Below are 72,089 nucleotides of genomic sequence, written 5' to 3' on the forward strand. Positions count from 1 at the left end.
AGGGCTACCTTGGGCCAACTCCCTTGGGCTGTTTTGCTGGGCAAAGTTACAACTACTCTATAACACCTCTGGACATGTCCAGAAATCCTCTTCTGTAATCCGCCTTGAACCACAAGGTAATGGCGGAATAAAAATCACTAATGTAATGTAATCTTCTGTCTCTCTTGGTGGTACACATAGCAGGAGTCTACAGACTTCCTCAGTTATCAAGTCCTGGACCAGGGAGCATGGTCCCTCTCATGGTCAGAGCTTCTGTCTGATCGTACAGTGTTGGAGTCGGCCCCAGATGGACTTAATGGTGTCAGCAGAGAACTTGAGGGTCAGGTGCTGAATCAAGGTGTCCAGCCCTAAGTTTCTACACTCTATTCATTGACCGAAGAAGAGAAGACCTAGATACTCCAAAGTCTGAGAGAGTGTCAACTGGCTCTTTTTGAAGTTGACAATCCAACCCAAGTTCTATAGCAGACAGACCACCATTTCCACTGGACGGGTACCCTCGTGTCAAGATGGAGCCTGGGTCAACCAGTCATCCAAGAAAGGATGGACCTAGACACTTTAATTTTCTCAGGAGCCTCTCATGAGGAACTTTATCAAAAGCTTTCTGAAAATCTAGATACACTACATCAACCAGCTCACCTTTATCCACACCTTCACAGAATTCAAGCAAATTGGTGAGGCAAGATCTCCCTTGGCTGAACCAAGGCTGACTCTGTCTCATTAAATCATGTTTTGCTAAGTGTTCCCTAATTTTATTTTTTATAATTGTTTCCACCATTTTGCCCGGCATTGAAGTGAGGCTTACTGATCTATAATTTCCCGGATCACCCCTGGAGCCCTTTTTAAAAATCAGTGTAACATTGGCCACCCTCCAATCTTCAGGTACTACAGATGATTTTAGTGACAGGTTACAGATCATCCACAGCAGGTCAGCAATTTTTTTTTTTTTTTTTTTGCTTTATTTGTATTGGGTTTGTATAATTTTGCTTTTTTTTTTTTCCTGTTTTATTTTTAGGATTTTTCTTTGGGGTTCTTTGATATTAAAGTTTTCCCTTCTGTTGTGCCTATTTTTTATTTATTTGATTTTCAATTGCATATACAATCCAAAAACCATTCAAGAAAATGGAAATCATTATTACATCACTCAAATGGAAATTAAAAATAATACAGAATTATCCATCAAGCCCTCATCAAGGGAGAAGCCTTTCCCTTTTTCTTCAGGAAACCAAATTAAAAAAACAATAGGATAATACATCATAACTTTATCGTTGCTAATTAGCTTTTATTCCTTTTCAGGACTGTAAATTCTCATGATTTTTAAGAAATCTCTTCAACTGTAGTGGATCCCAAAATACAAAATCATTATTTTGGAAATTTAATATACATGGAAATTTTAGAAAGAATGTGGCTTGATTCCAGAACTTGGAGGCACATGTGCCTAAGGCCCCACCCACAGAAGGGGCCTAAGACTCCCGAGCCTATTCTGGTTGGCAGAGGCACCTTAGGCCCCATCTGTGGGCGGGGTTTCAGCCACCTGGGCAAATCCATCCCCATTCCGGAGCCGGCTGGCCTGCTGGACGGGTGGGCTTGGCACCCGTTCGTCCGGCCAGCATTTAACAGATATGGGGGTGGGATTAGGTGTGTGTGGGGGGTCGGGGGGTCTTCAGGAGGGGTCCCGGGTCAGCAGGGGGGGCCGATCGGGGGTTCGGGGGGGAGGGGGGATTAGAGATCACAGATCAGGAGGGCTTGGGCTCCCTCCTGGCCCCATCGGACTCGGTGGGGGGGGTTGGGGATCGCGGGGCAAGAGGGCTTGGGCTCTCTCTTGCCCCAATCTTCATTGGGGGTTCGGGGGTGCTGTGGGGCAAGAGGGCTTAGACTCCCTCTTGCCCCGATGTTGTCGGGGGGTGATGTATCGCGGCAGGAGAGATGCCTCATCTCCCCTACCGCGATGCCATCACTCCTCTATCCGAACTGCCACAACCCGCGGCAGGAGAGATAGGGCATCTCTCCTGCCTCTGGTCGCAGCAGTTCGGGTAGAGGAGTGATGGCATCACGGTAGGGGAGATGAGGCATCTCTCCTGCCGTGATCATTGCTGTAGGGGGTAGGCAGGTTGCTGGGGTCACTGAGCTGATCATAGCAGCCATGATCAGCTCAGCGTCCCCTTTTTCGGCACTTAGACCTGTTTTGACTTCGTCTAAGTCAAAACGTATGAGTGCCAACTAGGCAATCTGCCTAAGGTTTTGGTTATACCTGCTGCACGCCTAGGTCTAGGTTGGCCCACCTCCTGCCCACCGCCTGCCCTTTCCCCTCCTCTAAAAATGCCTCTTTTCTCTCTGTGCGTCTAGAGGCAGGGGAAAGGAATAAGCTGGTTTTAGATACGTCTAAAACCAGCTTTGATTATGGGTACTTGGACGATCAGGCTTTTTGATCATCCAAGTAGCTATTTAGGCCATTTTTTAGACATTTTTTTTTTATTATGAACCCCACAGTGTATGGCAGGTTGAAGTTGGAGCTCCCTCCCTTAGATTCAAATTAATAAGAATTAATTATTTGTCATCCTTCTATTGCATCAAACTTGGAAGAAATTTTATTGAAGATGACTTCTGTGAAACAAAAGACACAAGATAACTTAGGAAAATCTTCAGGGAAACTGAAAAGATTAAAGGAAGATCCACAAGAGACTGGTGGAATGTCATCCTCACTAGATGCTTTGGATGTCATTGAAATATTGGATAAATTGGAGAATATAAGTATTACAATGTTGGAAATGAAAAAAGTAATAAACAATATGAATGGAAAATTAGACATCATTAATCACAGAATGGATAAAATGGAAAATAGAATTGAAAATCTGGAAAAAACACAGACAGAAAATAAAGAAGATCATTAAAAAATTATTACAATGCAGAAGAAATTAATTGATCTTGAAAACTTTTCAAGAAAACAGGACTTAAGAATTTTGGGGCTTAAAGAAGGATATGAGGGGGAAAATTATCATCTCCTTCTTGGAAGAAATAATCTTAAAGATGCTTCCAATTAAAACAAAAATTCCTATTGAGATTGAAAAAGCACATAGAATTGGTTCTAAACCTATGCAAGGTAAGCCAAGAACAATTATATTTAAAGTACTTAGATTCCAGTATGTTTTAGACATTATAAAAGCAACAAAAGAAATTAAAAATATATCTTATAAAGACTCTAAACTAAGAATTGTCCCGGATTTGGCCAAATAAACTGTTATGCAAAGACAAAAATTTTTGCAATTAAGGCAACCACTAAAAGAGATTGGGGCTAAATATGGTCTTTTTATCCATCTCAAATGAAAGTCACTTATAAGGATAAACTTTATATATTTAATGATCCAGAAAACTTCAGGAATTTATATCTGCTCAAGGAATTCCAATGTAATAACTAAAGGAAAGATACAAAACTGGAACAAAACCATTGTATTAAACATAAAGAATTAAAAAAAAGAGAAAATAGTCATCTGTTTGTTTTTATATATATATTTTATTTTTTATAATCTAAAATGGCTGCCATAAAAATCTGTTAACTGATTTAGAATTTGAAGAATTCATAACATTTTGAATAAGAAAAGACTCTAAAGGATTAAAACATACTTGCTGACGTCTTGAAAACTCTGCAATGGAATGTTGGATTGGATCTATGTTGCAATGAAGGATACTTATGAAAAATTTGAAATGGAATGAGTGGAAGGAAGAAATATGGATGCTGAACTAGAAGGGTTATGTATAATTAGATTTGCGGAGGACTGTAAAGGGAATTGTTATATTGAAGAAGTTGCCAGTTTATCGGAAGGAAGCAACTCTAAAATCTGTTCGGCGGAAAATGTATTGCGGAGGTGGTGGCTGTTGAACTGGAAGTGGGAACGGACTAGTTCAGAGGAGAAAAAAAAGGTCAGAGGTAAATGATTGAAATTCCTTTCACCTTTTACTTCCTGTTTCCGGGGAGGTCTTATAGACTTGGCAAAGTTGGCCACGAAGAAAGATTTCTGCAAGAAGAATTAAGAACATAAGAACATAAGCAATGCCTCCGCTGGGTCAGACCCGAGGTCCATCATGCCCAGCAGTTCGCTCACGCGGCGGCCCAACAGGTCCAGGACCTGTGCAGTAATCCTCTATTTATACCCTTCTATCCCCTTTTCCAGGAGGAAACTGTCCAATCTTTCTTAAACCCCAGTACCATACTCTGCCATATTACGTCCTCTGGAAGCGCATTCCAGGTGTCCACCACACATTGGGTAAAGAAGAACTTCCTAGCATTTGTTTTGAATCTGTCCCCTTTCAACTTTTCCGAATGCCCTCTTATTCTTTTATTATTTGAAAGTTTGAAGAATCTTTCCTTTTCTACTCTCTCTATGCCCTTCATGATCTTATAAGTCTCTATCATATCCCCTCTAAGTCTCCTCTTCTCCAGGGAAAAGAGACCCAGTTTCTCCAATCTCTCAGTGTATGAAAGGTTTTCCATCCCTTTTATCAGATGCGTCGCTCTCCTCTGAACCCTCTCGAGTAACGCCATGTCCTTCTCTGGTTTAATGGTTGATGACGGTTTTATCCTGAGATCACTCAATTTGAAACTTTGTTTGAAGGTATGTGGCTCCCGCTAGATCTGGGCATCTCTAATTGTGTAAGTTCTAGACCAGGCCCGTAATGTTCCCAGATTCGCAGCCCGCCTCACATCCGAAAATGTTATTTGAAATAGAACCCTGAAGAACGTTTAAATGTAAAAGAGAGTTATTCAATTCTCTAATTTATATAAGTATTTAGAACAGACATATATAACTCCTGTCTGCCTTTCGTGATTCACTTTATAAAAACTGAAGAGAAGAATGCTGGCCTGGACTCAATCTACAAAGATGGTGAAGGTTCTTCAGTATTAGATATTGAATTAAAGTTGTGAATGAGGTTTAATAGAGATGATGTATCTGTATGGAAATGTAAAGTAAGGATGAATTCTGGTGATATGCTATAATTGAAGAATTATTATTTGGTATTACTCTAAAAGAATTTATTAGTATATATTTAAGGATAAAAGAATTATACTTTGACATGACTTTTTAAGTATATTATGTTTAAGTTTCATATTTTAAAATTAAGCATTTATATCAACTATTCAATAATTTGATTGGAAAAACTCCTATAATTTATTTTTTTTTTTTTAAAAAAGATGTTTATGTGAGGGATGTTAGAAACTCGCCTGTTCTGATGTTTTAAAGTTATCGTATGATTGATTGGGAGGGAATTTGGGTGAGAATAGGGATGGGAGTGGGGGTTTTCTTTATTAAGAAAATAAATACTAAATTAGGGGAAGAAACAGAGGGGGAAAAAGTGAAAGACAAAGAATACTAATGAATTACAAAATACAAAATAATAGATTATTTGTTAAGGTATATATATTTATAATTTTCTTAATAGAGATTAAAATATATTCACTAAATGTAAATGGCCTCAACCATCCTATAAAAAGAAAAAAAAACCACTTTTATTCCTAAAACAACAGAATATTGATATTTGCTTTATCCAAGAGACTCACCTATCTTCCAGTGAATCTAAAAAATTAGAATGTGGCTGGATAAAGCATTGTTTTTTTTGCACCAGCTATAGGAAAAAAAGCAGGGGTAGCAATTCTAGTTCATAAAAAATGTAATGCCGTATTTAAAATGAAAAATGCAGATCCATCAGGAAGATGGGTTCATGTGGACATGATAATGGAAAATACTACCATGGCACTGTTTAATGTATATGCACCTAATTCAAACCAATTTGAATTCTTTAGAAATCTACAACAATTATTAATACCACTGGCTGCTTCTAATTTAGTTGTGGCTGGGGATTTCAATGCTGTTATAGATCCGTTATTGGATAAAAAACCAAGTAGATATATGAAGTCATTAGAGTTAGATAATATGGTACAAAATTGTGTTTTACATGATATATGGCGAATATTTCATTTTAATGATCGGGAATTTTCTTTTTGTTCCCAGGTCCATAAATCTTTTTCTAGAATAGATTATTTATTTGTTTCAGATTCCTTAGTTCAACAAGTAACACAAGCTCCCATTGATCCAATAATTTTATCTGATCATGGAGGGGTATGAATCAAAATGAATATAATTGATCAAATGAATGGTAAATCAATATGGAGATTTGATAATACATTGCTTGCAGATCCAAATTTTGTTGAGAGAATTCAGTTGAAAATTAATGAATACTTTCAATATAATGATATGGAAGATATCTCTATGGAAACAATTTGGGATGCATTCAAGGCTACCATAAGAGGACAAATTATTTCTTTTTCATCATTTACTAAAAAACAAATTAAAAAACAATTTTCTAATCTTGAACAAAAGATAAAGAGGTTAGAATCAAACTTAATTAATTATTGGGACAATTCTACTCTACAAGAATTGTTAAAAGTTAAAGGGAAATATAATGAGATTTCTTCTAAAATGATAAGAAAAGACATTCTCTCAACAAACAATGTATTATTGAAATTCAAATAAGGCGGGAAGATTATTGGCAAATTATTTAAAAGCAAAAAAACGGAAAACAAAAATACTGTTGGTGAAAGATGAAAAAGGGAATACATATTCTCAAACTGATTTAATTTTAAAACAATTTTTGAAATTTTATAAATCCCTGTATTCTTCTGAGCCTTATTCAGACAAGGAAAAAGAAGGTTTAGAATTTTTAAATTTAATTAAAGGACCAAAAATTCCTGACCATATAAAAGAAAGCTTGGAAAAGCCAATATCACTAAAAGAAATACAAATAGCATTGGGGTCCCTTAGAGTTGGATTCGCTCCAGGTGGTGATGGTTTTGCAGTAGAATTTTACAAATCTTTCCAAAATATCATATTACCTTATTTACTAAATTTATATCAAACACAATTAGATAATGGCTATATAAAAGGAACTATGGCAGAATCAATTACTATTGTTTTACCAAAGCCAAATAAAGATCCCACCTTGGTGTCAAACTACAGACGTATTTCTTTAATGAATGTAGATGGAAAAATTCTGGCTAAAACATTAGCTCTACGTTTAGCTAAGGCTCTCCCCCAATTCATTGGAATGCATCAGACAGGATTTGTAGCTCAGAGGCATTCTTCTAACAACACCAGATTGGCCTTACATATGTTAAATTTATCCAAAGACATTAGTGATCCAGCCTTCTGTGTTTCTTTAGATGCAGAAAAAGCTTTTGATCGAGTGGAATGGACCTTTATGTATCAAACAATGGAATGGTTTGGAATTGGATCAGGATTCATACAAATAATTCAAACATTGTATAGCTCCCCTATATATATTAATAATAACTTGTCAGAAAGTTTTAAATTGCAGAGGGGGGTTAGACAAGATTGTCCATTATCTCCTTTGCTTTTTGATATTGTATTAGAACCCTTGTTATTAGCAATTCAGCAAACAAAGGAGATTCGGGGTATTCCTCGTAGAGATTTGGAATATAAGGTCTCTGAATATGCAGATGATATTTTGCTTTATTTGAGGAATCCTAAAACGACGATTCCAAATTTACTCAAATTAATTAATGAATTTGGAAAGTTTTCAGGATACAAAATAAATTGGAGTAAATCAGAAGTACTTCCACTCAATATTTACTGTACAAAAGGATTATTTAATACATTTTATTTTGTCTGGAAAGATGGAGGAATAAAATATTTAGGTATCTGGATTAAAAATACATTGGAATAAACAATAAAAATAAATGAAAAACATATATTACAGAAAGTTACAGAATTATGTGAGCATTGGAAACCTTTACATATTTCACGGTGGGGATGAGTTCAAACAATTAAAATGATGATTTCACCTGTAGTTTGTTAACAAATGGGAATGTTTTTCAGGGGTCTTTTTATAAAAAATTAAATAGAATTCTTACAAAATTTATTTGGCAAGGTAAAATAGCTAGAGTTGCCTTAGTGACTTTACAAAAATCAATTGCAGACGGAGGGGTAAATTTTCCAAATTTCTATAGATATCATCAATCTTATATTATGCGCCAAGGTATGTATTGGATCCTCCCAGAACTCATGGAAAAGTTCCCAGATTGGCTTAGGCTGGAATGGAAACTGTGTCATATAATCAGTATCAAAATGCCTTCGCTATACAAAAATAAAATTTTACTTGACACCTGGAAAACTTTAAAATTGATAGATAATTTAACTTCTAATCTAATTAATAAATCTACAAATCAACGATATGGCTTAACTCCAAGATTCGAATTGGCGGATTTAAGATTGTCTGGAAGCAGTGGATAATAGCAGGAATACGTATTCTTGAAGATGTAATGTCTAATGGTAAACTGCTTGATTTTTTACAGTTGCAACAAAAATTTGGCTTGAATAAATCACAAAGTTATAAATGGCTGCAACTGAAGCAGGCTATTCAGGCGGGGTTCCCTGAATGGAAAAATCTCAATAATCAGTATAGTTTAGAATTCCTATGCTTCCAGGCAGACTTTCTGGGACACCAGGCTGCACAGTGGTACAAATTGATATCTAGATTATTGAATAAAAAACCAAGGACAGATCTTAGAGACATTTGGAGTATTGAGATTAAGCACAAAATTACGGCATCTCAATGGTCACGTATTTGGTCTTGGAGGATGAGATGTACAATGTCTGCATCTATGAGACAAACGTGGTTTTTCTTGCTACATAGAGCTTTCTGGACCCCTGTTCGTTTAAAAAAAATTAGATAGCTCTAAATCTGATAAATGTTGCCATTGTCATCTTAAAGCAGGGACTTTAGATCATTTGTTATTCTATTGTCCATACATATTAGAATTTTGGAAATCAATCTGGAATCAAATTAATTCCCTATTAGAAAATCATGTGGCATTTTCATATGACACAGTTTTATTTGGTATGGAGATGAGGGCAAAGAAACAAATCTCATCTAATAATAACAAATTATTCCTAATTTTAACAGGGGTTGCCATTCAACAAATCACTTATAATTGGAAAAATTGGAATAGACTTAATTACTGTTTTTGGTGGAACTCTGTATGCCATATATATAAAATGGAAAGGGCACTAGCTGTCCAAAAAGGAACTTATAGCAAATTTCAAGAGGTGCGGAGGCCATTGATAGATTACTATAAAGATTAAGAATATTCTTCACTGTATAAAAATTTTAAGACATTAAGGGTGGGTGGGGGGAGGGAACTTTTGATTTTTTAAAAAATAAATCATTTCCATAATTTATTAAGGGAGGGGAGTATTATTTTATAGTATGATGATCAATTGTAAGATTTTAAGTGTATTAATAAGTTCAATTGATAAATGTCATTATTATACTTGATTCAAGTGTTAAAATGAATAAAGATTTGAAAAAAAAAAAGAAAGAAAGAATGTGGCTTTTAAGGCCAACACTCTATGTTTCAATGCCAAAAACTGGCGTGAACTGTGTGGCCCTGGCCACATCTGGAAATATCATCATTTTAGCACCACAGAATATCTCATCTTTCTTCTTAAAATATTTCCTCATTGTTGAAGATTTATCTTATTCAGAAAGACAAGAAACCAAGAGGGTTCATCTGGTTTGTATTATATCCTGAGAATTCTCCAGGAAAGCAGTTAAGTCTATTTCTGTTGTGCCTTTTACACACCTATAGCATTGAATTTATTATATTATCTTTTTCCTCTTCCTTCTCTTTATATAGGTAAATGTAAGCAATAATTTATTTCATAGGTACTATAGTTAGATTGTGAGCCCATTTGGACAGAGAGGGAAATTCAAAGTATCTGATTAGATTTTTGGTCATTACTTAAGTCAATTTAATTGTTTTGTAAACTGCTTCAAATCCTTTGACAGATTTAGTGGTATATAAGATACCACATTAAAATTAAACTGGTGCGTGCCAAGAGGCTGCTTTGGGGCTTCCCCTTCTGCTAAGCTGTTTGAGCTTCCCCAAACTGGCTCTGCAAATGTGAGAGCAGGTTTCTAAGCAAGCGATCAGATGGGATTAAGACTGCCTTCGCTAAACTCATTTGCATGGGCAGCTGTTTGAACATTGATCGCTGTTTAGAAATCGGCCACAAAATCAGCCCACAGCGACCCGCATGGTCTTAACAACCTTTTTTAGTTTTTCTAGCCCCAAGTTGTGTATGTAACTTCTAATTAGTGACAAGTAGTTCAGTTGTGTTAATTAAGATTGTCAAACAATTAAGTTGTACACACAAGTTGGCTGTGTGCACTGATTTGTACACACAACTTATGGAGCTATACAGTGAAGAGCAAAAGTTTGTGAACGCCACTATTCTGTGTAAATTTCAGTACAAGAAACACTCAGAGGTACAAACAAACAATCCAAATAACATTTTTTTAATGAAGTACATGCACAAAAATACTGTAGTTATTGATTAGTCCAAAATTAAAACAAATAAGCAAAGTTTGTGGTTGTTAAAGCCTTTCTTCAGTATTTTGAGTGTCGCCTTTGTTGTCGAGTACAGCTTGGATTCAGGCAGGCATTGAATGGCATAACTGTTGGCAGTATTCCGGTGTGATCTGAGTTGTCCATACCTGTTTTATTTTGTTCTCCAGATCTTCTAGTGATATTGGATGCATGTCAGTCACAGCTCTCCTCATTATCATCCATGATTTCTCGATTGGATTGAGATCAGGAGAGTTTCCAGGCCATGGAGCCAGTAAATGATATCCAGATGACGCTATCCATGCTTTAACTGCTTTAGTTGAATGGCATGGTGCTCCATCATGCTGAAAATGATTGGTACCATGTATGGACATGAATACTGGTAACTTGTCTTTCAGAACCTGCAGGTAAACTGGTCCCATCATGGTCGTGTTTCTAGGCATCATCCAGATTCCAGCTCGTCCACATGCCAAAATTGCACCCCAAATCATCATTTTTTTCACACTGCTTTACTATAGGCACCACATATTTTGCATTGTACCTTTCTTTTGCAGGTTTCCAGACCCTCCCAGTGTAATTATTAAACTGAGTGAAGGTAACTTCATCACTAAACATCACTTCCTCCCAATCTGCAGACTTCCAGCTTCTGCATTTATTGCAAAACTGAAGACAATCAGCAATGTTCTTGGCAGACAAAGAATGTTTTTTTGCTGGATGACTTGACTTCGGAACACCTTCAAACAATCTGTGACAAATTGTCCATCTGCTCAGGCTCTGAAGGTGAGATGGTAAGCGAGAATGGAGTCGGGTGGCATTGATACGAGGAGATAACTTTGCAGTTATTACAATTTTCCAACCATCCCAGCTAGTTGATGCACGAGGATGTATTACTATTTAAAAGGGGTTTTCAAAAAAAAACCTTCAGTCACTTTTCCTCACTGGAAAGAATACCAGGAGTTCGAAATAGTATACAAATTAAGTTTTATTACATAAATATAGTATTTTTAGCCATAATCATTAATTAAGTACAGAGTTTGAATCAATACGTTACCGGTTATTGCATCATCACTCTGTCGGGGGACCACGATCAGAAGGCTTATTCAATATGTCATCACACAGCTCGTCAGCAGTGGAAAAGTCCCTACCTTTTTTCAGGGAAAGCACCATTTATATTGTACTTTTTACCCATCCCCTCCTTTTGGGTTGGATAATCAGACGCGTGCTAATCGCATGCTGAGATGATGTTTACCAATCAGTATGTGTTAAAAACATCTAGCCTGACTCGTGAGCTGATTACCCATTCCCTCATTGTGGATTGGATAATCAGACGCGTGCTAATCGCATGTTGAGATGATGTGTTTCTGTGATCACAAATCAGTATGTGTTAAAAACACCTGGTCTGCCTCGTGAGCACCACGTATCTAAGGCAGTCTCACTCAATATTAATATTCCTTACATACCATTCGTTTCTCATTTGTATCACATTCGGTCCTTATTGAGTGATACTGCCATAGGATACCATCGTGGGCCGGGTTGGTTTACAGCATAGTCCATAAACCACATAACAATTCCACAAGGACAGAACAAGTACTACTATGGTCAGAATAAGTAAAGGGTGAATTAACCAATTCAAAGTGGTAGTGGCTGATGGTGAATATCCCAGAAACACATCCCACCAATGATGTGATGTCGCATCCGCAATTGTGGATCCAATATTAATAATTTGTTCTGCTACAATGGTGGTACTAATCTGGTGCTCTATTATACTTTTGTTCAAATTCCTTATGGACTGATTTATCATACGGGACCCTTGTATTATTGCTTTTAACTTTTCCAACTTCAAATCCCAATTTGGAACGGAAAAGTTGTTTCCCCAGAGTATACTTGTTCTAAGTCCTATATCAGGTGTTAAAACATAAGTTTGATTCTGCCAAAGAAGTGTTGACATAAGCATCCTACAAAGGGTACTATCATTTTTGGTATTATTGGCTCATTAGTCACCACACATATTACGCGTGGTGCTATTTCAATCATATACTGATAAGTTATCGGTAATATAGTCCATTCACACACATTTACAGTATTTTGTAGTAAACATGGTTCATATGCTATTGATTGTAATTTACAAATTCGCCCTTGCAAAGTGGAGTCACAAAATGTTAAGTCATGAGTTTTGTTATTTACATCAATCATTTGTCCATAAAATTTGGGTGCCCAGAAAAATTGCTTCTGAGGTTCCCCTAGTATGAGCACTACATATTTACACATAATCATTTTTGTAACATTATACATTTTAAACATTCCTATGCAGCGAGTATCATTACATTGTACTTCTGGTGCTTGAAATTGTATCCAAAAGGTTTTTGGTATAGTTTTATTAAACACGGTCCTCCATATCTGCTCATTTCCAGTCATTAACTTAGATTGAAAAATTCCTTTTTGTTGTTGTTGCTGCATTGTTTGTAACATACATAAAGTCCAATTAATTATGTTCGAAACCTTCTGATCAATTATATATTCAATATCCGCTGTGGCGTTTGCTAGGTTAAGTAATTGATTATCAATCCCTGTCTGTAATAATGCTGCTTCATAGGTGGTGCGGGGAGGCCAGGGGGGCGAGCGGTCCTTCGGGGTGGGGCGGGCGGGCAGGCAGGCAGGCAGGCAGGCTTTCAAGGGGGAGGGGGGGTGACAGGCAGGCCTTCAAGGGGGGGGGACAGGCCTTCGGGGGGGGTGTGCAGACCTTCAAGGAGGAGGGACAGGCCTTCAAGGGGGGGCAGGCAGGCCTTCAAGGGGGGGACAGGTCTACAAGGGGGTGGGACAGGCCTTCAAGGGGGAGACAGGTTAAGTAATTGATTATCAATCCCTGTCTGTAATAAGGCAGATTGCCATATGGTAGGCATCCATTTTGCAGCTACAGTCAAAGCATCATTAATATTACTTCCCGCCTTATGTAATCTATTGGCCAATGTTTCAATATCAAATGTGTTTAAAGTACCTGTGATGGTACCATATCCCCCCATTAACGTATCATACCATGCTCTCCTTCCTGGGTATGAACACTGAGAAGAGGGAGGAAATAATATTTCAAACATCACATTAATTTTTTGTGCATGTTGACCTACCATTTCACATGTGGATGGTAATCTCTTTATTTGTCCCGGATCTACCTTTGCCGTATCATTTTTTATGAATACCACATATTCTACCCACATTGATCTGTTATAAATTTCCGTGGCATTAGTACATACTACATAAGACCTATTTACAGTAATATTCATTTGTGTTCCATTATATGTAGTACAATTGTTCGTAACAAAAAACCTCTGGGCCGAACTGTTCCATGTCATAAATTCTTCTGTTTGACAACACAGGACTATCACTTCTGCAGTTATATTCAAGGTAGTGTTTAGTCCCTCATATAATAAGTATTGGGCGATTGGTCTAATTTGTTCATTGCTTTTAATTTCTGTAATCCATGTATGGTCTCTTATTGTTACATTTGCAATGATACATCTGGAATTAGCACTGCAAGTGAAGTTATCTTGCTTTCGATTCATTGAAGAATGCTTCCATCTCCATGACGTAACGACCCCTTCTTTAATTGTAATACGTCACCCGGGGGCAGCGCCTCTTACCCCATACCATATTCCAAGGATTCCAAGGCACACGTATATCTGCAAGTTTCAGAAAACATTATTACTCTCTCAAATAACATTTCTCCTGAGGGACATATTCCCATTTTTCCACTCCCGGTTTCATTACAAGGAGAGCCTTATCTTTCCCGATTGCAATCACCTCCGCTGGTTCCGGAGGTCCTCTAGGATTACTAATCCAGATTTTGGCTCCTACGTTTACGGTATTTGTAGCTCCAAACCCCCTTCCCCTCTTACAGTCAGCTGAGAAGGAGGGGTTATTTCCCTAATTGGCACGATATAAATCGGTATCAATAACAATTGAGCTACTCGTTCCCCCTTTGAAATTATTACATTCTTTTCTCCTAAATTTATCAATATGACTTTAACCTCCCCTTGATAATCAGCATCAATTACTCCCCCTAAAGTGATAATTCCTCTTATAGCAAAACTGGAACGGGTAGCTAATTGCCCATAATGCCCTGTGGGAATTTTCACTCCCACTCCGGTAGGAATAACTTTTACCGATTGGGGATTTATAACCAAGGTATTCATACTGTACATATCTAATCCCGCAGCCAATGGCGTGGCTCGGTAAGGAATATTGGCTTCAGGGTGTATTTTCCAATATTGCATGGCAGCTACGGACAGTTTCCCAATTGTCAAATTGGGGGTTAACATTCTCATTAATGGGGTGGGTGATTCCGTTAAAGGCCGATTGTTCAATTTTTGTAATGCTGTAGATACATTATCCCTCCATTGCCATCTGTAGTTAATTTTTTAAGGGCCTCCTTCAAAAGTCCATTCATCCGTTCAATTAATCCCGCTGCTTGGGGATAATAGGGCATGTGATATACCCATTCAATATTATTTTCCTTAGCATATTCTTTTACCTGCCCTCCCGTAAAATGTGATCCATTATCAGTTTGTATTTGTAAGGGCATACCATAATACTGAATAATCATATCTAAAGTCCTTAGATTGCTCCATTGTGACGCAGAGGCACAAGGGAATGCTAGTAATAATCCCGAGTATGTATCTACAGCAGTACACATATATTTACATTTACGACTTTCGGGTAACGGTCCTATGAAATCCATTTGCCAAATCTGGGCTGGCAATCGCCCACTGCCTATGTGCCCCATTACCGTATGTGGTACTTCCCGTTTCTTGATATGTTGACACACCGGCATTTTCTGATCACATGTTTGATCACATCTATCGTCAAAGGAATCCCTTGTTCCTGAGCCCACCTGTAAGTAGCTTTTTCTCCAAGATGTCCACTTTTCTGATGCGCCCAAATGGCTGTACCTTCCAACCATTCTTCCACCTTAGGAATTTCATTAGTAGTGGTTACAGATATGGCGGCTGCAGCATATGCTTGGAAATTAAACAATCGTTCCATTGAATCAACAGGCATATGTGCATCTACATGAAATACTGACACTGTTGTTTCCTGTACAATTTCTTCTATGTCTTGCCACAATTCTTTACCCCACAGTTCCTTACCATGAATTAACCAATTATGGGACTTCCACCCCATTAACAATGTAGCAAGACCATTAGCGACCGACCAGGAGTCAGTAAAAAGATGACATTCCCCTCCTCTTTCTTTCCTTAAAGCAGTGACTACCGCCATCAATTCAGCATATTGACTGCTCATTCCTTTTCCCTCCATCACCAGGGTAGTATCAGTTTTAGGGTTATAGGCCACACTTTTCCATTTCCGCTCTCCCCCACATATTTGGCAGACCCATCTGTGAACCAAGCATGTTTTTGTTGTTCTGACGTGAGATTATCAAATCCCACTCCCCATTTCACTGGGGATTCATGAGCATATACTGGTTTTATGATTTCCAGCTCTCCGTTAGGAATATTAGCTATTTTTTCGTGCAAAGTAGCTACCCCATGCTCACCTATTTTAGCTCTTTGGGAAATGTACCATTTCCATTTAATAATACTTTGTTCCTGAGCATGTCCTACTCTATTTGTCTTGGGATCAGACATTACCCATTGCATAATTGGAATTTGTGGTCGCAATAGTACTGTATGACCTAATGTAATCTGTTCGGTCTCAGCCAACGCCCAATAACATGCTAAAAGTTGTTTTTCAAAGGGAATATATTTTTCACCTGCTTCCGGGAATTTCCTGTTCCAGAATCCTAATGGTACCCGTTTTCCACTTTGTTTTTGCCATAATGACCAATTAGCATGCATTTGATTAATAGATACATGTAATTCCACTTCCCCTTCTCTCATGGGCCACAAATCTACAGCTGTCTGTATGGCTTGTTTAGCATTTTCAAAAGCAACCTGCTGTTCTTCTCCCCACATATACTCATATTTCTTACGAGTTACCTTGTATAACGGGCTCAGTAGTTGACTCAAATGTGGAATATGTTGTCTCCAAAATCCAAATAAACCAATATATGATTGCATCTCCTGCTTATTCTTTGGAGTAGGAAAATCTAATATTTTTCGTTTTGCTTTCTCTGTGATTTCTCTATGTCCTCTATTCCACTGAATTCCTAAAAATTTTACTGATGTTGCCGGTCCTTGTATTTTTGTTGGATTTATTTCCCATCCCTTCTTTTCATATGGTCAATTAATAAATCCAACTGCCCTTGCACCTCTTCCTTCGTTGTTCCCTGTATCAATATGTCGTCAATATAATGAGAAATTTGTATAGATGCGAACTTATGAAATTCATCTAAATGTTCCGCTACTATTCGATGACAAATGGTAGGACTATGTAACCATCCCTGTGGTAGCCTAATAAAAGTAAATTGCATTCCTTGCCATGTGAATGCAAACTGAGATTGGGCACGTTCTTCAATAGGGATAGTGAAGAATGCGTTAGCTAAATCAATTACTGCATACCACTCCCCATCATGTCCCTGTATCCTTTCAATAATCCCTATAGTATCAGGGACTGCAGCCGTAAGTGGCGGGGTAAATTTATTTAGTTGACGATAATCCACGGTCATTCTCCATGTACCGTCACTCTTCTTGACTGGCCACACCGGATTATTCCAGGCGGTGGTAATAGGTACCATCACCCCTGCCTCCACCATTTCCCTTATAGTTTCGGTAATTTCCTTATGCCCTCTCGGGATTCGGTATTGCTTCATTGCAATTAATTTGGTGGCAGAAGGTATATGTACGGGGGTCATTTTTACCTTACCTACCAATATCGGACAAGCTTCTATTGAAGACTTTCTCACTGCAAAGGCATATTTCCCCTCCGGTAAATGTAGTGTCATCCCTTTTAAAATGTCCATTCCTATTATGTACTCAGGTATGGGTACTATGATGACCGTACATTTCCGCAGAGGTAAATTTCCCAATTTCAATGTCACTTGAGTTTGCACACCCTCCGTTACTTTTCCTCCTAACCCCAAAATTTTTATTTTTGGTCCTTTGAATTTTTGTGGATTCCCAAATATTAAGGTAGCCTCCGCCCCAGTATCAATTAGAGCAGGAACCCGTTGTACATTTCCTCCCTTCCAATGTATTCCTAATTGAACATATGGACGTTCATCTGGTTTTATCCACATAGGAGTTAGGCTCGCTACCTATTCTGAATCCTCTGTCATTGGAGGAGGGGCTGTTGGAGTCAACATCATGTAATCCTTAAATTGCGAGGCCATGGCTACCGCCAATTCCTTCCAGGGGTACAGATCCTTATACTGTTCCCAATCTGGAAGTTTTGGTTTTTCTACCTCCTTCCTTTCATCTGTTCCTTTCTCTTTCTTTTCTTTCGACATTTCTTTAGTCACCTTCCTGTTTTTTAACACTTTTTGCTTATAGAGTCCCCATAATAATCCAGTATCTGCCCCATCTATCTTTTCCTTGTTTACTCCTGCCTTTATTAAAGCTTGAAACATTTCCTTCCTCGATACCCTCCCCTCATGACTGTTACTCGTAAATTGAGGATGTCTGGGGGAAGGTCTTATTTCTCTTCTTCTTTCCATATTAGTTCCTTCATTTTTCGACCATTCCCCCATATCTTGCAATTCTATCATTCTATCTAATAAGACAGAGACCTGATCCCCAGTTAATGATAATAACAGGGTCATCATCACAACCTTGTATGCTGGGGGCGTATTTTTAAATACCCTATTCCTAAATCCCGCAGTTACAGGGATTACATAAAGATTCTCTGTGACTTCTAAGATGTGTAGCGAACTACGCATTGCTTCCTCTTTCACCCTTTCAATCCCATCTTTCAAGGCAAACCAAGGTCTATCATTAGCAGGAATATCCCCTTCAGTTGGATATTTATCCCTCATCCCATAAATAATGAGTCCCGCCAAAGTAATATTTTCCCGATTTTTTCCTTCAAAGTGTGTACGCATCACCCGTGTTACTATAGGGTCTCGCGTCACAGTGTAAAATTTATGTACATCCCCTTTATCCAAAGTTACCCCAGTTGCTCCCGTATCCATTAATCGTACCACCCATTTCATATCTCCTTCCCCACTTCTTTGCCTAAATCTTCCCAATATATCGTCCACCTCAGCCTGAGTGAAATCCTCTAAACTTTCTCTTGCTTGCACATGGGGCACCAATTCAGTCTCATACATCACCTGATCCCCCTCCGCTGCGGGTGTCCCATCCACATTCAATATCACACCATCCCTATTCCGTACCAGGATTCTTTGTCCATCCCCTCCTCTTTTATCCTGCCTATCTGGTCCATAAGTGGTCTGATGTTTTCGTCTAGTTACTGGTTTTACCGATGGGTTACTTACACCAACGGGGGGACCTATTTCTGGATCAGGACACCGAGGTCCTCCTGGACAATCGTCCCAATCCCATCCATCATCCGAGTCAGTACTATCCCAAACATCCCCATCCCACTTACTAGGGTCCCAATTTACTGTAGCGGCTGCAATATGTTTCTGCACCTTTATCCTATTTACTTGACCGCGCCTTTTCTTATATTTTGTGGCAGCAATATAAACTGCAGATTCTTCAGCTATCTTTTGATAGTGATCTAACTTATCTCTTAAAAGCTTACCACTACATTCCAGCATAAGACAATGCCTCTCTACTTCCACCTGCACCCGTTCTGCTTTAATTTGTTCCTGAACTGCTGTTTGCAACCGCATGTGCACTATACGGTATGCAGAAGTTAATACCCAGCTCCTTCGAGCCAGAGCAACTACATCACCCGATTTATCGGGGCATTTTTCTAAAGCTTGTACAAGATCAAGTGGTTCTGCCCTTCCCAGAACCTTTTCCCATGACTCTGCTAATCCATGATTATTGGCTAGTTCTTGTGCTATCAAATTATATGGTGCCTCGATCCAGCCGGGCACCTCTATAGGTTCTTTTGAGGATTTCTCTTTTTTCTTGAACATTCCTGTATCACAAGAGCGTTCAAGTTTTCTTTCGAGAAATCCTGCCGACTACGCCAATTAATGTATTACTATTTAAAAGGGGTTTTCAAAAAAAAAACCTTCAGTCACTTTTCCTCACTGGAAAGAATACCAGGAGTTCGAAATAGTATACAAATTAAGTTTTATTACATAAATATAGTATTTTTAGCCATAATCATTAATTAAGTACAGAGTTTGAATCAATACGTTACCGGTTATTGCATCATCACTCCGTCGGGGGACCACGATCAGAAGGCTTATTCAATATGTCATCACACAGCTCGTCAGCAGTGGAAAAGTCCCTACCTTTTTTCAGGGAAAGCACCATTTATATTGTACTTTTTACCCATCCCCTCCTTTTGGGTTGGATAATCAGACGCATGCTAATCGCATGCTGAGATGATGTTTACCAATCAGTATGTGTTAAAAACATCTAGCCTGACTCGTGAGCTGATTACCCATCCCCTCATTGTGGATTGGATAATCAGACGCGTGCTAATCGCATGCTGAGATGATGTGTTTCTGTGATCACCAATCAGTATGTGTTAAAAACACCTGGTCTGCCTCGTGAGTACCACGTATCTAAGGCAGTCTCACTCAATATCAATATTCCTTACATACCATTCGTTTCTCATTTGTATCACAGAGGACAACCACTCCGTTGCCTGGAACCAAAGGATCCAGTATCTTTCAGATGTTCAAGTGTAGCATGCACAACTCCAAGTGAAATTTTCAGTGATGATGCAATTCTGCGATATGAGAGACCTTCATTTCGTAAAGCAGTAACCTGTGCCCGGTTTCAGGACTGAGTTTTGCTCCAATTTTTGGCATATTTCTTCAAATAACACAAACTAAAATATAATAAATTTTAAAACTAAACTAAACTAAACTAAACCTTAGGTTTATATACCGCATCATCTCCACAATCGTAGAGCTCGGCACGGTTTACAGGAGTTGAGAGAGAAAGGAACTCCATGAAGGTTAAAGGGTATAGAGAAAGGGTATAGAGAAAGGGTGATTGGGGGGCTTACGATGCCAAAGATGGGGTAAGTATTACATTTTTGAAAACAGCCAGGTTTTCAGATGTTTGCGGAAGAGTTGGAGAGAGCTCAGAGTACGGAGGGGAGAGGTAAGGTTGTTCCAGAGCTCAGTGAGTCTGAAGGGGAGGGAGGTCCCTAGTTTTCCTGCGCGGGAAATGCCTTTTAATGAAGGAAAGGATAATTTAAGTTTATGAGTGAGTCTGGTGGTATTAAGGTTTAAGGATTTCCAGGAGAGTGGGATGAAAGGAGGGAGGATGCCATGGAGGATTTTGAAAGTTAGACAGGCGCATTTAAAGTGGACCCTGGCGATAATCGGAAGCCAGTGGAGCTTGGACAGGAGCGGTGAGACATGGTCGAATTTACTTTTTGCGAAGATGAGCTTGGCCGCGGCATTCTGGATCCGCTGAAGTCTATGAAGGCTTTTCTTGATAAGGCTTAGGTAGATTGAGTTGCAGTAGTCCAATCTGGACAGGATGATAGATTGGACGAGAACAGTAAAGTGATTTTGATGGAAATAGGATCTTACTTTCCTCAGCATGTGAAGGCTGAAATAGCATTTTTTTGCCAAGGAATTGAGGTGGTTATTGAAAGACAAAGTGGAGTCGATGATGATGCCCAGAACATTGCTTGAGGACTCCAGCTGCAGAGTGGAGCCAGAGGACAGGGGGATAGAGGTGGGGAGTTAGTCAAGTTTAGGGCCGAGCCAAAGTAGTTTAGTTTTGAACTCGTTCAGTTTCATTTTGACAGTATGGGCCCAGGACTGGAGGTTTGTTATACAGGAGGATATGTTCTCTGAGAGGTTGGTAAGGTTTGGGTCGGTCTCGAGGAGAACTAGGATATCATCAGCGTAAGTGTAAATTGTTTCTAGGGGTGATAAGTGGAGGAGTTTAAGGGAGGACATATAGATGTTAAACAGGATAGGAGAGAGGTGAGCCTTGCGGGACTCCACATGTTGGTTGCCAGGGGGCGGATGAGGTGCCATTCATGTTGACGGTGTAAGAGCGAGAGCGTAAGAATTTAGAGAACCAGTCTAAGACTGTGGAGTTGATGCCTATCTCGGAGAGTTGGTAGACTAGGATGTCATGGTGAACAACGTCAAAAGCAGTGGAAAGATCAAATTGAAGGAGGACGGCAAACTTGTTTCAAGAGTGGAGTAACTGGGCCTTAGAGATTAAGGAGGTCAGTAGGGATTCGGTGCTGAAATTGGGACGAAATCCATATTGGTAAGGTAAGAGGATAGAAAATCTCTCTAAATAAGATGCGAGTTGGGTGGCAATGATGGACTCGAGTAACTTGGTTAATAGAGGGATATTTGCTATTGGGCGATAGCTGGATGGTGTGGAGGGGTCTAGGTCAGACTTTTTCAGTAGAGGGGTCAGGGCAATATGGCCCATTTCTGGGGAGAAAAGGCCCGAGTGTAAGGCGGAGTTGATGAGTTCGGTAAGAGAAGAGATGGCCTGCGCGGGAATTTTCTCATATAGGTAGGAGGGGAATGGGTCTAAGAAGCAGTTGCAGGATTTCAGTTTGAGGCAAAGTTTGAGGACCTTGGATTCAGATACGAGCTCAAAGATGGACCAGGATCTGTCCATTGGGATGGGATAGGAGGTCGTTGGGGTAGAAATGGAGTCGGTGGGCACCAGGGAGTTGTAGGAGACTGTGGGTGGGAAGGGGGATCTCAAGGTGGTGATCTTATCGTTGAAGAATTTCACCAGAACACCAGCTGAGGGGGAGGAGGGGACTGAGGTGGAGCCTTTTTTGGAAGTTAAGGAACGCCAGATATTGAATAGAGTACTGCTCTGGTTGCTGGATCTGGTGATTTTATCTCCGTAGAAGTTCTGTCTTGCTTTTTTCAGAACTGTATTGTAGAACTTGATGTTGGCCCTCCAGGACTGTCTGTCGATAGGGGATTTAGATTTTCTCCATTTGCGCTCCAGAGCTCGACATTTCTGCTTTAGTTCTCTGTGATAGGGGAGAAACCAAGGGGCCTTACGGGAGTAGGAGATGGTTTTAGTGGAAAGAGGGGCGAGGGAGTGTTAAGTGGACTGGGAAAGTGTGACCCAATTATGCCAGTAGGATTCTGGGTCTGCAGGATGAGGAATGGAGGATAATAGGTTGAGAAATTTATTCCAGAACAGGTCGTTCATAATATTTTTGCGGAAGGTGATGGAACTGGGAGTGCGGGGTGGGGCCCCAAAAGGCGACATGAAGATGGGGAGACAGAAGGTCCCTAAGAGGTGGTCAGACCAGGGTACATGATCCCAGTTTTGTGGGCGGTGAGGTCGAGGAAGATGATGAGGTCAAGTGTGTGCCCCTTTTCATGGGTTGGGGATGGGGCAGGGGGGGAGAAGCCAAGGGAGGTATGGAAGCTAATAAATTCGGTTGTGTCCTTGCTGGTGAGGTCATCTAGGTGGAGATTGATGTCCCCTATAATCAGTAGTCTTTGATTTGTAGAGTAATGCCAAGCCACCTCCTTTACGGTTGGTTCTGGGAGAGAAGAGGCCATGGTAGCCTTGAGAGCAGAGTTCGTTTTGAGTAAGTTGGTCATCTTTTGTGATCCATGATTCCGAGATGCATAGGAATCCGGGGTCAGAGTCTTCGAGTAGATCCTTCAAAATTTGGATCTTGTTGCATGCGGACCTGACATTGCAATAAAGTGTTGGGACTGTGAGGGAGTTAGAGGCAAGGTTTGGGAGGTTGGCAGGGGGAATAGGCTTTAGAGAGGCAAAGTTGGATCGTCGAGGGTTTTTTTGGGGGGGATGGTTTCTGGTGCGTATCAGCGTGGGGATTCTGAAGCCAGGGCAGATATTACTGGCACTTGCGGAATTAAGGAGGTTGGGAGAGGGAGGTAGTAGGCAGAGGGTGGTGTTGAGCGAGGAGCAGAGTAGGAGGAGAAGGAGCCATGAGGGTAGCTTCATGGTGAGAGATTGGGAAGCCTTAGTGGGTGGGGAGGCAAGAGGAACTGGGGAGCCTTTGGAAAGGGGAGGTTGGACTTTTATTTATTTATTTATTTTTTATTTTTAAGAGAGGTAGGATGGAAAAATACAAATGTGAACAGTAATTACTGTAGTATGAATTTTTCAGAAATGCTAGCATCAACACACATATTATATGTAAGATTTAAATTCACTCACCTGTGTTCTGATGGGTTTAGTCCGAATTTCTTTAAAAAAACACTGAACTATCACAATGTTTATACAGAAACATGCTTTCAAGTAAACAAACATTTACTGAAGAACACCAGGAAGTAAAATAGACCATTATAGCCTTAGTTTCCTTAGTTTCTTTAGTTTCCTTAGTTTCTTTAGTTTCCTTAGTAACACTTGCTAGTTCTAAAACTGACTGGGTGTTCACAAACTTTTGCTCCCCACAGGTATACACAATTATGGGGTAAGTAATTAGCATAGGAATATGAGCCCTACAGCCTTCTAAATGGGTGATGGTAAGTGTTCATATGCTAATTTTATTACTGACCATGTGCAAATGACATTAGCACATGGCCATTAATTGAGAAAATAGAAAATTTTTCATTTTCCTGTTGCAGGAAAATGGCCTTAGCGTGCGACCCCCTTAGGCCCCCTTGGGCCAACTGTAATCTTAGGCTCCATTCGTAGTGCATTCTGGGAGTGGCCTAAGCTTCCGATTGGCCAGATCCCTTAGGCAGGCTTAGGCGTCTATCCATGAGGACAGACGCGATTCCCTATAGGATGTCTGTGTGCAGTTCTCAAAAACTGCTTAGGCGGCTTCTGAGACTGGGCATCATATACACAATCTGACCTAAAATGTACTGTTTCTTTCTTGGTTTTTGAATATTGTCAAGAATGCACACTCTTTACAATGAGGGCTTATTCCTCTTAAAAAGTGTTAAGAGCTGCCTGGTGAGCTGGGGAATTTGAAAAAAGCTCATGCACCTGGGTCTCCATGGAAACCACAGATTATATTCAGACAGGCAGGCACCTTTGTAAACTGCCAGGAACTCAAGACAAGAGTTCCAGCAATTTCCAGAAGCCTGAGAAAACCCATCGAGAAGCCCAGCCAGTTCTTGGGACCTCCTAAAGGGTGGTCTCTGTGACCCCACCCCAGAAGACATTGAGAGACTCGATTAGGGTGGGAGATTTGTCTTTTGGTTAGAACCCATCAACTGACCAGTGCAATTGAATTAGGACAGGTATGGCTTCTGTTAGAGCCCACCTCCTGATCACTGAAACTAGAGTTTGAAAATTAAAGATAACATCAAAGAGTGAAGGAGGAGAATCTGTATTTTGTTTGAACATAAGAACATAAGAAATACCTGCACCCGGGATCCATCCAGTCCGGTGATCCGCACACGCGGAGGCTCAGCCAGGCGTACCCTGGCGAATACATTAGTCACTCGTATCCCTCAATGTCTCCTGCAAGAAGATGTGCTTCCAATTTTCCCTTAAATCCTAGAATGGTGGTTTAGTTCACCAGCTCTTTCGGGAGAGAGTTCCAGGCGTTCACCACTCGCTGTGTGAAGCAGAACTTTCTGACCTTTGTCCTGGCCGTGACCCCTCTCAGCTTCAGGCCATGACCTCTGGTCCGAGTCTGGGTTACATTTGCCAATGTGAATAACACTGTTTCTTGCTCACCATCCTTTCCCCCTGCTGGTGAGTGAGCTTGCTCCATTTTGTCGATTCCTTTTAGCAATTTAAAAGTCTCTATCAGATCCCCTCTCAGTCTTCTCTTCACAAGGGTGAAGAATTCCAGTTTTCTGAGGCGATCTTTGTAGCTCAAGTTCTCCATATCTTTTACTAGCTTTGTCGCTTGCCTCTGTACCCTCTCCAGCAGTGTTATATCTTTCTTAAGGTATGGAGACCAGTGTTGGACACAGTATTCCAAGTGTGGTCTGACCATTGCTCTATACAGTGGCATTATGACCTCCCTTGATCTACTCGTGATTCCCTTCTTTATCATGCCTAATATCCTGTTAGCTTTCTTTGCTGCCGCTGCACATTGAGCCGACGGCTTCAGGGTCCTGTCTATCAGTACCCCCAGGTCTTTCTCTTGTTCGCTCTTCCCCAATGTTATACCTAACAGTTTATACTCATGCGCCTTGTTTTTGCTGCCCAGGTGCATCACTTTGCATTTTTCTACATTAAAACTCATCTGCCAATTTTCTGCCCATCTCTCAAGTTGCTTCAAATCTCTCTGGAGTTCTTTGCTGTCTTTTTGTGACCTGATTGCCCGGCATAGCTTTGTGTCATCTGCAAACTTGATGATAGTACTGGTCGTTCTATCTTCCAGGTCATTTACGAAGATATTGAATAGGATAGGCCCAAGAACCGAGCCCTGAGGCACACCGCTAGTTACTTTCTTCCAGTCTGAGTACTTCCCATTTATGCCCACTCTCTGTCTTCTGTTATCTAGCCATTTTCCTACCCATCTTAGTATATCCCCTTCTATTCCATGACTTTGAAGTTTTTTGAAAAGTCTCGCATGAGGTAATTTGTCGAACGCTTTCTGGAAGTCCAAGTATATTATGTCAACTGGTTCTCCGCTATCAACTTGTTTGTTCACTCCTTCGAAAAACTGAAGTAAGTTTGTCAAGCATGACTTCCCTTTCCTGAAGCCATGCTGACTACCTCTCAGCAGGTCATGGTTATCCAGATGCTGTACTATGCTGTCTTTAATCAAAGCCTCAACCATTTTCTCAGGGACCGATGTGAGACTCACAGGTCTATAGTTTCCCGGTTCTCCCCTTGATCCTTTTTTGAAGATTGGGATGACATTCGCTATCTTCCAGTCTTCTGGTATCCATCCGGTTCTAATTGACATGTTAGCGAGGGATTGCAGTAGTTCTCTGATTTCCACCTTTAGTTCCTTTAATACTCTCGGGTGAATTCCATCTGGGCCAGGGGATTTGTCATTTTTTAGTTTGTCAATCTGATAGTATATCTGGTCCAGATCCACCTTCATTGTGGTGAGGCTCTCCTCTATTTCCCCCTTGAAAACTTTCACTGTTTCGGGTATTGATGTGGCATCTTCATTGATAAAGACAGAAGCAAAGAAGGAATTTAATCTGTCTGCAATCTATTTGTCCTCTTTGATGTATCCTTTTCTTCCTTGGTTGTCGAGAGGGCCCACTGTCTCCTTTGCAGGTTTCTTCCCTTTAACATATCTAAAAAAGTGTTTGAAGTTTTTGGCCTCTTTGGCTATCTTTTCCTCATAGGCCCTTTTGGCTTCTCTCACAGCCGTGTGGCACTTCTTCTGGTCGTCTTTGTGACTGTTCAAAGCCTCAGTTGTTTTCTCGCATTTCCATTTTTTAAATGAGTCCTTCTTTTCCCTAACTGCATCCTTCACCTCTTTGGTTAGCCAAGCTGGTTCTCTTTTGGCTTTAGTTTTCCTTCCTTTGGCTATCTGCGGGATGTATAGATTCTGTGCTTCGGTGATAGTATTTTTTAGTAGGGACCATGCTTGCTCTACCGTTTCGATTTCGGCTATCCTTTTCTTGATCCGTTTTCTTACCATGGCTCTCATGCTATCGTATCTTCCTTTTTTAAAGTTAAAGGTCGTGGTTAGGGTCTTTGTTCGCTTCCCTTTTCCGACGTCGAGTTTAAAGTAGATCATACTGTGATTGTGTTTTTATTTTTTTCAATAAATGTTCACTGTTCAAGGAAAGTGCCTCTGCCTACGTGTTTGGAGTTTACAACACTGGTGTGGGTACAGTTACCAGATGTTCAAGAAAGCCCAGACATGTCCTCTTTTTAGAAGACTATCAAGGTGCCGGGATATTTTTTTCAAAAATGGAGGAGTCTATCTGGGTTTAGCTGACTTTCCTGACTTCTCTTCTACCTCCTCCCTATGCTCACCCACAGTTGGCAGCAGCACCGAGATAAGCCTGCTGTCTCCAGCTTGTCCCAGAAGCCACCTCTCTGCAAGTCCCACCTACACAGGAACAGGAAGTTGCTGTAGAGAGGCAGCTTCCAGGCCAAGCCGGTGGCAGCAGGCTCACCTCATTGCTGCTGACTGCTGCCCAAAGGTTAAATTATAGTGGCCAGGTCCGGGAAGGAGATTAATGGGGAAGTTGGGAGCTAGAGAGGTTGTGAGGGGAAGTGTCATTAGAAGAGGGAGGGGAGGGGAAGGGATAGGGCTAGAGAAACAGCATGGAGGGGGCTGGAGAAGGGAGGGCGGGAGTGGGGCTGGATAAACAGCATGGAGAAAGGGAGGGCTGGAGAAACAGCATGGAGGGAGGGTTGGCAAAGCATTATGTAAAGGAAAGATGCTGGAGAAAAGAGCATGGAGTAGGGTAGTGCTGGATGGCAGGGGAGAGACAGAAGGAGCAGGAGAAGAGGTTGGAAGGAGAGAGAGGGGCACCCGCAAGGAGGTTGGTGGTTGGCAGGAGAGAGAGAGAAAGAAAGAAAGAAGCACCCACTGGAAGGGGGTTGGAAAGAGAAAGAGAGAGAGCAAGAGAATGACCCATGGGGATGAAGGGTTGGTGGAAGGGAGAGAGAGAGAAGCACTAAAATGTATACAGAGGATGGGAAGGGAAACCAAGGAAATGGGTGGAGTGTGGGCGGGGCTGTGGGTGGACAGGATCATGTGTTCTCTTTTTTTGTCTGCACAAATATGGTAACCCTAGTTGTGGACTTCCTTTATTTCTGAGAGAAAGGAGAGAGTGGAAGTCTGGTGCACACCTGGTGTGGGACTCCAGGGTCTCAGCTCTGCTCCTCACAACTAAATAAAACTTTGTGTGCCCTCTGTCAGCATCCAGGTGAACAGGGGGTTACATAAATATAGAAACATAGAAACATAGAAATAGACGGCAGATAAGGGCCACGGCCCATCCAGTCTGCCCACCCTAATGTCCCTCCCCTACCTTTGCCCTGTGAATAGATCCCACGTGCCGATCCAATTTGGCCTTAAAATCAGGCACGCTGCTGGCCTCCATCACCTGTAGTGGAAGACTATTCCAGCGATCAACCACTCTTTCAGTGAAAAAGAATTTCCTGGTGTCACCTCGCAGTTTCCCGCCCCTGATTTTCCACGGATGCCCTCTTGTTGTCGTGGGACCCTTGAAAAAGAAGATATCTTCCTCCGCCTCGATGCGGCCCTTAAGATACTTGAACGTCTCGATCATGTCTCCCCTCTCTCTGCGCTCCTCGAGCGAGTATAGCTGCAATTTGTCAAGCCGTACTTCGTACGGAAGATCCTTGAGTCCCGAGACCATCCGGGTGGCCATTCTCTGCACCGACTCCAGTCTCAGCACATCCTTGAGATAATGCGGCCTCCAGAATTGCACACAGTATTCCAGGTGGGGCCTCACCATGGATCTATACAATGGCATAATGACTTCCGCCTTACGACTGACGAAACTCCTTCGTATGCAGCCCATGATTTGTCTTGCCTTGGACGAAGCCTGTTCCACTTGATTGGCAGACTTCATGTCTTCACTGACGATTACCCCCAAGTCTCGTTCTGCTACCGTTTTTGCTAGGATCTCGCCATTAAGGGTATAAGACTTGCATGGATTTTGGCTGCCCAGGTGCATAACTTTGCATTTTTTGGCATTGAAGTTGAGTTGCCATGTCCTAGACCATCGCTCCAGTAGGAGTAGGTCGTGCATCATGTTGTCGGGCATTGAATCTTTGTCTGTTGTGCATTTGCCCACTACATTACTTAGTTTGGCGTCATTGGCGAATAATGTTATTTTACCTCGAAGCCCTTCTGCCAAGTCTCTTATAAAGATGTTGAATAGGATTGGGCCCAAGACTGAGCCCTGTGGCACTCCACTGATCACCTCCGTCATTTCGGAGGGGGTGCCGTTCACCACCACCCTTTGAAGCCTACCTCCAAGCCAGTTCCCAACCCATTGCGTCAATGTGTCGCCTAATCCTATAGAACTCATCTTGCTCAGCAACCTGCGGTGTGGTACGCTATCGAATGCTTTGCTAAAGTCCAGGTACACGATGTCCAGGGACTCCCCAATATCCAGCTTCCCCGTCACCCAATCAAAGAAGCTGATCAGGTTGGTTTGGCATGATCTCCCTTTAGTAAATCCATGTTGTCGGGGATCCCGTAGATTCTCCTCATCCAGGATCTTATCCAATTGGCGTTTGATTAGAGTTTCCATTAGTTTGCTCACTATCGATGTTAGACTCACTGGTCTGTAGTTTGCTGTCTCCATCTTTGAGCCTTTCTTGTGGAGTGGAATGATGTTAGCCGTCCTCCAGTCCAACGGGACGCTACCTGTACTAAGGGAGAGGTTGAAGAGCGCGGACAGTGGCTCCGCCAAAACATCACTCAGCTCCCTTAGCACCCTGGGATGCAGGTTGTCCGGCCCCATTGCTTTGTTAACCTTGAGCTTTGACAGCTCACCGTAGACACTGCTGGGCGTAAACTCAAAGTTACTAAACGGGTCAACTGAGCCAACCCTTGTCTGTAGCTGAGGGCCGAGCCCCGGCTCTTCTCGGGTGAAGACTGAGCAGAAGTATTCATTTAATAGTTGGTCTTTTTCTGAATCCTTTTCCACATAGTCTCCGTCTGGATTCCTAAGACATACAATCCCGCTTGAGTTTTTTCTTCTATCACTGATATACCTGAAGAAGGATTTATCTCCCTTCTGGATGTTCTTTGCTAGAGACTCCTCCATGTGGAATTTAGCCTCCCTGACTGCTGTTTTGACGGCTTTTGATTTGGTCAGGTAGTCTGCTCTAGAGTCCTGCTTCCCCGATTGTAAGAGATGAATGCTTTTTTCTTCTCCTTGATGAAGTCTGAGATCTCTGCAGTAAACCACTGTGGCTTATTGTTCCTTCGCCGTTTACTTACTGATTTAACATAGCAGTTTGTTGCTTCTTGTATGGTTGCTTTCAAAGTCGACCACATATCTTCCACGTTATCGGTTTCTGCTTGGCCTTGTAGCGCCTGGTGAACGAAGTCTCCCATTTCTTTGAAATTTGTGTCCTTGAATTTGAGGACCTTGGTCAGTGTGGTAGATTTAGTGAAACCTTTCCTGAGATTGAACCATGCCATGTTGTGGTCACTGGAGGCCAATGTGTCACCCACCGAGACCTCTGTGACACTTTCTCCACTGGTGCCCGAATTGCAGTAAGCAGAAAATTTAAAGACTATACAGGACTGTAAGAGAGACTTTTGAAGACTTTCCCTTGTTGGATTTACCAATAAATATCTTGTCACTTGGGACTGAAATTTCTGGCAGGGAGCAGATGAAAGGTCAGCCAGCGAACCATTATCATGGAAGACCAGGGAGCTTACAAACTAAAAGAAAAAATAGTCCTTATATATATATTTTAGTATCCATAACAGAAGAGAATTCTGCAGTGGTTCTGGCAGCTTATCACAAAGTGAGAGGGCTCCTCTGGGTCCTGTCAGCCCTCCTACAACTTGTCCTTTTAGCAAGGAGGGAGATAGTGAGAGACAGGGAAGATGATGATGGCTGGACAAATTTAGGCCTATGCTAACTGCACTAACATTTAACTTGCCAAGTTTAGGGGCTGACATTGCAGCCTCCTAACTCTTTTCTTCCAACCGTACACCCAGGTCTACCTAGAACTTGACCAACTAAATTTGCCCAGCTCTTATTTTATGAGTGGCCGCTGAAAAGTTCTCATCCCAGCCATCAAAGCTGAGACAGTCTCCATCGAGAGCTATACACTTAGGCCAGCGATTTTCTACTTTTTTCATTCCATTGGAAAACTACAGAACAAAAAAAAGTAGAAAATGGCTGGACTAAGGGCTCCTTTTACTAAGCTGCGTTAGGGCTTTAACGCGCGGAATAGCACGCGCTACATTGCCGTGTGCGCTAGACCTTAATGCCAGCATTGAGCTGGTGTTAGTTCTAGCCGCGTAGCGCATGGTGTAGCACGCAGTAATTTCCTGCGTGCGCTAAAAAAGCTAGCGCACCTTAGTAAAAGGAGCCCTAACTGTATATCCCTCAGTGGAGACAGCACCCAACTTGGTTGGGCTGAGAACTTATCAGTGGCCCCTCGTACAATGAAAAATTTAGGACTCCTTTTACTAAGGTGCGCTAAGCTCTTTAGCATGCGCTATCCACACTCTAAACGCTAACATGTGCATGTTAGTCTATGGTCGAATTAGCGGTGAGTGCGCACTAAAACGCTTAGCGCACCTTAGTAAAACAGGGGGTTAACTGCTAAACCCTTGCCAATTTTCCAAGGCTTTGATCTTGCCAGCTAAGTTCCAGCTTAGCCAGCTAAATGTCTTTGAATATTAACCGCCAAGTATTTTTTTCCACCATCAAAAATGTGAGAAAATTTCCAGTACATAGACTTCAAAATATGCTCTTTGGTTGAAAAACATATTTTGCTTATCTTTCCCATCCCACTTGTTTCTTTCCTTTATGTCCTATACACACTGAATATGTGCTGCTGTACACATGCTTCTACATTCAACTTGTCACAATGCATATACAATTAACTATAAATTTTAATTTTTGTGAAAAGAAAAAGGCTTACTCTACTTGAAAGCAAACATGTATAGCTTTTTCAAGGATGCTGTTACTTTAAGAATATTGCTGCAGCTTCACATCACACCCACATATTTGTCTTCTCTTTCTCAGCTAGTGTCAAGCAGTGACAACTGCTATAGTGCTTGGGACACTGTGATCTGTGCTGAAGACAAAAAAAAAAAAAAAAAAGAAAGAGAGTGAAGGCGAAAGAGGGAGCACACATCCTGTTATGTTCCCCAAAGATGAGTCACTTCCGAACAATATTCCTGAGATGCTTTTTATTACCGTTTTTTGCTGATAGGAAGCCCAGCTCAATTTCTCTGCAATGTCGCAGGGCCTAGCCTCCCTCCTGGCTCTCCATTAATCATGAAGGACTGTTACGAAATGTACACACAGAGTGGGAGTTCTGCCCTGAGTGGCCTTTAGCTGTCGCCAATTCAATGAAATTGCCCTGCCTGAAAGCTTGTTTTATGAGAGATTGGTTTATTTGTAACTAAACAACTTCCTGTGCTATTTGATAAGCTCAAATATTTGCTACTGATAGTTGGAGTGTCACATTTATTATCTAGATTCAGGCACTGCTTAACTTCTTTGATTCTTGATCCATTTTTCTCTCTTTTTTTGTTGTCTTTTTCATTTGAATTAATCCTGTTCAGGAGCATAGTAAAAGCAGTGTCAAAATTTGTAATCTTACATCTAAGATTCTTTTAAAATTTGATATCTTCTGTAAAGATGTGTGCTGCTAAATGCAGTTAAACACTTGCTTACACACAGCCTAAACTTATAAATAATCTTTTTCGAATAGCTAGAGCCCCTATTGCAGACAGAATTGTAACATATACAGCCAGGACCCCTCATCCCATATTCTTGCCATTCTCTCTCTCAGACTTCTGCATCCTCTCATACAGAGGATATTACTCTTTATTTTATTATAATTTTGAATACTTACAATATCCAATAATTCAAAAGGAAAAAAAGGAAATCTCTCAAAACAATACATAATCATTCATACATACAAAATTCCTTTTCAAGCCCACATTATGGGGAAACTTGTTACATTTTTAAACAAAACAAATTCTCAAGAAAAGATAAAGGACAATAGTTCTCAGTTCATCTCAACGAACCTTGAACCATTGCTTACTTAATTGGGATACTAATTTTTCTCCTCTATTTTCTCAACTAATGAAACAAATCATTTTTGTTCTCTCATAACTAAAAATTGTTGTAATTGAATGGGGTCCCAAAAAACATACTCAACATCCTGCAACTTTACCAAACATTTACAAGGAAATTTCAGGTAGAAAGATGCCTCTAGAGCCAAAACTCTAACCTTTAACTTCAGAAACTCTTTCCTTCTTAAGAGGATATTACTCATAATGATAAAGGACAAAAATGTTACAGTATAACCAAAAATAAGAACAGTACCTGAACCAGCTAATTCAAACAAAGTCGGTCGCTAACATTTACGCATCACATACTTGAGTAAGTTATTAGAATACTGGCATATACAGTATATACGTATACGCTTAAATCTCTAAATGTCTATGTAAATGCTAAAAATCTGCCTACGTGTTATTCTGTAAATATACACATATCTTATATAGTGCATATGGGTGGAATCTGGGTAGGGTACAGCCTTACACACATAATATAGAGAATGCCATTACATGTGTATCTCCAACATTTGGTTCTATGAATGGTGTGAGTGATCATGCCTAACAGCATATGCACATTTGTACCCTGTTGCCATTGTTCCCTCTAATTCAGTGTCTCTCAAACTTTCTCGAGCTGGGGCACACTAAAGGTAGTGGCCATGGCTCGAGACACCCAGAAGTGAGCGGACGTCACCGTGATGACATCACACACATGCATGACATCATCACGTTGGCATCTACGCATGTGCAAGTAAACAGCGTAATTGAGGCCCTTCAGACAGGCCCTGAAATGCCACTAGGGTGTGCCAATAGGGAAGTCTAACAAATATCAACTGAGTACCCCCAAAAACAGACCTCCTAAACTCCACCCTAGACCCACCCAAGCTCTTCCCCAGATCCAATCCCCTTTACTAATTGCCATGCAATTTTTTTCCATTCATTTTTCATATACACACAATATTGTATACTCAGCAGATATAGTCTCAAAACTGACACATTTCAATCACTATATTGAAAATAAAATCATTTTCCCTACCTTTGTTGTTCAAGTTCAAGTTCAAGTTCACTTTATTTTTGATGAATCGCCTATTTAAAACATTCTAAGCGATGTACAATTAAAAAACAGATTATAAGAGAACATACAATCATATTAGTAATACATTAATAACAGCAAATTAAATATTTGTTAAATAATTACATAAAACAGAAAAGATCTCTATACATAATGTTAAAAACAAACATGAAAAGAGGGAAAGGGGGGAAAAAGTTACAAATTTTTCTCTTAATGGAGGAAAAAACATACATTAGGGAAAAAAACAAAGGGAGGGGAAAAAGAAAAAAAAGATTAATTAATCGATAAAGGCATCATTGAATAAGAAAGTTTTTAAAAGTTTTTTAAAAGAGACAAGATCTCTATCCTTTCTAATAAAAAGAGGCAGAGTGTTCCAGAGTTGGGGAGCTAAAACAGAGAACATATCGTTTCTCCTTGTTCCCACAATTGTCTGGTGACTTTATTTTTCTATGCTTTTAACTATGTTTCCAGTGTCTTCTGACTGTTTTTCTCTCTATCTTCACTTTCTGCCTTGCATCTATCTTAACATTCAATTAACTTAACATTCAATTTTTCCATTTTCCTGCTTTCTTCTCAAAATCTACTTTTCCATGTCTTCCCTTCCCTTCCTATCTCTCTCTCCGTCCCTCCCTATTTCTATGGTCTGGCATCTCTCTTCTTCTTCCTTCCCCCCCCCTAGTGGTTCGACATCTCTCTCCTTCCTTTCCTCCCTTCCCAGTCTGGTATCTCTCTCCTCTTCTTTCCATAATCTAGCATCTCTCTCTACCACTACTATTATTATTTCTATAGTGCTACCGGACTCCCCTCCTTCCCTTCCATTCCCTGGTCTGATATCTCTCCCTTCCTTTAGTCATCTCTCCCTCCCCCCAGTGTAACATTTCTTTTTCCCTTCCTCCTTTCTGCCCCCTGCAGTCCATCTCCCTTCCATTCCTCCATTCTGGCCCCCTCCCAGTCCAACATTTCTCCCTCCTTTCCACCAGTCCAACATTTTTTCTCTCTTCCTCCTGCATGCTTTTCTGGTCCTCCTTCCCTCCCCCAACCAACATCTCTCTCTCTCCCTCCTTGAGCCCAACTTTTCACTCTCTGCCCTCTCCCCCTTCCCCAGAGTGTATCATTTCTCCTTCCCTCCTGTCTGTCCTTCCCATCCATCTTGCCCTCTCCATGAGTCCAACACTTTCTGCCTCCTGCATGGTTTCTCTCTCGGTCCTTGCCTCTTCCCTCAAGTGGCATCCCTCCTTCCCACCCCCAACCCATGCTCTCTCCCCATTCACCATCTCATCCTCCCCTCCAGTGTGTAGCACCTTTCCTTTCCCTCCCTTTCTGCCAGGTCCAGCAGCATCTCTTCTACCTTCCTTTTACCTCTCCCCTGTCCAGCAGTATGCCTTCCCTCCTCCCCCTGTCCAGCATTACCTCTTCTCCTTTCCCTCTTCCCCCCTGTCCAGCATTACCCCTCCTCCCTTCCCTCCTCCCCCCATCTAGCAGTACCCCTTCTCCCTTCCCTGATCCCCATGTCCATTAGTACTCCTTCTCCCTTCCCTCATTCCCTGTCCAGCATACCTCTCCTCTCTCTAGGCTAGTGGCAGCTCACTGTGTGGTTTTAACTTAGCCACACAGCTGCTGCTAGGATTAGTTTAGCCACAGTTTCATCAGGCATCTGACCCATGGTATGTGCCCATGGACGCATGCAAAAAGGGATATGACCAAAGGGGCCAGGCCCCTTTGGAATCACTTAGGAGTGTGGAGCATGGAACTCTGCTCTGCTTTGTTTAGATGGGGAAGAATACAGGAGCATCGAGGGGAAGAATGTGATTAAAAGTCCTGTGGATAAACATTTGTCTACTTTTTTTGCTACAGGTAGTTGGGTCTTATCCTCCCCATGAGACTTTCCTTCCTTCAGGGAGTCCTACCCCATCCCTACAACATGTTTTTCATGGCATTCATCTTGGTGGAGTGAAAGCTGAAGATGTGACACACTCACAGGACCAAAAAAGGTCAAGATTCTTTAGGTCTTTCTCAATAGTTGAAAACTTTTACAATTGGAATAGCTGAGGTACAGGCACCATTTTCTTTTACTTATCTTTAGTTATCATTTTTTAATGAATCTTCCTCAGCTGGACAAGATGTTTCTTTAAAGGATACAACTATGATAGATAAAATACTACAAAAAAACCTATTATGTTTACTGAGTTGGCTTCAACTAAATTCTATGAACAAGAGACAAGGATAACTAATTCAGAACACAAGTTTGGGAGAATTGAATCTCAATTGAAAACTTGTCAAGCCACACAGGCCTCTTCTATAAAAGATAACCTGATGATCCATGTGCAAATGGAGGCACTTGAGAATGCTTCTAGGGCAATCAATTTGAGATTGATAAATTTTCCTGTGACTCATATTCTCTCCCCTTAAAGAATTCTTTAAAATGTATGTAAAGGATGTGTTTATAGCTGGTTCTAGATGATAAATACTGTTAATACCTATTATATACCATGTGGAACTAGAGAAGTTGTTTAGGAGGGAGGAATAGACAACATAAATTCATCAGATAGTCTTGACCTTACAAAATTCTTAGAAACATATCAAGATTCTAAAACTAAAAGATCAACATTAGTGATTTCTGTGTCTTCAATGGAGAAAAAAAAAAGATAATTATAAAGTCTTATTTTTTCAGAAAAAAAGTGTACTCTTTTTTTCGGCAAACAATTTTGAAATTCCCAGATGTATCCAGACAAATTCAAGCTTGTCATAATATTTTCCTAATGCTTAAGCTTAAGGTTTTGGCTGGGGGAGCCACTTTTCTTAAAATGTCCCTGTAAATGTCTGGTTACATGGGGGAAAAGATTGTTATGCATTTTTGGATCTGATTCACTTAGAAACTTTTATTGTAAAAAAAATTGAGAATGTTGTGAAATAAGAATTTTCTTGTACAGATTTATTAGGGTAATACATACATAATTTAATATTTTTGTTTAGTGATCTTTCTTACTCCTCATGATGTGGGCTTGTAGGTGTTTGTATTATTTTTATTCTTTTTTTTTTTGTGATGTTTGGCTCTTGCTTTTAATGTTATTTATATTGTAACTATTGAAATTTTTCAATAGAAAAGTAGAGGAATTAGAAGATATACAGAGAATAGTGACCAAAATGATAAAGGGGATGGAACAATTCCTCTGTAAGGAAAGGCTAAAGAGGTTAGTACTCTTCAGCTTGGAAAAGAGACAGCTGAGAGGAAATATGATAGAGGTCTGTAAAATCATGAGTGGAGTGGAAAGGATAGACCTAAATCACTAGTTTACACTTTCCAAAAGTATAATGACCGGGAAGTACACAATTAAGTTACTAAGTAGTACATTTAGATAAAAATGGAGACAATATTTCTTCTATCAATGTGTAATTAAACTTGGAATTCTTTGCCAGAGAACGTGGTAAAAACTGCATAGAAGGGTTTTAAAAAGGTTTAGACAAATTCCTAAAAGAGAAGTCAATAAATCATTATTAAGGTGGACTTAGGGAAAATTCACTGCTTATTTTTGGGATATACAGCATGAAATCTGTTTTACTCTTTTGGAATCCCCTGAATTGGCCACTGTTGGATACAAGATTCTGAACTTGAGAAGCCTTTGGTTTGTCTCAGTATGGCCATGCTTATATACATATACCACCCTTGCCCATCCTTGTGGGCTATGCTTAGATGAGTGTCATATAGCCCTTGGAGGAGATACCTAGATGAGTGTCTCATCTCCACCTCTTGCTAGTCCCTGATACAAATAAAACTTCCTGGTACTGTTTTAAAGGCTTGCCACTTCGCTTTATTAAGATTAGATGGTTCTACCATATGCCATATATAAATCCATCACTGTTCTTTATGTCATAATAGGCAAGTGATGTCCCCACCTTAGGTGTAAATGAGAACTTCCAACACCACAAAACATAAATCTTCCAAAGTATATTGTAACTATGGTTGATGGATGGTAAAAAATTTTCCAGTCAAATTTATGGCAAAAAGTAGCCCAAAAGTAGCCCAACTTGTGCTTGGAGTAGCCCAAAAAGTAGCCCAAACAATTGTCGCTGGAAAACCCTCTAATTTATCAAACAAATGCTTCATACAAATACAAAATATTTATTTATACATTGCACATATCCCAAACAGTCCATAATTTTATACAAAAGGCCAAAATACAAAACCCCCAAAAACCAAGCACTTAACATAAAAGTCCTTCCCAAAATTAAAAGCTCTTCAAACTTATGGACATGAGTCCAAAACAACAGCAGATTTATGTGCAAAAAGGCGAGTCGGTTGATGTAGTGTATCTAGCCCCCTCTTCTACAAAGCTGCGCTAGTGGCTGCCGTGCTGTAACAGCCCCAAAGACCATAGAGATTTAAAGGGCTTTGGGGCTGTTGCCGCATGGCTTTGTAGAAGAGGGGGTAGATTTCTAGAAATCTTTTGACAAAGTACCTCATGAGAGGCTCCTGAGAAAATTAAAGAATCATGGGATAGGAGGCAATGTTCAATTGTGGATTAAGAATTGGTTATTGGACAAAAAACAGAGGGTAGGATTAAATGGCCATTTTTCTCAGTGGAAGAGGGTAAATAGTAGAGTGCCACAGGGATCTATACTGGGACATGTACTATTTAACTTATTTTACATGATCTGAAAATTGGAACGACAAGCACAGTGATTAAATTTACAGAGGACACTAAACTGTTGAAAGTTGTTAAAATGCATGTGGACTGTGAAAAACTGCAGGAAGATCTTAGAAAATTGGAAGACTGGGCGTCCTAATGGCAGATGAAATTTAATGAGGACAAATGCAAAGTGATGCACATTGGGAGGAATAATCCAAATCATAGTTACCAGATACTAGTGTCCACCTTGGGGACCAGCGCTCAAGAAAAATATCTAGATGTCATCGTAGACAATATGCTGAAACCTTATGCCCAATGTGCAGCGATGGCCAAGAAAGCAAACAAGATGTTAGGAAGTATTAGAAAAGGGATGGTAAATAAGACTAGGAATGTTAAAAATGCCTCTGAATTGCTCAAAGGTGTGACCTCACCTTGAGTATCGCATAAAGGTGACAATGAAGCAGTATTACTGGTCATTGATATTCCCTTTACTTTCTTTGTCCTTTCATGGTTTGCTTCCTCTACCCTCCTCCTTTTACTGCACCAGCTGCTCCTTTGTGCTGAGAGGCTTCAATCATCTCATCTAGCCTCCATCCTGTGACCTGGAAACTGTTATTTTCTTATGATTTGTTAGGGAAACTCTTGAAATAGTCTTTGCCTGCCTCACATTCCTGTTTTTGGAGCTTTTATACCTTTGTCCTTTTCCTTAAATTTTCACCCTGGGCATTTGATGCTGTATGATGCGCAGGCCAGAGAAAATATTTTTTTACTCAACATATAATTAAACTCTGCAATTTGTTGCTGGAGAATGTGGTAAAAGCAGTTAGCTTAGCAGGGTTTAAAAAAGGTTTGAATAATTTCCTAAAACAAAAGTCCATAAGCCATTATTAAAATGGACTTGGGGAAATTCACTGCTTACTCCTAGGATAAATAGCATAAAATCTGTTTTACTCCTTGGGATCTTGCCAAGCAATTGTTACCTGGGTTGGCCACTGTTGGAAACAGGATACTGGGCTTGATGGACCTTCAGTCTGTCCTGGTGTAGATCTTTGTCACCTACCTGAGTGTGTAGGCCAAGTCTTCATGGTAGTTCTGGTCTCTGCCGCCTATCCGAAAGTGTAGACTGAGTCCTTATGGTCACTCTGGTCTCCAATCACCATGGATTACTGTGGTACATAGGTCCTGCTGGACTTTCCAGTCACCACGGATTACTGTGGTATACTGGTCCTACTGAACTCTCTGGCCACCATGGGTTACAAGGCCCTTGACAATGTTCTGGCCACAACAGATAGGCTTACCAACAGTTAGGCCAAAAGCCAGCATTCATCCCTTTGAGGGTCAACCATGGAGTTCCACATGAAAAGCAGCAGAGCAATAACAAGGAGCACAACTGTGGAACTGATGATATTGATGAAGTCTTTATTTGAAAAAGGTACAGTTCAGAGAATCCAATATAAACATACACAGTAAAATGGAATGTGGTATAGACCCAACACGGGCCATGTTTTGGTCACGAAAGACCTTCTTTCTGCTATAGACCACAAGCAATAGATTGCAAAACAAGCAAAACAGAATACTGTGTAAGGATAATCGTAACCAATCAAAGCGATGCTGCCTAGTCAATATCATTGATTCCACAGTTGTTCTCCTTGTTTTTGCTTTGCTTCCTAAAATGTCCACATTGTCATTTTTGAAGCACACTTTTTAGACAGTTTTCTATTTAGGTGCCTGCAGTGCACCTAAATCTCAAGAAGGCATATTGTAGGTGTGTTATGGGCTGGATTAGGGCAGATTTATGATACAGATGTTTTTCTGCAGCAATGGAACAGTACCTGAAAAAAACGAGATTCACTGGGTAAAGTGGGCTATGTGATTATGATGGGGTTGTTGTTTGGGTATTGAGACATTAGCCTGTAGTACAGGTTTTCCGTGTAGCCTATTGGATGACTAAGCTTCCTTAGGAATGTCTGACCAAGGGGCTGCAAGGAAGGGGGAAGCAGGAGCATTAGCTTCAAAGACAGTTTTCTTACAGAGAAAGTGTTTTTGATGTTATAGTGCAGGGGTGTCAAAGTCCCTCCTCGAGGGCCGGAATCCGACTGGATTCTGGCCCTCGAGGACCGACTTTGACACCTGTGTTATAGTGGGTGATCATCTGGCATCCAGTGATCACTGCATGGTATGGTTTAATATTAAGATGGGTATAGAGAAGGCTCATTCAAAAGCAAAGGTCCTGAACTTTAAAAAAATAACTGTTTGAATAGTGGATTACATCAAGGAATTGTTGTCTGGATGGGAATGTCTGGAAGGAGTGGAAATGCAATGGGTAAAACTGAAAGGAGTACAGGTACTTGTCGACTTACGACCGTAATTGGTTTTGATTGGCAGGTCGTAAGTTGATCGGGACGTAAGGCGGCCTATGTTAGACTAAGGTAAGAATACTGTATTAGACTGGGTAATGATATTGTAATCATCGGCTCTGATGTCAGAGGGAAGGCTTCCAGGCCAGCTGCAGGCAGCATGTAGGAAACGCTGCCTGCGGCTTTATGAAGAAGCAAGTGCAGCTGAAAGGCAGGAAGGAGGAGGAGGCACTGCTTAGATAAGTGAGGTAACACCCCAGGAGCTCTGCAAGAGGTTCCTCCATCCTCACAGGATCCCTGCGGATTCCATAGCATTCCCGTAGGCCCCACATATGTCTCCACTTTGCAACAAATGTCTGCACATACTGATATGCAAGGCCAATGGATGGCCTCTGGCCCCTGTTCTGGAAGAACAATGTTCCCTTCTCCAACCCATTCAGTGCTCCTCCAACTACCTCTAAGGAAGAGTATGTAGGTGAACCTTGTTGAAGACAGTATCCAACATGAAGAAAGCAATAGAGAAGGCTTTAAACTGAAGGACAGGGGAAAGCCGACAGTCGACCACCGGTCGATGGCACGGACAACAGGATGCCCCGACGTAGGAACAAAGGACTACTACTCATACACAAGAGAGGTCGACCTCACAGCCAACAAAGGAGAACAAGCAGGAAGGGACAACTCAGACACAGGAGGGGATGACCACACAGCAAACATGGGAGATAACACAGGAGCAGTAAAGGATACCGTAAATGAAACTGTAAGGACAGCCAAGAGTAGAAGGTCCAAAAAGGTAACACGAAGGGAACTTAGATGTATGTATACAAATGCTAGAAGTCTAGGAAACAAAATGGGAGAACTAGAGACGATAGCAAGACATGAGAACATGGATATCATTGGCATAACAGAAACATGGTGGAATGAAGAAAACAAATGGGACACAGTACTACAGGGATACAAACTATATAGAAGGGATCGAGAAGGGCAGAAAGGTGGAGGTATTGCCCTATATGTTAAGGAAGGAATAGATTCTGTTGGAATGATTACAACAGACAGGAAAGAGAAGCTGGAGTCCCTCTGGATCAAAATTCCTGGTCACAATGGCGCAGATACAAAAATTGGCCTTTACTATCGTCCCCCAGGACAGGCGGAGGTCACTGACTCAGAAATGATGGAGGAAATCAAACAAGTATGCAAGACAGGCAATGTAGTTATATTGGGAGACTTCAATTTCCCAGGAATAGACTGGAAACTAGGAGCCTCCAACTGCGGCAAGGAGGCCAAGTTCCTGGAGGTGCTAGGGGATTGCTTCCTGGAGCAAATGGTAAAAGAGCCGACAAGAGGCGACGCCACCTTGGACTTGGTCCTAAATGGTCTCACCGGACCGATAACAGAAGTAGAAGTCATGGTTCCACTGGGAACGAGTGATCACAATGTAATCAACTTTAAACTTGACATCGGGAAAGGGAAACATGCCAAAACCTTAACCACCACCTTAAACTTTAAAAAGGGTAAATACGATTGCATGAGAGCCATGGTAACAAAACGACTCGAGAAGATGGTGGACAAACTTGAAACAGTAGACCAGGCATGGTGCCTATTGAAAAATACTATTGCAGAAGCACAAGATCTCTACATTCCGAGGATTTCCAAAGATCGGAGAACTAAAGGCAAAGGAGAACCAGCATGGCTTACCATACAGGTGAAGGAAGCCATAAAAGAAAAGAAGGACTCTTTCAAAAAATGGAAATGCACGAAGACAACCGAAGCCTGGAACAAACATAAAGATGAACAGAAGAAATGTCACAAGGCGGTGAGGGATGCAAAACAGGACTATGAGGAAAAAATAGCCCGGGAGGCCAAAAACTTCAAGCCCTTCTTTAGATACGTGAAAGGGAAAAAACCTGCAAAAGAGGCAGTGGGACCCTTGGACGACATGGGAAGAAAAGGGTACATCAAGGAAGATAAACAAATCGCAGACAAACTAAATTCCTTCTTTGCGTCTGTCTTTACGAAGGAGGACACCTCAACAATACCTGAAGTGGAGAAACTGTTTACAGGAGAAATAAAGGACAGCCTCACCACAGTTGAAGTGAACTTAGATCAGATATACTACCAGATCGACAAACTTAAAAGTGACAAATCCCCTGGACCGGATGAAATTCACCCGAGAGTCTTGAAGGAATTGAAGGTCGAAATCGGAGAGTTACTGCAAAAACTTGCAAACCTGTCAATCAGAACTGGTCAGATACCAGACGACTGGAGGAAAGCGAACGTCACGCCAATTTTCAAAAAAGGATCGAGAGGAGAACCGGGCAACTATAGACCTGTGAGTCTTACATCTGTCCCCGGCAAGATGATTGAATCACTGATCAAGGATAGCATAGTTCAGCACTTGGACACACATGACTTGATGAAACCCAGTCAACATGGATTCAGGAAAGGGAAATCGTGTTTGACGAATTTACTCCAATTCTTTGAGACCGTGAACGAGCAAATTGATAGTGGAAAGCCGGTGGACATAATATACTTGGACTTCCAGAAAGCATTTGACAAAGTTCCACACAAAAGACTTCTTAGGAAACTACAAAGCCATGGCATAGAGGGAGATATACAAAGATGGATAGGCAAATGGCTGGAAAACAGGAAGCAGAGAGTGGGCATAAATGGGAAGTTCTCCGACTGGGAGAAAGTGACTAGTGGTGTACCCCAAGGCTCGGTACTTGGGCCGATCCTTTTTAATATTTATATCAATGACCTGGAAAACGGAACATCCAGTGAGATCATCAAGTTTGCAGACGACACAAAACTCTGCCGGGCAATCAGATCGCAGGAGGACAGTGAGGAACTCCAGAGCGACTTGTGTCGGTTAGAAAAATGGGCGGAGAAATGGCAGATGAAGTTCAACGTGGAGAAATGCAAGGTAATGCATTTAGGCAGTAAAAATAAGGAATACGAGTACAGAATGTCAGGTGCAACTCTGGGAAAAAGTGAACAAGAAAGGGATCTGGGTGTACTGATAGATAGGACCCTGAAGCCATCGGCACAATGCGCGGCAGCGGCAAATAAGGCAAATAGAATGTTGGGCATGATAAAGAAAGGAATCTCGAGTAGATCGGAGAAAGTTATAATGCCGCTTTATAGGGCAATGGTCAGACCCCACTTGGAATACTGCGTCCAACATTGGTCTCCCTACTTAAAGAAGGATATAAAACTGCTGGAGAGGGTGCAGAGACGAGCAACTAAACTAGTGAAGGGTATGGAGAAACTGGAATATGAGGATCGACTTAAAACACTGGGATTGTTCTCCCTTGAGAAAAGGAGACTGCGTGGGGATATGATCGAAACCTTCAAAATACTGAAAGGAATCGACAAAATAGAGCAGAAAAAACTATTTACATTGTCCAATTTGACACGGACAAGAGGACATGAAATGAAGCTAAGGGGGGGCAAGTTCAGGACTAATATCAGGAAGTTCTGCTTCACACAGAGAGTGGTTGACATCTGGAATACTCTCCCAGGGGAGATTATTGCGGAATCGACAGTCCTAGGCTTCAAAAGCAAACTAGATGCATATCTCCTTGAGAGAGGCATATAGGGATATGGTTGGCTGTGAAATAAGCCAGGTGTATACCTGGCAGGGCCTCCGCGTGTGCGGATCGCCGGACTTGATGGACCGAAGGTCTGATCCGGAGATGGCGCTTCTTATGTTCTTTATGTTCTTATGATGTTGTTACACTGACCTGGACCTGAGACTATAGAGAAGGTCACTGAAATAGTATATTCTGCAAACATGAGGCCCCTGGGCACCCATGTGAGGGTCATGTCCCTAGAAGGATGGGGGAGGGGACACATCCTGAGTGAGGGTGTAGCAGGGCACATGGCTCAGATGTGCAATAGAGAGTGGGAGTTTGTGGCAGATGAGTGGCTCCTTGGCTAAATGACTAAAGTACTGGGTTTTTAAAGCTTTTTTTGTTTCAATAATGAGGCTTTTAAGTATATTTTGAATTTTGTGCTGCACTTTAACCTAAACTCTATTGTCTGTTCCAGGTTTATTGATTAGTATATTTAATATATGAAACTGCTTAGCAACATTAATGATGGGCATTATGTCAAATAAAGCTGAACTATGCATGCCAGGAATGGCTGGTCTATAAATCTCCTGTAAATATCTTAAGAGTTGCACTTTAATGTCTCTTTATTCCTGAACTAAAATTTCACATTCTTAGAATCAATAGCAAAATACACTGTTTTAAGCAGTGTAAGAATATAAGAACAGCCATACTGGGTCAGACCAATGGTACATCTAGACCAGTTTCCAGCAGTGGGCAATCCAGGTCACAGTACCTGGCAGAAACCCAGGGCTTGCTTTTCTCTCCCTATCTTCTATATGCTTAATATGTTAAGTGTCATGAAAATAAGAAGCAGTACGCTATTTCTGCTTGAACTCATTGACATCTTCATGAATCTTGGATCATACACTGTGCATAATTAATCAATAACTTCTTTGTTGACTAGTTTTTAGGCAAGTATGCCAACTTGTGTCTTAGGTTCCTACTGAGTAATTTCTGGGTACAAGGTCAGAGATGATACATAGAAAACAGATAAAGGAAGAAAGAAAGAAAAAGAGAAAGCCAGAGGACCACTTCAAATAATCAAGGACTGCCTCTTATCTAAACTTTAACTCTTGTTTATAAAGTTTCTTTTGTTGGAAAAAAAAAATATGTACATTGTTGGAATGAACTTGGTAAAACTATTTACACATACTTCCTGTAATTAACTGATTTTGTGGCTATAACATTAATCTTTTTTGAGGTTATTGCATTGGACCTGTATACTTTTCTCATCTCATGAACTCCAAGCAGATAATAATATATACAGTATGTGAGTGTTGTGAGGAGACAGAATGAGAGATTCTATTAAATTGTACTAAATTTGTTGAGTATGTTTTTCTAATTTATAAATGTTGGTTTGAATTTCAGTAATAAAAGTCTGTGTACAAAGTATACATCAACACTGTGCAGCTTAAATTTGTTTGTAGATTTCTTAAAGGTCTTGCATAATAAGAAACACTGCAACAGGAGTTTTGATGTGGGATGTATAAGCCCCAGATGTTGTATCATTGTATCAGGCTTCTTCTTCAAAAAGGAAGGAATTAGATAGCATACAATTAGAAATCAATTTTTTGCTGGTGAAGGGAATCTACCAAGTATAACTCATGGTTAAGATTACCATATGACTCCAGCAAAGAGAGGACGGATTGAGATATCCGGGTTTTACTTCCATTGGAAGCATTGGCAGTAAGGAGGATGAATAGATCCATCTGGGTATTACTTCCATTGAAAGCCATGGAAGTAAGGAGGATGGATAGATCCATCTGGGTATTACTTCCATTGAAAGCCATGGAAGTAAGGAGGATGGATAGATCCATCTGGGTATTACTTCCATTGAAAGCCATGGAAGTAAGGAGGATGGATAGATCCATCTGGGTATTACTTCCATTGAAAGCCATGGAAGTAAGGAGGATGGATAGATCCATCTGGGTATTACTTCCATTGAAAGTCATGGAAGTAATACCCAGATGTCTCAATCTGACCTCCTTTTTCTGGAGCCATATGGTAACCCTACTTATGGTGCGAGGTCATGAAGGATGCAGTGGCAATATATGTAAGAGAATTTTTATTCCCAAATCCCTTTTTAGCCTGTTTTTCTTCCATTAACATCTATGGCAAGTATACTATTGAACATAATTGCTGCATGTCGCAAACTTACACTTTTAGGACTAGACACAGAAAAGGCATTTGATAGGTAGAATGGCCCTTTATCTATGCACCTATATACAAATTTGATATTCCTTATAAATTCATCAACATGATTGCTGTGCTATACTCTGATCCAGGTACAAGAATATCCATAAATGGCCTCCTTTCTGATATCTTTAAACCCACAAGAGGAACACGTCAAGAATGCCCCTTGTCTCCCTTACTTTTCAATTTAACATTGGAACCGTTATTGGTGGCCATAAGGGCCGAATCAGATATTATTGGATTTAATTACAATGAGGGTGAAATTAAGCTATCTGCTTATGCAGATGACATCATGCTATATGTAACACCTGCATCCATCCCACAAGTTATCAAAATTATTGAGCAATATGTGCAGGGATCTGGATACAAATTGAACACTAACAAATTGGAATTAATGCCTCTCAACTGTATGGAAGACAAGCTAATTATTGAATCACTTGGATTTAGTTGGAACACAAGCAAATTGAAATATTTAGATATTCTTATAGAACCTACATTAAAGGAAACTGAACGACTAAATTCAGATTACCTTTTAAACCTGATAAAAGAATTTACACATAGATGATCTCCACTTAAAATCACCTGGTGGGGTTGACTCGCCAGTATCAAAATGATGATTCAACCTAAAATTAACTATGTGTTCAACATACTACCCTACCTTTTAAACAAGAAATTATACCATAACATCGAACAATCAATGAGTAAATTCTTGTGGAATAACAAGCAACCACGTATCGCAATGCATGAACTTAAAAATCAAAAATCAAAAGGTGGCGTTAACTTCCTGGATTTCTTTAAATATCATTTGGCCTTTATAATGTGATATGGTTCATTATGGATACTCACTAAAACTATACTTAACCCCTCTGCATGGCTTATCTTGGAGAAAAGCTTACTTGGTGCCAACACACTTGCATTTACACCATCAATATCCTTCTCTTTAAAACAACAAAACCAATTAAATTGTACTTTACAATCAACAAAAGAGGTTATACAACATTTTGATAATGTTATGGAAATGAAATGGATGGAACATAACATAAGAACATAAGCAGTGCCTCCGCCGGGTCAGACCATAGGTCCATCCTGCCCAGCAGTCCGCTCCCGCGGTGGCCCAAACAGGTCACGACCTGTCTGAATCACCAGAAGGGGCACCCTTGCCACCTTGGTTTCCCATTTAAGTCCTATCTTCCCATCGAAGTCCTAACCCTCTGGTCTTGCACATGCACGACCTGGTTGGGTTTCTATACTTTTTACCTGGATACCTCTCTCAGTTTCCCACGATCCCTTTATCCCTCAGGAATCCGTCCAATCCCTGTTTGAATCCCTGTACCGTACTCTGCCTGATCACTTCCACCGGTAGCGCATTCCAAGTGTCCACAACCCTTTGGGTGAATAAAAACTTCCTTACATTTGTTTTGAACCTATCTCCCTTCAGTTTCTCTGAATGCCCCCTCGTACCTGTTGTCCCCTTCAGTCTGAAGAATCTGTCCCTATCCACCCTCTCTATGCCCCTTATGATCTTGAAGGTCTCTATCATATCTCCCCTGAGCCTCCTTTTTCCAGAGAGAAGAGCCCCAGCCTATCCAACCTCTCAGTGTATGGGCAGTGTTCCAGCCCTCTTACCAGTTTCGTTGCTCTCCTTTGGACTCTCTCAAGTACCGCCATGTCCTTCTTGAGGTACGGCGACCAATACTGAACGCAGTATTCCAGTTGTGGACGCACCATCGCTCGATACAATGGCATGATGACTTCCCGTGTCCTGGTTGTTATGCCCCTCTTTATGATGCCCAGCATCCTGTTGGCTTTTTTCGAGGCTGCTGCGCACTGTGCAGATGGCTTTAGTGATGCATCCACCAGCACATCTAAGTCTCTCTCAAGTCTGCTGTCTCCCAACGATGCCCCCCCACCCCAATTTGTAGTTGAACAACGGGTTCTTTTTCCCTATATGCATGACCTTGCATTTTTCCACGTTAAAGTGCATTTGCCATTTGTTTGCCCAGTCTTCCAGCTTGTCCAGGTCCCTTTGCAGGTCCTCACACTCCTCCCTGGACCTAACTCTGCTGCATAGTTTGGTATCGTCTGCGAATTTTATAACCTCGCACTTTGCCTCCTTTTCCAGATCATTGATAAATATGTTGAAGAGTAACAGCCCCAGCACCGATCCCTGTAGCACACCGCTCATGACTCCCCGCCAGTCAGAATATTGGCCCTTTACTCTGACCCTCTGCAGTCTACCCTACAACCAGTGCTTGATCCATCTGTGCACATCCCCTCCCACCCCATGGTTCCACAGCTTCCTAAGAAGCCTTTCATGTGGCACCTTGTCGAAAGCCTTTTGAAAATCGAGGCAGATGATGTCTATGGGTTCCCCATTGTCCACCCGACTGCTTATTCCCTCAAAGAAGTACAGAAGGTTCGTTAGGCACGGCCTTCCCTTACAGAATCCGTGCTGGCTTGTTCTCAGTAGGCCATTCTTCTCGATGTGCTCGCAAATGCCATCCTTGATCATAGCTTCCACCATCTTCCCTATAATTGAAGTCAGGCTCACTAGCCTGTAGTTCCCGGGGTCACCCCTCGATCCCTTCTTGAAGATAGGTGTGACATTCGCCAATTTCCAGTCCTCTGGTACCTCTCCAGTTTTCAAGGATAGGTTGCAAACATGTTGGATTGTGCCCGCTATTTCTTGTCTTAGTTCCTTCAGAACCCTTGGGTGGATCCCGTCCGGGCCCGGTGATTTGCCGCATTTTAACCTGTCTATCTGTTTGAGGACATCCTCCTTACTTACCTCTATGTGCTCCAATTTTTCGGCCTGTTCCCCACTCATGAGCTCCTCTGAGTCCAGTATATTAGATGTGTCTTCTCTCGTGAAGACCGACGAGAAGAACGTGTTCAACCTCTCAGCTACCTCTTTATCCTCCTTTATCACTCCCTTCCTATCCCCATCGTCCAACGGCCCCACCTCCTCTCTCGCTGGTCGCTTCCCCTTTACGTAACTGAAGAATGCTTTGAAGTTTTTCGCCTCCCTGGCCAGCCCCTCTTCGTATTTCCTTTTTGCTTTTCTAACCTCTCGGTGGCATTCCTTTTGGCATTTCCTGTGCGTCTGGAGATTTTCCTCCGTTGGGTCCTCTTTCCATCTCCGGAAGGATACTTTTTTGTCATTTATTGCCCTCTTTGCTTCAGTTGACATCCAAACCGGGTCCTTTGACCGCTTGTTCTTGCAGCCTTTCCTGAAACTGGGGACGTACATTCTTTGTGCTTCTTGCAGGGTGTCCCTGAATAGGGTCCAGGCGCTTCCTACAGTCTCCATCTTAAAGGTGTTTCTGAGCTTCCTCCCCACCATTTCCCTCATAGCAACATAGTTCCCTTTCCTGAAGTTGAGCGCAGTTGTTGCGGTCCTCCTTACTACGGGTGTCCCCCTTTCTAATGTGAATCTGATCGCATTGTGGTCACTGTTGCCTAGTGGTCCTCCCACTTCTACCCCTCTTGCAGGCCCCCCTAATCCGTTTAGGATGAGGTCAAGAGTAGCACCCCCACGCGTTGGTTCCGTGACTAGTTGCTCCATGAAGCAGTCCCTCACAGCTTCTACAAATCCTGTTTCCCTAGTGCAGTTGGAGTGACCCGTACTCCAGTTTATCCCCGGGTAGTTGAAGTCCCCCATCACTGTTACACTTCCAGTCCTGCATTCCTGTCTCAGTTCAGCTTCCAAGTCGTGTCCGACTCCTTCTGGCGTATCAGGTGGGCGATAGTACAGCCCCAGCTTTATGCCTGCACCCTTGTTTCCCGGCAATTTGACCCATAGCGATTCCAGCCCCACTGCCTTCGTTGCCATATCCATCCCGACTGACCCTGATCTCACTTTGGAACTTCAAAAGTCTTAACACTAATTTGAACTGGTCTATATGGCAAAAGTGTGAGATCTGCACTTTACAAGACCTTCTTCACCTCAACAATTGGATGGTTTTTGAAGAAATATGCAAAAAGTATAATTTACCGAATGACCAATATTGTAAATGGTTGCAACTAAAACAATGTATCAATGCAGTAATACCAAATGCATTAAAACTAAAGATTACATCTGATCTCTTTCTTCAAAGTCTTACTATTACCCCTCTCACAGGTGCAGCATATAAATGATATGATCTACTGCGCCAAGCATTACCTATGTTCATATCAATGCTGATGAGTGCTTGGCAGCCTGACTTAGATATACCTGATGATGATAAAATATGGCAAGAAGTGTGGACCAAAACATTTAAGTCAATTAGATTGGCCTCAATCCTTCAGTTGATATATTTTTTCATGCATCGGGCTCACTGGACACCACAGAAGATTGCTAAATTTTCACATAAATCTATGTTGATCCTGTGAGAAATCAGTGGGTATGCTATCCCACATGATTTTTCAATGCTCTCTGCATATGATATACTGGCAGAGAGATGGAGCACCATTTCCTCCATACTGGGCATCCCTCCTGCTGGTCAACTTCGTTGGGGGTGGGTGGGGTTTCCCTGCCATGGTTGCTAAGCTGATCGTGGCAGGGAGATTCCCTTGCTATGATTGCCTTAGCAGCCACGTCTACTTGGAAATGTAGACCTGCATTTTGCTGGTCTACATTTCAAGTGCCTAATGTGGCCCTAGGGAGATGCCTAGGGCCATCTATGCTTGCTTAAGGCCACTTCCAGATGAAACCACGTCCACGCCTAGCCTTGGGCAAGCTTAGGTGGCCCTAAACATTTCCCTACACCAGTGGTAGGCAAACTCATTAGTCAAAAAAGCCAAAATCAGCAGTACGATTAAGATTTTTTTTGAGAGCCGTACCACGTGCCCACTTGTGCTACGACAGCTATGTCAACCCAACTGACACCCTGCTCACCCGCATGTAATCAAAATCGATTTGTGGCAGAGCCTAGAGAAAGACACGGGGGAAAAAATTTGTCTCCGTCCCCGTCTCGTCCCCATGAGCTCGGTCCCCATCCCCGCAAACTACCTGATCCCATCCACACAAGCCTCAAATAGTTTTATATTGAACTTATTATATTAAAGTATAAAAAGAAACAATATTCTGTACAATTGTCAATTTATAAATCAGCGTCTTCTCCCCACTCTCTTCCCCATTTCCCTTCAGCGTCCTCAGCCCACTCTGTCTCCACTTCCCTTCAGCGCACGCACATAAAAACAAGCAAGCAATTTTATATCATTTTCATTCTATTCATTCATAGAAATTAAAGTCTAAATAATGCTAGTCACATAACAAAACATGATTTTATAAAAATAATTCCCTGCACAGTCAAGCCTGCAAGGACTACTAGATGTCTTTCAGCAGCTCCCCTTCCTCCCCCTTACCTTCGTGGCCAAGTCAAAATGATCTACCAACAATAAAATTTTAAAAAACACAAAGCACACTGTACGCAGAGAAAATGTTAATTATCATTTATATTCTGCGGGTTTTCAAAGAGGTCAAGGCAGATGACTTTATGCAATGTCACCTCAGTAACAACTATACAAAAATAGACAAATATACCCCCTCCCTTATTACTAAACCATGATAACGGTTTTTAGCGCAGGGAGCTGCGCTGAATGCCCTGCACTGCTCATAGGCTCCCTACGCTAAAAACCGCTATTGCAATTTAGTAAAAGGGGGCCAGAGTGCAAAATATAGACATCAGATATAAATTCTCAAAATGGACACATTTTGATCACTAAATTGAAAATAAAATAATTTTTCTTACCTTTGTTGTCTGGTAATTTCATCAGTCACTGGTTGCACTTTCTTCTTCTGACTGTGCATCCAATATTTCTTCCCTTCTTTCAGCCTCCTGTATGCTTCATTTCCTCCAGACCTCATTCCCTTCCCCAACCTTTTCTTTCTTTCACCCTGCCCCCTTCTTTCTTTCTCTCTCCATGCCCCCTTTCTTTCTATATGTCTGTCTTTCTCTCTCTCTCTCTCCGTGCCCCATTTCTTTCTTTCTTCATGCCCCTTTTCTGTCTCCCATCTCCCTTTCTTTCTGTCTCCCTGTCCCTCCCCCCCTTTCTTTTTTTCTCCCTGCCCTCCCCCAAACCACCGCCATTGGAGAACAAGTTGCCACTGCCGCGGGGGAATAGGCTGCCACCGCCGCCATCAGGGAATAGGCTGCCACTGCTGCCATTGGAGAACAAGCCGTTGCCAAGTTCTGAGCTCTCCCTGCTTCCCTTCCTTGTAGGGCCGACCAATTCTCACCGCCAAACATCAATTCTAACGTCAGAGAGGAAGTTCTGGGCCAGCCAAGCAGCGATTGGCTGGCCCAGAATGTCCTCTCCGACGGCTGAATAGAGATCTATAAAATACTGAGTGGAGTGGAAAAGGTAGATGTGAATCACTTGTTTACTCTTTCCAAAAATACTAGGACTTGAAAAGATGATTTCCTTCTTCTTTGTTATAAATAAACAATTACAAAAATACTAGGACTAGGGAGCATGCAGTGAAACTACTAAGTAGTAGATTTAAAACAAACCCGAGAAAATATTTCTTCACACAATGTGTAATTAAACTCTAAAATTCATTGCTGGCAAATGTGGTGAAATCAGTTAGCTTAGCAGGGTTTTAAAATGGCTTAGATAATTTCCTAAAAGGGAAGTCTATAGACCACTATTCTTCAACCGCCGGTCCGTGGACCGGTACCGGTCCACAGAAAATTCCTGCTGGTCTGTGCAGGGCCGGCAAGATCGACAGCTGCAATTTCCTGCACTGGCAGGGGGATTCGATTTCCCGCCCAACTTTTGCTCCTCCTCCGTTAGGAATCACGTTCCTCGAACTTCCCAGAAACACTGACTGAATATTATGAAAGTTTGGTGAAATCCGGGCTATGACAGGAAACGAAATAAAAAACAAGCTTTCTAACTGTCCAATTAATGAAGACCCCCCCAGCTCCAGCTCAACACGCTGTCTGACCCTCTGTGGGCAGGGCCTCATCTTACAGGCTCCACCAATCAGGCGTCGGAGCTGGACCCGAGTACTGTATTCTAGGATGTGCTGTGTTGATTGACGGCACGCTCCAGTTAGTGCGTTCGTGAAGCGGAGTCTTGGAATTTAACCCCAATAATCTCAGTGCTTAGCGTCGCAACTCACCATTTTTTTCTGTAGTAGTTTACTGTTCACGCATTTTTAGTGTTAATTTGGGAAACGAGAAAGATCTTAAAATGGTCTGTACACCAAATGAAATATAGACCGAGCCAGCTCAACTTTCACTGGTCAGTAGTGGATGATACTTCATATTTTATGAGCTATATTATTTCTATTGCCTTTCCTGTTTTATTGGAGTTCTTTTCCTTTTATTTTTAAAGTTTGCATTGTAAACCGCTTGGATGGCTCCTTTTATAAAGGTATTTAAAAATAACATTGTAATCATGATAATGCATGCATGAAGTAGATTAGAAAAAAATATTCTCCCTACGTACCTTTTATGTGCCCCTTTTGCAATCCTATTGTTTGTAGTGTGATCTGATTAGGAAGTAACAGTTATAAGGGCTTTCTGTAATAATTTGGCTTATTCAGTTTTCTTGATAGTAGAGGGGATATATGTGAAGGGGAGGGGAGACAGAGGTTTTGTTGATCCTTGCTCTGTATTTGTATTTATAAAATGACAATTGTACAGAATATTGTTTCTTTTTATACTTTAATAAAATACATTCAATATAAAATCATAACTGAGGCTTGTGCAGATGGGATCAGTTGGTTTGCGAGGATCGAGTTCGAGGAAATGGGGTTTTTAAATTTCAGTCCTAGTAGTTTGTTGGTCCACAAAATAATTTCTTTTTCCCCGCCGGTCCATAGGTGTAAAAAGGTTGAAGAACACTGCTAAAGACCATTATTGAGATGGCTTGGGGATAGGCAGCATAAAATCTGTTTTATTACTTGGGATGTAGTTGAGACCTGGGTTAGCCATTGTTGGAAACAGGACACTGGGCTTAATGAACCTTTGATCTGTACCAATATGCCAATTCTTATGTTTATTTATTTAAAAAATTTATGAATCGCTTAAATCTAAGCGATGTACAAAACATTTACATCCACAGTTTCAAATGTTCTTATGTTCTTGATGTGCCGATTGAAGGAGGTATTGAAAGAAAAAAGGAGAGGGAAGTTGTGGAAAGGAGTCCTCTTTTTGCAAGACAATGCAGCTGTTCACAAGCCTGGCAAACAAATGTATGTTTAGACGCACATGGGATTGCAATGCATAGACCAGGGGTGCCCAATACGTCGATCACAATCGACCGGTAGATCTCCCAGGCTCCGTGATAGACTTGCGTTGACTTCGCAATCTACCGGTCAAGCCTTCCTCTCCCCGACGTCCCCCACCGCTGCCCCAAGCTCTTCCTGCAGAAGCGTTCTCCCCGACGTCAATTCCGACGTCGGAGATGAAGTTTCGGGCCAGCCAATTGCTGCCTGGCTGGCCCGGAACTTCTTCTCCAATGTCAGAATTGATGTTATGGAGAAGGCTGCTGGCCTGTTGCAGTGTCGGAAAATGAAGAACTCAGTAACAACGGCATCTGTGGTGGCTTGGGGGCCCATTACTCGGCGGTGTTCCCAGAAGTCGGCGGTGGCTTGGGGGCTTGTTCCCAGATGACAGCCCCAGCAGTGGCTTGGGAAGAAAGGGGAGACAGAAAGACAGAGAAGCAGAACAGGGAGACAGACAGGGAGACAGAAAAGACATGGAGGCAGAACAGGGAGACAGAAAAAACAGGGAGGTAGAACAGGGAGACAGAAAAGACAGGGAGGCAGAAAGAAAGGGGAGACAGAAAGAAAGACAGAGAGAGAAAGAAAGTAAGAAAGGGGCAGGGAGACAGAAAGACAGAGAGAAAAAGAAAGAAAAAAAGAAAGGGGAGGGGGCAGGGAGAGAGGAAGAAAAAGTTGGACTCATAGAAGGACAGAGATGTTGGTTGAGGAATGGAATGAAGTCTGGAGGAGACGAAGCATGCAGGAGACAGAAAGAAGGGAAGAAATATTTGATGCACAGTTAGAAGAAGAAAGTGTAACCAGAGACTCATGAAATCACCAGACAACAAAGGTAGGAAAAATGTTTTTATTTTCAATTTAGTGATCAAAATGTGTCCGTTTTGAGAATTTATATCTGCTGTCTATATTTTGCACTCTGGCCCCCTTTTACTAAACCGCAGTAGCAAATTTTAGCGCAAGGAACCTATGAGCGTCGAGAGCAGTGCGGGGCATTCAGCATAGCTCCCTGCACTAAAAAACACTATCGCGGTTTAGTAAAATGGGAGGGGGTATATTTGTTTATTTTTTTATAGTTGTTACTGAGGTGACATTGCATATTTTAAAGTCATCTGCCTTAACCTCTTTGAACCCCCCCCCCCCGAATATAAATGATAGTTAACATTTTCTCTGCGTACAGTGTGCTTTGTGTTTTTTAAAAAAATTTATTGTTGTTACATCATTTTGACTTGGTCATTTTAAAAGTAGCTTGCAAGCCAAAAAAGTGTGAGCACCCCTGGCATAGACATAGACCATCCACTCTACTCACCAGATCTTGCTCCATCTATTTTCTGTTTCTAAAGCTTAAAAAGAGTATGAAAAGGTGACAATTTTGAAGTGATTTGGAGGTGATTACAGCAGCAGAGCAGTGTTTCAGTAACTCAACATCAGAGTATTTTTTGGAAGGGTTACAGAAACTACAACTCAGCATAATTTTCCCATTTTACAACTATGATTTATCTCTTCCTCCTTGACTAATTTCTTCTTCCCCGTCTTCTTATGGAAGAAATTCAGATGGGAGTAGTTCTTTGAATGATCTCCTTTGCTAAAATTGATTAAATCTAACTTCGGTTTACACACTGGCTCCCCTAACTGATGAATCTCCAGACCAAATCTTGTTAATAACTTCTTTCCATTCTTGGGCTGTTTTCTTCTTTACTTTCCCAGTTATGCAAATCGTCAACCTTGCCGCAATATACCATAACTTATTCTTTTGCTCACTTTTCTTCTTATGCTTCTTCTTGCTGAAGACCAAGAATTTTCTCCTTGCCTCCAGTTCTATCATTTCATTTCCTTTTCTTCTACATTCTTGAGCTTTTGTTTCTTCTGGAATTTGAAAACGGTTTCAACAGAGCTCCTTTTTCCAGTTTTCTCTCTACCTGTGTTTTCACACTTTTTTGAGCAACCGTAGCTTTCTTTATTTTCCACAAAGGAAGGCTTGATTCCTGAACCTGTATCATTTCTCAGAACACTGCCAACAGTGAAGCATTGTCAATTAGCTTTTCTTTAATGCACTCTTCTGAAGTAACTGCCACCTCACTTCCACCCAAAGCCAATGAAGAGGTTTCTAATATCCAATCTCCAACAACCTTTTTGTTCCTACACAACTCCTGTCCCATAGGGAGAACAATCTTCCAGCGATATCTTCAGATTTTCTTTCTGTAATATCACATCACCAGGAAGATCATCTTTCATTTGCTCTTCTTAGAGACAACTGCTTCCTTTTCCATAGTTTCTGAACCAAAGTCTTTCACTACTGTTGAGGTTTTTGTCAATGCCCCTATGGCTTCTCCCTCAGTTGTCTTTTCCTTTTCATGGTATTTACTGTCCAGCATTTTAGTTCTGACAGGATATTTAAGGCATTCTGGTTTATCAAAGATTTTGTGATGGAAACTGGATAGCAAAGCTGACCCCCCCCCCCCCCCGATCCTGTGCCAAACAGGCAGTGAGCCTCAATTCCAGCCATGGCCACAGAAAAGAGGAGAAAACTCCTTTTTTGCTTCTTCCAGTGGCGTACCTAGCATATGTGACACCCGGGGCCCATCATTTTTTGAAACCACCTCATCTGTATGAAAAACATGATTTTTAGTAACAATCCACACATTGCACAAGAATGTACCTAGGAAAAAGCAGCATCTTATATATTGCAGTGAGCAGTACAACATTAATCCTTCAATCCAGCATCTGCTTCCTCTCCTCTTTCTATCCAGCATCTGCCCCTCTCTCTCCTCCTTCCAACCAGTGTCTTACCCCCTCTTTTACAAAGGTGCGCAAAGCTTTTTAGCGCGCACTAAATGCTAACGCATGCATGTTATCCTATGGACGTGTTAGTGGTTACCACGTGTTGATTTAGTGCGTGCTAAATCCACGCTAAAATGCTTAGCGTGCCTTTGTAAAAGAGGGCCTTTGTAAAAGAGGGCCTTACCCTCCCTCTTTCTTTTTATCCAATGTCTGCACCCTCTCTCTCTCTCCTCCCTTCTATCCAGCTCTGACCTCCTCTATCCCCTTTCCATTCATTGCCTGACCCCCCTCCCTCCCTTTCCATCCAGTATGTCTCTCCCCCTTTTTCCAGTGGCAGCGAAATCATCCTAATCCACACCATTTGGACGTGGGAGGGACCAGCATTTTAATGGATTGGCCACTTAGACATCCCAACAGAGCAGTGGGGCACCTTAGAGGGAACTTCTGTGAACTTCACATAAAGGTTGTCAGATGTATATCTCACCATAACCCCCTTACATTTTATAGTGAACCCCCAAAACTCCTCTAAAACCTACTATTCCCATCTGTCTACTACCCTAATAGCTGCTATGGTAGTAGGTGGTACTTAAATGGTAGAATAGTAGGGTTTGGGTGGATTTTGATGGGCTTATACTTAATACCATAAATGTGGTTAGAGTGCCTTATGGGCCTGGGTCCTCCTCTCTATGGTTTACTAGCCCACCTACCAGGTAACTCTAACACCTAATGCTCTACTAGGCTTCAACAAACAAATCCCGGTATTCAAAGAAACTGGAAAAGTGGAACAGCTGAACCAACAAGTCCCAGGTTTATTTACATTAAAAAAAAGATAAATAATAAAAATGCATACAAGTTGTGAATATTACTAGTCCAAAGAGAGCAGTCAATAGCTCACAGTAATAAGAACATAATAGCACAAGAATAGCCTTACTCGGTCAGACCAACAGTCCATCAAGCCTAGTAGCCCATTCTTACGGTGGCCAATCCAGGTCACCATTTCTCATGGTGACCTGGATTGGCTTTAAAAAGTCGAACATAGAGTCCCAAAGGTTATGCTGATATACTCAGTAGCTAATCCTAAATTTGTGCCAATGTAACTGGTGATGGTTGAATATAAATTCAAATGAAGTAAATCCACTGACAAATGGTATAGCAGTGTGATGGACTTCATTGGATGAGCTGGAATGAGGGAACCTACAAGGTCCATGTTTTGGCATGTATATTTGCCTTCATCAAGGGTCCATGAACAAAAACAACCATCTGGGGGAAATGTGAACAGATACATGAAGCTAGAATGAATATAATGAAACTACGCTGGAGAAAAGAACAGTTAGGGAATGCTGTCCTAGCCATTAGGACATCCAAGTGCCGATTTAGGATGCTTTTTGGACATTTATATTTTTTATTATGGACCCCAGAGGCTTTGCAGTTGCCATAAATTAGTAATACATAAATGTATGAATGATGATTCTTGTTTTCTCTGGGTCTGGATTGCTATATAGCAGAATACTATGGATAAATTGTTCTTTTTGAGGGATTTGAAATGTATATTGACTGGATAAATTCTGTTTTTGATATGTTTTTACTTATTTTATGAATGTCGTTATTTGTAAGCCGCCTAGTAATAGGTGGTTGAGAAATTTATTAAATAAAATAAATAATAAATTGTGGTAGCTGCAAACTTTTTACACAGCTTAATGAAAGGGGACCTTATTGTCCTTGGAACAAAAAAACTACTAAGAATTACAAATGGAATAAGCCAGAATTTTCCATGGAAGTCTAGGAACATCTCTAACCAAATTTTAAATTGCTTGGCTTAGAACAGAAATATAAATTAATTTTAAAACATATTTAGGCCCCTATTCTGCAAAATGCGCCTAGCTTTAGATATGCTTTAGACATCCGTGCTGCACAAGACGCGTTCAGTGTCACTTAGGTGTCCGGTACGCGTCTCCAATAATATAAATTTTTTTCACTTGAAGATGCCAGGTAGACGTCCCTACAATGTATTTAGTTATATGTAAAAAATGTGTTTTTTACTGATTCTGTTCCATTATTCCAGGATTGTAAGCTTTAACATAATAAAAACACAGTATACCATCTTTAAAATGATATTTATAATATATTATTTTCAGTGGGAGTTGAACTGGGAATATCAGTGTGTATCTTGAAAAAAATGTGACATGCTAACACGCTAACCTTCATTATAATCTGCTGTGCTAGACAATGAGCCATACAATGATAGCAATTCTGGTTTTATTATACTGTTCCATATAGGCAGTTAATTCTGCTAGGATAGATGCCAGGAGACAACACAAGCTGGATCTCACTGCCCTGTCATATTATTTTCCTTCATTATGTCAGGATTGTAAGGTTTAACATAATAAAAACAAAAAAAATAACACACTATGCCATCTTTAAAAGAATATTTATAATATTTTATTTTCAGTGTGAGGTACTGAGTGGAAGTTGAACTGGGAACATCAATGTAGAAAGGTATAATTTTAAGCTGTGTGCCACATTGGAAGCTGCATAATAATTGTAAAATTAAGTGCACTATAAGAAATAGCTGTTTGAGAATTGTTTTGGCTTTAGATAGATGTGGTTTGGGCTTCAGAAAGAGGGCAGTTGGATAGACGCTATTTAGACAGCCCTGTAGGTCATCCGTTGAGCTCTGTTTGAGCTTTAGACATATGTTTCTCTGAATGGGATTTAGGCAGATTTTGGATGTTTCCAAAGTGATCTTCTAAATAGAAACATAGAAAATGATGGCAGAAAAGGGCCATGGCCCATCAAGTCTGCCCACTCTAATGACCCACCCCCCTAACTTCTTCCCCTAAGAGATCCCACATGCCTATCCCATTTTTTCTTAAAGTTCAGAGATTTTATTCTGTGATTCAGCCAGCAGATAAACAGGACACATCCATACAAGCATATTAAATTTAAAACTTACTAATTTCTTGGCTAAAGAAGCAATGTTATATGAACTCACAACCCCTGCAAGAGCAGCACAGAGATTGTACACATTGAGCTACACCAACTTCCACTCCAGTATCTCTGACTCCCCTGTCATATCATAGATTAGTGATCTGCTAAGGTATCATCTGATTAGCTATCATGTCACAATTAACTGAGACAAAAGACTGTTAGCTCAATGGCTTAAAGCACTGCTTTCATTGTCCCAAAAGCCAGAATCTCAGGTATGGTTGAATAAATGTGACATGGAGTTAAATAATGCTGTTTATATCAATTGCAAACTCCTCTTTTGGAACTTTTTCTTCTAGTATTGCTAATGTTGTGCTGTTTGAGATGAAAATTAGATTTGATTGGTCTGTAGCTTGTAATTTGTATTAAAATGAGTATTGTGTCAGCTGAAGTACATAAGGGAGTTGAACCCACACCAGGCTCACATTCTAACCTTCATTCAAGCCGTTGTGCTAGACAATGAGCCATAAAATAATAGTAATTCGGGTTTGATTAGACTGTTCCGTTTAGGCGTCGTTATGACTGTAGCTATAGCATGCTTGTGGCTCCGTAGCGGAGCGTCCGCAGCAGTCCTAAACTGCTGCAGTTAAGCATATCTTAAGCTGTCAGGATAAGAAACTTCTCCCCTGTCTGATAGAAGCCATTTCTGGCTCACCAAGTTAAGGCACCTTGTTGCACCTTGTACATCCTCTCCTGCTCTCATATAATGTCATTTTCTGAAATATTATGCTGTTTACAGGTTTTGAGGCAGGAGATATGCCAGCCCATACCCTCCCCCCGAAACATAGCACAGCTACCCTGTTTGCCACCCCACTTCTCTCCTTTGCAGCCTGGGTCTCATGGAACACTAGATAAGACAAAGGTCAAAGTGACGAAGTAGCTGAAGTGGAGCTTATTAAGGAAACACTAATGCCCAAATGCTACTCAGTGTATCTGAATGGGCCCTGGCCTTCCTATTGTAAATAAGCACAAGGTCAAAAATGGTTTAAGATTTTTTTATTGTAGAATGTCTAGAATCATTGCACAGTCCAGGAAAGCAGCATGCAAGTGTAACATCAGGCAACTGCAGTTCGATGAAATGGATAACAGGTATGCAGAGTAAGCCATGCCTAGGTCCAACTTTGGTTAAATTGTTAAGGTTCCATAATCTTCTCCTGGTAGGAGAAGGCAGGCTGTAGAAAAAGGAAGATGGATTGAGACAAATTAAGAGTATATTCGTGAGTTTTAGGCTCTTTTTTACAAGGGTGCGCTAAATCAACGCATGCGTTAACCATTAACGCGTCCATAGGATAACATGCACATGTTAACATTTAGCACATTATAATGGCACCCTAAATGACACCGCTTTAAGCATGTGGTAAGCGTTAACGCGTGCGCGTTAGTGGTTAAAAATGCATGCGTTGATTTAGCGCACTCTTGTAAAAGAGAGCCTAAATTTCACCAATTTACTGTTCTCTCAGAAAATCATCAAGAAATACACCCTTCTGAAGGAAAAAAGTGTGAAACATGTTAGTATTGTGAAAATGTATATAATTCATTACAATGGCTATTCAGGGAAGAGTTATAGTTATTATAGTGCAGATAGTAAGCAAAATTTGCAGTCAACTAAAGGATATCTAGCGTAAGCAAATAAATAATAATAATAATAATAACTTTATTCTTGTATACCGCCATACCCAGGGAGTTCTAGGTGGTTCACATCAATTAAACAAAGATCAGAGATTATAAGCGGAATCACATCAATTTATCAAAGTTGCAGGTAATGATGTGGTTGTGGTTAAAAGGATAGGGAGAAGAGAGTTGTAAGGGGAAGGGGGAGGGGGAAGAAACAGTGTGAGGGGGTAGGTGGTTTCAGTTCATTGAGGTAGGGAGGTATTAAGGGTCCTGTTCATGGAATAGGTGAGTTTTGAGTAATTTTCTGAAGTCGAGGTAGGTGGGGGCTTCGAGCACAATTTGGGCTAGCCATGGATTCAGCTTAACCGCCTGGAAGGCGAAGGTTTTGTCAAGGAATCTTTTGAGATGACATAGTTTTAGGGAGGGGAAGGCAAACAGATGAATTCTGCAGGAGTTCTTATTGGTGTAATTCAGAATGAAGTGGGGGTTGATGTAGTTTGGCGATAGTCCAAATATTATTTTGTAACAGAAGCAGGCAAACTTGAATAGGACTCTGGATTCGAATGGCAGCCAATGAAATTTATGGTAGTAAGGGGTGATGTGTTCCTATTTGTTCAGGCCGAATATGAGGCGGACGGCGGTGTTCTAGATCATTTTTAGTCTCCTGATGGTTTTCTTCATAGAGCTCAAGTAAATGATGTTGCAGTAATCCAGTATGCTGAGAATGGAGGATTGTACTAATAGGCGGAATGAGGTGTCGTCAAAGTATTTTTTAATGGTGCGGAGTTTCCAGAGTACCGAGATGCTTTTTCTGACAGTAAGATCTGTGTGTTTCTCTAGGGATAGATGTTTGTCTAACGTGACTCCCAGTATTCTTAAGGTTTGTTCGAGGGGAAAAAACGTTCCTTTCACTTGAATTGTGGTGTCTTTGATTTTGTCTTTGGGGGTGGCTAGGAAGAATTTTGTTTTGTCAGGGTTTAATTTTAGTCTGTAGGATAACATCCAGAGTTCTATCTGATTGAGTATACTTGTGAGAGAGGAGAGCAACTCAGGTGTGAAGCTGGTTAGCGGGATGACTATTGTAATATCATCTGCATAGATGTAGAATTTGAGCTTGAGGCTTTGCAGGAGGTTTCCCAGGGAGATGAGATAGACATTAAACAGGGTGGGGGACAGGAGGGAGCCCTGCGGAACACCACAGGGGTTATCCCATATATGAGAAAGAGTCGTTCTTGAGTACCCTGTAGGATCCATTTCATAGGAACCCGTGGAACCAGTTGAGGACCTAGCCGGAGATGCCGATGTATGCCAGGCATTCTAGAAGAATGGTGTGGTCGACCAGGTCGAATGCACTGCTCAGGTCGAGTTGCAAGATCAAGGCACTGGAACCCTGGCTAAAGAGTGTGTGCAGGTGGTCAAGAAGAGAGGCTATGATGGTTTCGGTGCTGTGGTCCGAGCGAAAGCCTGATTGATTGTCATTTAAGATATTGAATTTTTCTAGATATGTGGTAAGTTCAGCGTTTACCACCCCTTCTGCTATTTTGGTGAATAGTGGGATGCTTGTGATCGGTCTGTAGTTAGACGGGGTGTTGGGTAGTTCTTTTGTATTTTTTATGATTGGGGTTATCATGATATGGCCCTGCTCTGGTGGAAAGTTTCCTGTGGATAGTAGGAAGTTAACCCATGTTAACATGTTGGCTTTGAAGTGTATCGGAGCAGTTTTCATAACATTTGGGGGGCAGGTGTCCAGTCAGCAGAAGGAGTTGGTATATTTGTTGTAGTACTTGCTGAAGGTTTGCCAGTCGATAGTTGTGAATTGGTTCCAGCTTAGGTCTGTTCTGGACCCTGGGTCTGGTTTCGATATGTCGGTGTGTGGGAGAATAGGAAAGTATTTGTGGGGATTGGCCGGGGCAGGTAACGATGATCTTAGATTTTGAATCTTGGAGTTGAAGAAATCTGCTAGGGTGTTAGCGGTTAATGTGGATTCTTCATGATTATTGGTGAGTGTCTCGAGGTTGTAGAGGTCGTTAACCAGTTTAAAGAGGTTACTACTGTTAATTTTGACGTTTCCAATTTTGTGGGCATAGAAATTTTTTCATTTTTCCTTGGTGAGGTTTTTGTAATTTTTTAGTTTAAGTCTCCAGGCAACTCTGTGTTCCTGGGTTCCAGATTTAATCCATAATCTTTCAGATTTTCTAAGGTCCCTCTTTACCAGAAGCAGTTCTGAGTCGAACCATCCCTCCAGGTTTATGGTTCTGATTCTGTAGGTTTTTATGGGGGCAATTTCATTTAAAATGTTTGTACTGTCTTTGATCCATGAGGTCATAAGTTGTTCCGTTTCTTCGTTTTGTTTTGTGATTATTTCATAGTGGGACCAGAATTCTGCCGGGTCTATCTTACCTCTGGTAGTATGAGTTTTGGTGTTTCTTGTTTTGCTGTTTTTTTGAGGCTATTTGTTGGCAGCCAATAGAGAAGTTACAAAGTCTGTGATCAGACCATAAGGAGTCTGTCCAGATGTCTTGTTTCCAATAGAATTTGGGGTTGGTTGGTTCTTTGGAGGAGAATTTCACCAGGTCTAACTGATGACCTCTTTGGTGGGTTTTGATTGGAGGGGGTTTGAAATATCCTAGTTGGGAGATAAGTGACCAAAAATCAGTTATTTCTGGTTGGTCTGTTTGCTCAAGGTGGATGTTGATATCCCCGCAGAGTAGGTTGTATGGACTAGCTAAAGAGTTAGTTAGTAAGAATTCTGCAAAGTCCTCTTTGGCTAGGATCCATTTTTTTGGTGGGATATAGAATAGAGTAATTGTTAGGGAGGAGGAGAGAGGGATTTTGAAGTTAGTGAGATGGCTAGTATTTCTGAGTTGGGAGAAGATTTGGTGTTAAGTATGGCGCAATTTAGCTGGTCTCTAAAGATTATTGCTAGTCCTCCTCCCCTACCCCAGGTTCTGGCTAGGGAGAGAATCTTAAAGCCTGGGGCAGACAGTCTTTGATGATAATGTCTTTGTCTGATGACAACCAGGTTTCTGTGAGTAGGACAAAGTCGGGGTTAGTTTCGTTCAGCCAGTCTTTGATCAGAATGGATTTATTCCTCATTAATCTAATGTTTAGGTAGAAACCTAAAAGGTTCTGGTGGTTAGTGTGGTCAGTTGGAGTGTAATGGGAGTAGGCTAGTTTTTTTAGATATCTTGGTTTTTTCCAGCGATGCTTGGTAGATCTATGGGTGGGAGGAGGGATCGGGGGTGGACTTGTATTTGGGTGGTCATATGGAGTATGGGGTGTGCACGTAGGTAATTTGGATTTTGCCGAGCGGAATAAGGAGTAGTGGACAGGGATAGGAGTTGAGTGTAGTGGATCGGCTGTGCAGATCCTGATGGTGAATAGGTAGAGTAGGAGCAGTGATGTGCACTGGTGGGAGTTTGGCCAGGCCATGTGGAGTACTCGCAGGGGGAAAGCGGTTGGAGTTTGGGAGTTTGCTAGGGGGAGATTATAAGGGGATAAGTATATCTCTTGGATAGACAGGCAGGCTTTCTTGGTTGTGCAGGCTTATCCTGGATAAGTAGCTTAAACAATGTAATGAGAGGCTACGGTTGCTACTATGTGGTGAGAGGGTACTGACTATTACAGAGTTGCAAGGTCACTTTGTGGTGCGAGGGTACAGACTATTATAGAATTGCAAGGCTACTGGCTGCTACAAACAAGCGGCTAACAGGCGGTTACACAGTTGCTACACAGTTTCGGGCTACGGGTTGCTACACATTTGGAAGGCTAGCGAACTGTTACAAAGCTTTGCACGGTTACCTGCTGGTGCAATATGTTGCGTGCTTCAAGCTATGTAGGCTGCTTATGTAGTGCTGCTGTGTATTGCAAGTCTACAAATTACGGCTTTTACGATAATTATGTAAGGTTATACAGAATTAGATTTTTGGCTATTATAGTACTTATCAGGTTGGTCTGTCAGGTCTAGTTCCATAATACAGGGTATCCAGTCTGTATCGAGTCTATTCAGTGAGCTACCGGTTCCGGAGTGCAGGGGGTCCAGGCTGTATATTGATTGGTCTGTGAGATGTGGTATGACCGTGGAAGTCGGTCACCGCCTCTGCGTTGGGAGGGTCTGGGGATATGTTGGAGTATGGTATGTAGTTGCTTCTCAAGTTGGCACTTCACAAAGGTGCTCACTAAGGCGCACGCGCCTTTGTTGTGCGCCTTCATCGGCACGCCGAATGGCTGCACGCCATTGAAGAGACCTTTTTGTAAAACCCAAGGTCTCCCGCTGTTATAGGGGAGGGGCGGAGCAGTGCTCCCACGCTCCTCTCCTCTCTGGAGCCTCGTTGCTTGCTTGGGTCCGCAGCAAAAATAAGGGCAGCAGAAAGGCTGCACGCCGTTGGAGAGACCTTTCTGTAAAACCCGAAGTCTCCCGCTGTTATAGGGGAGGGGCGGAGCAGTGCTCCCTCGCTCCTCTCCTCTCTGGAGCCTCGATGCTTGCTTGGGTCTGCAGCAAAAGTAAGGGCAGCAGAAAGGCTGCATGCCGTTGGAGAGACCTTTTTGTAAAAACCCAAGGTATCCCGCTGTTATAGGGGAGGGGCGGAGCAGTGCTCCCACGCTCCTCTCCTCTCCGTAGCCTCAATGCTTGCTTGGGTCGGCAGCAAAAGTAAGGGCAGCAGAAAGGCTGCACGCCGTTGGAGAGACCTTTTTGTAAAACCAGAGGTCTCCCGCTGTTATAGGGGAGGGGCGGAGCAGTGCTTCCACGCTCCTCTCCTCTCTGGAGCCTCGATGCTTGCTTGGGTCCGCAGCAAAAGTTAGGGCAGCAGAAAGGCTGCCGCCGTTGGAGAGACCTTTTTGTAAAACCCGAGGTCTCCCGCTGTTATAGGGGAGGGGCGGAGCAGTGCTCTCATGCTCCTCTCCTCTCTAGAGCCTCGATGCTTGCTTGGGTCCGCAGCAAAAGTTAGGGCAGCAGAAAGGCTGCACGCCGTTGGAGAGACCTTTTTGTAAAAACCGAGGTCTCCCGCTGTTATAGGGGAGGGGCGGAGCAGTGCTTTCACGCTCCTCTCCTCTCTGGAGCCTCGATGCTTGCTTGGGTCCGCAGCAAAAGTTAGGGCAGCAGAAAGGCTGCACGCCGTTGGAGAGACCTTTTTGTAAAACCTGAGGTCTCCCGCTGTTGTAGGGGAGGGGCGGAGCAGTGCTCCCACGCTTCTCTCCTCTCTGGAGCCTCGATGCTTGCTTGGGTCCGCAGCAAAAGTTAGGGCAGCAGAAAGGCTGCACGCCGTTGGAGAGACATAAGAACATAAGAAATGGCTTCGCCGGATCAGACCCTTGGTCCATCTAGTCCGGCGACCTGCACTCGCGGAGGCCAAGCCAGGTGTTCTCTGTTGAGAAACCTTGTTTACTCATATCCCTCAGTGTGATTTGCGAGAAGGTGTGCATCCAACTTGCCCTTGAATCCCGGAATGGTGGTCTCCATCACGACCTCCTCCGGGAGTGCGTTCCAAGCATCCACCACTCGTTGTGCGAAGCAGAATTTCCTGATATTTGGCCTGGGCCTGGTGCCCCTCAGCTTCAATCCATGACCTCTTCTCCGAGTCATATTGGACAAGGTGAATAACGATGTTTCTTGCTCTATTTTGTCGAATCCTTTTAATATTTTAAAAGTCTCTATCATGTCCCCTCGCAGTCTTCTCTTCTCGTGGGTGAACAATCCCAGTTTTCCAAGGCGTTCTTTGTAGCTCAAGTTCTTGATACCTTTAACTAGCTTCGTGGCTCATCTTTGCACCCTCTCCAGCAGGGTTATATCCTTCTTTAGGTAGGGAGACCAGTGTTGGACACAGTATTCCTTTTTGTAAAACCTTTTTGTAAAACCTGAGGTCTCCCGCTGTTATAGGGGAGGGGCGGAGCAGTGCTACCATGCTCCTCTCCTCTCTGGAGCTTCGATGCTTGCTTGGGTCCGCAGCAAAAGTAAGGGCAGCAGAAAGGCTGCACGCCGTTGGAGAAACCTTTTTGTAAAACTCGAGGTCTCCCACTGTTATAGGGGAGGGGCGGAGCAGTACTCCCACGCTCCTCTCCTCTCTGGAGCCTCGATGCTTGCTTGGGTCTGCAGCAAAAGTAAGGGCAGCAGAAAGGCTGCACGCCGTTGCAATACATCATTCTCACCTATTCTTTCTGCTTTGGTATTTGAGCTGCTGGCAATAACTGTTTGCCCAGGTGCAAGCTGATGTGCTGAACCCAGTTTTAAGAGACCTGCTCTAGCCTCTGGGAAACACAAGGGGAGTCATTAGCTACTCTGGAGACCTGAAATCAGTAGAAAAGGGGGAATATATTAGAAAGAAATCTATGGCAAAAGTAAAAAGCAGAAGTTGTGGGAGAATATGTTACAGCACAGTCTGAAAATAACACCTAGAATGAACAGAAGCACAAACACTGTTGGACTCCTAAAAAGAAGAGATAGAACATAAGAACATAAGAAATGCCTTCACCAGATCAGACCCTAGGTCCATCCAGTCCGGCGATCCGCACAACGGAGGCCAATCTCGGTGTTCCCTGCTAAAGACCTTGTTTACCCATATCCCTCAATGTGTTTTGCAAGAAGGTGTGCATCCAACTTGCCCTTGAATCCTGGAATGGTGGTCTCCGACACAACCTCTTCCGGGAGAGCATTTCAAGTGTCCATCACTCGCTGTGAGAAACAGAACTTTCTGATATTTGTCCTGGGCCTGGTGCCCCTCAGTTTCAGTCCATGACCCCTTGTCCAAGTCACATTTGACAATGTGAATAACGATGTTTTTTGCTCTATTTTGTTGAATCCTTTTAGTATTTTGAAAGTCTCTATCATATCCCCTCGCAGCTTTCTCTTCTCGAGGGTGAACAATCCCAGTTTTCTGAGGCGTTCATTGTAGCTCAAATCCTCGATGCCTTTTACTAACTTCGTGGCTCACCTCTGCACCCTCTCCAACAGGGCTATATCCTTCTTAAGGTAGGGAGACCAATTTGGATACAGTACTCCAAGTGTGGTCTGACCATTGCTCTGTATAGCGGCATTATGACGTCCGCTGATCTACTTGTGATTCCTTTCTTTATCATGTCCAACATCCTGTTTGCTTTCTTTGCCGCCGCTGCGCATTGAGCCGACGGCTTCAGGGTCTTGTCTATCAGTACCCCCAGATCCCTTTCTTGCTCGCTCTTTCCCAATGCTGCACCTAACATTTTGTATTCTTGTTCCTTGTTCTTCTTACCCAGGTGCATCACTTTGCATTTTTCTACATTAAACTTCATCTGCCACTTTTCCACCCATTTCTCTAGCTGGTTCAAATCTCTCTGGAGTTTTTCTCTGTCCTTTTGTGTCCCAACTGCCCTACACAGTTTTGTGTCATCCGCAAACTTGATTAAATTACTTGTTGTTTCTTCTTCTAAGTCGTTTATGAAGATATTGAACAAGATTGGCCCAATAACCGAAACCTGGGGCACACTGCTTGTCACTTTTTTCCAATCCGAGAACTTCCCATTTATATCCACCCTCTGCAATCTGTTTTCCAACCATCCGCTTATTCATCTTAGTATATCCCCTTCTATTCCATGGCTTTGTAGTTTCTTCAGAAGCCTTGCATGTGGAACCTTGTCGAATGCTTTCTGGAAGTCCAAGTATATTATATCCACCGGTTCATCGATTTGGTTGTTCACCTCCTCAAAAAATTGAAGTAAATTCGTCAAACATGACTTCCCCTTCCTGAAGCCGTTTTGACTGGCTCTCATCAGGTCGTGATTTTCCAGGTGTTGCACTATGCTATCCTTTATTAGTGCTTCAACCATCTTCCCTGGAACCGACGTAAGACTCACAGGTCTATAGTTGTCCGGTTCTCCTCTCGATCCTTTTTTGAAGATTGGGATGACATTCACTATCTTCCAGTCGTCTGGTATTCGCCCAGTTCTGATTGACAAGTTAGCTAGGGACTGTAATAGTTCTCCAATTTCTATTTTAAGCTCCTTTAGCACTCTCGGATGAATTCCATCTGGTCCAGGGGATTTGTCACTTTTTAGTTTGTCGATCTGATAGTATATCATGTCATGTCCGAGTCCACATTCACAGTGGTGAGTCTTTCCTCTATTTCTCCCTTGAATACTTTCCCTGTTTTGGGTATTGATGCAGTGTCCTCCTTGGTAAAGACAGATGCAAAGAATGAGTTTAGCCTATCTGCAATCTGTTTGTCTTCCTTGATGCACCCTTTTCTTCCTTGGTCGTCGAGAGGGCCTACTGCCTCTTTTGCTGATTTCTTTCCTTTTATGGATTTAAAAAAGGCTTGCACCTGATCCTTTTTAAAATAAGGATGCCTAACAATTAGGCACCCATGACACACATGAGCAATAGTTATCTCACTGGCAATAGTTATCAAATGAGTTCTGACACTGAATATGACTCTAAAAAGAATTATCTTTAGCTCTATGAGTAAAAGCACTGCTTCCATCTTCCCAACATCATAGGTTCCACATATTCATGTAACTTGCATTTCCATTTTCCTGGCACCAAAATTTCAAACAGCATGGGTGTTTTTTCAGCAAACACAACTGGAACCAATTTTTATCATCACTAATTCTCAGACCCGCTAATGGCCCTGTGGAATGGAAAGAGTTAAGGCCAATATCAGAGGGACAATCACCATAAGCAATAACACAGAATGTGAGTCCAAAAGAAGAAATAAGTTCTGCCTGAGCTTTTTTGTAATAAAGACACCTAAGTAGCTAGCAATATATAATTCTCACCTGGATTTGGTATCTGAGCTGCTAGCAAGGAGTTCCTTGCATAGGTGCAGCACTGGGCTTAAACATATTTGGGTTGAGCTTTAAAATGATCTGCAGCAATTCTCAGATGTCTAAAGCAGCCTGTTATCTCATCCTAATCCCCCTCCCCCACCCCAACACACACTCCTCAGGCATAAAACCATACCTGCAATTCTAAAGCCAAGCTGAATTTACCAATAGCAATGTCTCTAGGATACATCTCAAAACATGTGCCTTCCTTCAACACCTATCCAAGCCCTCTGAAATTTTATTAAACTCTTATACCTGTTGCCCTGTAAGTATATTGCATAAAAAGAAATACATTCCTACCACAATGGCTTGTAGTTGAGAGCAAATGAATATATCTGATGCACAATGTTGACCTCATTGTGAGATCATCAAGATGCACCTAGATGGCAGATTGTCAACAAAAACTTGAACATGTTTTGGAGTATCCAAACATCATTTTGATTTGATTTTCAGAGGATGGGAGAGGTGCCATTAACTTTTGAGCCACAGCCAACTCCTTTGAGTTAGGGGTTTCTTACCTTGAGAGCTTAGGATATCCTAGCCTTGGCAAGATCAAAATAAGGGTGCCTGCAAACTGCTGATGAAAAACAGCAAAGTCCACCATGTATACTCCAATGAGAGCTAATTGAAAGTTGTTAGGAAGCTGTTAAATTGAGAGAAGATGAGAGTGGGATTTGAACTGGGGTGCTTAAGAAGATAGACAAGGTGCCTTAACATTGTGAGCCACAAATGGTTTCTTTCTGTCAGAGGAGAAGTTTCCCACCATGACA

Source organism: Geotrypetes seraphini, chromosome 6, assembly GCF_902459505.1.
Source record: "Geotrypetes seraphini chromosome 6, aGeoSer1.1, whole genome shotgun sequence".
Lineage (NCBI taxonomy): Eukaryota > Metazoa > Chordata > Amphibia > Gymnophiona > Dermophiidae > Geotrypetes > Geotrypetes seraphini.